The sequence below is a fragment of the Aquarana catesbeiana genome, linkage group LG02 (genome assembly GCF_042186555.1).
Source record: "Aquarana catesbeiana isolate 2022-GZ linkage group LG02, ASM4218655v1, whole genome shotgun sequence".
In the NCBI taxonomy this organism is placed as follows: Eukaryota; Metazoa; Chordata; class Amphibia; order Anura; family Ranidae; genus Aquarana; species Aquarana catesbeiana.
In genome coordinates, this window is record NC_133325.1 from 717,644,636 (window position 1) to 717,715,568 (window position 70,933).

The 70,933-nt window shown below is 40.7% G+C and overlaps 1 protein-coding gene across 2 annotated transcripts; it reads left to right on the top strand.

Annotated features, from left to right (window-relative positions):
• The first annotated feature begins 22,028 nt into the window (after nucleotides 1–22,028).
• On the top strand, nucleotides 22,029–60,680 carry POU1F1 (POU class 1 homeobox 1). Of its 2 annotated transcripts, XM_073618050.1 has the most exons (7): nucleotides 22,029–22,170; nucleotides 23,559–23,561; nucleotides 24,630–24,702; nucleotides 35,062–35,282; nucleotides 52,287–52,451; nucleotides 54,503–54,563; nucleotides 60,467–60,680. In XM_073618050.1, the coding sequence occupies exons 1-7, from the start codon at nucleotides 22,029–22,031 to the stop codon at nucleotides 60,678–60,680; spliced, it is 879 nt and encodes a 292-aa protein (XP_073474151.1). The 2 variants fall into 2 exon arrangements, with proteins under 2 accessions (XP_073474151.1, XP_073474150.1); XM_073618049.1 differs by lacking the exon at nucleotides 23,559–23,561 and having other exon boundaries at nucleotides 24,549–24,702.
• Nucleotides 60,681–70,933: the final 10,253 nt, after the last annotated feature.

Sequence of the window (70,933 nt, forward strand, 5' to 3'; positions counted from 1 at the left end):
CTATGATAATTGTTCCAGAATCATTTTTGCAGCAGTAAGTTTACAATATCGGTATCAGGTAGCTATATAGTCTCATTCTAGCCAATTCTAGAGATTAATGTCATTAACAATAAAGATCCAGTGCAAAAACTCAGAGGTGACCAGTAGGTAGAGTTTAAGTACTAAGTAAAGTATTAAGCAAATTAAAAAAAAAAAGATTTTGTGTGTAGGCCATTTGTTTATTCATTTTTTTAAAATCTCTTTGTAAAAAAGGATATTTGCAGGAAATATGCAGTTTTAGCAGAAGCAGGAATTTTAAAATTACTGACAAAATGATGTAGTTTCATAATCATCTATGATGAAATTGCAGAAACTTACACCAAGCTAGAGAACTGAAATGGCATAATTTGGTTAAGCCCTATGCACGTTTGGGGACACACAATAAGAGAGAAATAAACTTAGTACCCCTTTAGATTTTCATACAATATGTGAGGAATATGTTATCAGAATTTAGAATAAAATTAATTACATTTCTGTTTCTATACAATTTTTTTTATTGTATAGTTTAAATGCTTTTTGCTGTGCGATGCTTATTTTCCTTGCTAAAAGTAAATATAAAGAACAATACATACCACGATCTAACTACAAAGTCAAATGTATGCAAAAAAAAGCAAAACCGATAGCTATTTTGGTTAATTAATCAAAATGTAATTGGCAAGATAAAATTACTTGATCGGGTTAGTAGATGTCACTCTTTTTTTTTTTTCCCTTTCCACTCTTGTGAATGAATGTGGAAACAAGGGAGTTCAGGTAGACTAAGATCATTTTTAGAACCCACAACATATCACTTAAAATAAAAAAAAAATTATTAAAAGCATTGCAGTATAATATATTAAATTATTTACTTAATCATGTTGGAGTTTATACTTTTTTTTATCATTGAATTTGTAGGCCAGGATTTAAATATTTAATATATGCTGTTTTAAAAATGTATTTTATTGATAGAAAAATAAACACACACACACACATATATATATATATATATATATATATATATATATATATATATATATATATATATAATGATATAAATAGATTTGGAAACGCCTATACTTTATGGTGGATTTTCTATTAATAAGGGACATTTTTTAAATTAGGAATGTGTTTTGCCAAAAAAGTAAAGGGTTCTTTGGGGTGTAATATTCTTGACTAAATAATTTAGCACATGTTGTTCTTGACCAATAAAAAGCACTCACGGCAAAGGGTTTTTCTTATTGTAGAAACAGTCTAACAATATTACAAGACCAGGACTGCTTCTATAATTTGTGGACAGTCTCACATTTAGTGGTGACTTCTATAAATCACACAAATCTCTATTTTATTTATACTGGTCTGGGTCCTGTTATAATGAGTGTTCTAGGTACAGTCCTGATAATTCCAGTCTAGCTTTGTGGAACTTAACTGTAGATACTGGATAGAAAATACAATTTTTAGAAAGAAAGTCAATGATGAAAAAAACAGCACAATCAGATCAGCACATAAGCCAGAAAAGGTCATTTATTGGTCAAGAGACACATAGCGAATAATTATCACCTGTGCTTCTTGAAAATACTCATCTTCATCTCTATTCATACATTACCTGAGGTCACTGGCTACATTGATGAATATTAGTGCATCAAGTGACACAAACATCAGCTGTTCTTCGAAATTGCAGGTTTGAGTTTCAGTAACAAACAAAACATCTTCCTAGCAAAGTGATTTCATCAACATATTCAAACCCCACATATAAAGTGCAAGAAAGGTCAGCACTGAGATTCAGAATTACCTGGTCAAATGCAACATGTGGCTATCCGGCTGTTGTTAATCCTAAACTATAAATACAGAAGCACAAAGGTCATAACTTCAGCTGGCCATAAATGTTTATATATTGTCTAATAGTAGAGATAATTTTAGGGAAAATGTGACAATCTAGTTTTGTTTAGGACATTAGGGAGCATTTTATGGAATTGTGGAAAGCCATTGTTACAATTACAGGTATCCCTATTGCTGGAATTTAAACTGAATGTGCAAATAATTGTACATATTTCTTTTGTTTTGTTATTATTAGGACTTAAAAAGTCAGTTAATTCTGAAAATGTGCATATTAATATTGTGCAGTTTTCTCCCCAACCAGCAAGTGGAGCTTTACTGTTCTTTTTTCATCATTTGCATGATTACTTTTCAGCTCTGTTGAAAAAAGCAAACTGTCCACATCAGTGCCCAGGAGTGTCACACCTGTGCCCCATCAGTGCCCAGCAATGCCACATCTGTGTCCCAGCAGTGCCACATCTGTGCCCCATCAGTGCCACATCTGTGCCCCAGCAGTGCACATCTGTGCCACAGCAGTGCCACAGCAATGCTCTACAGTGCACATCTGTGCCACATCAGTACCCAGTAGCGCCACATATGTGCCCAGCAGTGCTCCACAGTGCCCCAGCAGTGCCACATCTGTGCCACATCAGTGCCACGTCAGTGCCCAGCAGTGCCCCATCAGTGCCTCGTCAGTGCCACAGCAATGCTCTACAGTGCCCCATCAGTGCACATTTGTGCCCCATCGGTGCCACATCAATGCCAAATCTATGCTGTAAGGTACCATATCAGTGCCACTAAAGTGCCCATTAGTGCCAATACAGTGCTACAGTAAGTGTTCATCAGGTGATCCTCATCAGCGCCCATCAGTACCGTAAAAATGTGTAGAAAATGCATAGAAAAATGCCTTTTCATTTTCTTTCCACATTTTCCTAAAATGTGGAAAAAAATGACATGTTCAAAAGACTCAATATGCCTCCTAGATTATACGTTGGGGTGTGTTCTTTCCAAAATGGGGTAATTTTGTGGGCGTTTCCATTGGTGCTCCAGGGCCTTCAAAAGTGTGATAGGTGAGAGAAATAACCTGTTAATATGACAATTTTGTGAAAAGAATAAAAATACAAATAAAAAATCTTCATTTTTCAAAGAATTGTGGGAAAAACAAAAACACCATGCATCTTACTAAATACCTTGGAATGTCTACTTTCCAAAAAGTGGTCATTTGGGGGGCACTGTGTCTCAGGCCTACTGCCTGAGACACAGTGCGGCTTCCACAAAAAGCGCGGCATGGTAGATATAATTTTCGCAGCCCGTCAGCTCCAGGAGAAGTGTCAAGAGCAGAATCGTGAACTGTACACCATCTTCGTGGATCTCACCAAGGCTTTTGTCACTGTCAGTCATGAAGGTCTGTGGTGCATCATGTCGAAGTTTGGGTGCCCTGGCAGATTCATTCTGATGGTACGTCATTTCCACAATGGCATGACGGCTCATGTTCTGGATGACAGAGAAGCTTCAGAGGTCTTTTCTTTCACAAATGGCATCAACCAATTGTGCGTGCTAGCACCGACCCGGTTCAGCCTAATGTTTTCAGCAATGCTGTCAGATGCTTTCAGAACAGTTCCTTGGGAGTCAGCCTAAGATACAGAACCGATGGGAAACTGTTCAACCTGTGCAGACTCCAAGCTGCAAGCAGTGGATTTACATACCTTGGCAGCACTCTCTCCCGCACAGTGACAATTGTTATCGAGGTCAACTGCAGAGTCACTAAGTCAAGCTCTGCATTTGGCAGACTGCAGACCAACGTGTGGGCCCGCCGTGGAATAAGCCTTGATACAAAGCTTAAAGTCTACCTGCAGTAGTGCTAACTACCCTGATGTATGCCAGTGAGACTTGGACAGGAGGACAGGAGGCACACTAGGCAACTGAACTACTTCCACGCGACATGCCTATGCAGACTTCTGAGGATACGGTGGCAGGACAAGGTGCCAGACACAGAAGTCCTCTCCAGAGCAGGCCTGCCATCAGTTCACACCCTGCTGATAAAAGCCCAGACATGCTGGGCAGGCCATGTTGCAAGGATGCCAAACCACCGCATCCCCAAATAGCTCCTCTATGGTGAGCTGTCTCAAGGAAAGCGATCACGCGGGGGACAAAATAAGCGATACAAAGACACACTGAAAGCCTCTCTCAAGTCACTTGATATCGACACTACCTCCTTGAAAACCCTGGCACAAAACCGATCAACATGGCGTATGCTGATACACCACGGCTGTCAGACTTCTGAGTCCAGAAGGACAACCAAGCACTCCGTAAAGCCAGAGGTGTAAATGCTGCAATAGTGGTGCCTACACATGTCTGCCCGGTATGTGGCAAAACATTTCATGCCCGTATCGGTTTTAACAGCCACCTGCGGACACACTGTGGACACCCAACAACCTGTTTGATGTCAAGGTCCTCTTCGAAAATGACAAATGAGCATCAGTACATCAGGTGTGATCAATGTTCAATGATTGGCACCATAGATTGTGGACTCTATAACTTTCAGAAAGACCAAATAATATACACTGATTTGGGTTATTTTTACCAAAATAATGTAGCAGTATAAATTTGGGCCAAAATTTATGAAGAAAAATTACTAATGTGCAAAAACAGAAACAAATAAAAATTATTTTTTTTACAAAATGTTCGGTCTTTTTTATTTATAGCGCAAAAACCCAGTGGTGAGTAAATACCACCAAAAAGAAATCTCTATTTGTGCGAAAAAAAGGACAAAATTATGGGTAGAGTGTTGCATGACTGAGTAATTGTCATTCAAAATGTGAGAGCACTGAAAGCTGAAAATTGGCCTGGTTAGGAAGGGGGTTCAAGTGCCCAGTGGGCACGTGGTTAAAAACTGCCCCAAAATTGTATACAGCAGGTGATATAAGCCCGCCTTTTAGTTACACAAAGCCACAGGTTTTCATTGTACACCTTACAATCTCCCAACCACTGGCATACTAACAATCAATGATGTCATCTGTCAATAAGGAGGAAATCAGGCGCCTGCACAGTATCTTTGTTTGCCCTCTCCGTCAGCACTGGGGTCACATTAGCTGTGTGAGGATGAGAAGATGAAACATTGGAATACTAGTCAGTACCAGTGTGCAAAGATGTATTTGGTTTGGAGAATAAACCACCTCTAATGTTGGGTGTCCTACATGGATGTTGCTGCTTGTAAAACTTTTAGCTTCATTATTTACATTTTAGAATGGCGCACCTCGAGATAGTCCATAATTTTAAAGGCTTGACTGCAAAATGGTTGAGAAACACTGGCTTAGTGGATGTTCAGGGTTCTCAGCTACAATCTTCATGTCCCTGCAGTAAACCAGAGGGGTAGTGTAGTTGGGTAAAGTTCACCTGCCTGTCACTTTACAATGAGGCATGCATTTGTGGGAACTTTGTGTCTGATGGGGCAGGCCATGTTGAGGCTGATGGGCAGGCCATACAATGCAAATATTGCAGATTACCTGTGCCTATTGCAAACCTTATTAACGTCACTTGAAGAGATGAGATGGCTAAAGCTGCCACTTTGCCCAGATCCCAATCATCCCTTAAGTCATCTCTGCATATCGGCCAGCTGAGTCCCAGATTCCTATCGGCAGAAGGAGCTGGAAAAAATGCTCTCTGTGCTGTTAGATTACATAGCCCATAGTGCAGCTCCCGCGCGCATGCGGCCGATCACAGCGCCAGAGCCTGCAAACCCGGAAGTAACATTCCGGAGATATGTCGCCCGTCACGCCGGTGTATGGGGACCGCAGCAACAGCATCATTCTAAGGTAACTATTTCCTAATGAGCTAGTATGCGATGCATACTAGCTCATTATGCCTTTGTCTTGCAGGTTGTTTTTTTTATCTTTTGCAGTGTTTACAACCACTTTAACAAGTGCCCCCTTGTCCTCGCTATTGACCTGAAAGTGAATAACTCTACACCAAGTTCACTATATGGACCACTTATGTATTTATACATGTTGATCATAGCCCCACTTAATCTCCTCTTCTCAAGTAAGAATAAATTCAGTTCAGCTAATCTTTCCTCATAGCTGAGCTTCTCCATGCTTCTTGATAGTTTGGTTGCCCTTCTCTGCACTTTCTCGAGTTCTCTGATATCCTTTTTGTGAACTGGTGCCCAAAACAAAACTGCATATTCTAAATGAGGTCTTACTAATGAGTTGTACAGGGGTAAAATTATATTTCACTCTTTGGAGTGTATATCTCATTTATTACAAGGAAATTTTTTGCTAGTTTTAGAAACTGCTTATCAAGCTTGGCATTGCATGGTATCATTAAAACTGTGACCTACAGAACAACCATATCCTTCTCAACCATTGACTCCCCCAGCTGTTCTCCTCCTAGTATGTATGAGGCATGCATGTTTTTAGCCTATAACTTTACATTTATCAACATTAAGCTTATTTGCCACATAGTTGCCCAAATAAATAGTGCATTGAGGTCAGCTTGTAAGTTGGAGACATCCTGTATGGACGTTATTCCATTACATAGCTTGGTGTTATCTGCAAATGCTGAAATGGCACTTTTTATCCCAAAGTCTATATAATTTATAAATAGATTAAAAAGTATGGGTCCCAACACTGAATCTTGAGGTACACCACTAATAACCTTAGACCATTCAGAGTATGGACTGCCTGTCCTTTTTCATCCAATTATCATCCGATCCAGTCTGCTAGATGGATGGGAATGGCTCCTCCATCTGTCAGTTTTTGGCGGATAGGATCGGATCGGATGTCGGTGGGTGTCAACAAACACATATCCGTTGAAATCCGCCACTCCATAGAGGGCAATAGATGGTCTAATCGGGTCCATCTAAAAAAGTGACAGACACACCCAATCGGTTAGCCCGTGTGAAAGGGACCTTAACCTCTGTCTGAAAAATCTAGTTGCCTAGCTGCAAATTCTGAGTCATTGACTGAACAAACATGAAGGTTTCAGGGACTACCCATTTCTGCATGCAACATATTTTCCCTTGTCGGTTTTCTAGGAAAAGAAAGTAAGTGTGGCTGATCTCCTGAAGGGGTAGAAAAAGTTCACTTACCTTGGTTGAGTTCAATTAAGTCACTCAGTCAAGTTCAATGCAAATAGTTTTTCTAATTTCATTTCAAAAACATTCACAGTGAGAACAATTTTTTTTTTTACAGAGTTAAGTGAACATTTACCTTGCTAAATTAACATTCTCTGCTTCTTTAGTAGATTTGCCCCATAACGTGAAAAAGATTAATTACTTGAATATGCTGAAATCACATTATAGAGTATTGTGTGACATATAGCGAACCTTATAATGTTGGAAAGTGGACAACCAATTAATTATTATTATATTCAAATCTACATCACATTAAAGAACTCTTTAACTGGCCGATGTTCAAGTCAAAAACAAACTAAAAAACAATAATTCTTGCTTTCCAAACTTTGCAGACATTAATTATTGTAGCTAGCATTTTTCATAGTTGTTTAACCCCTTCAGATCTGCGCTATACCCAAATGATGGCTACAGCGCGGACCTACTTTTCCGGGAGGCCGTCAATAGATGTCCTCCCCTTTGCATGCTCCCCGCACTATGATCACCGAGTCAATGAGATCCCGGCCCCTTACCACGTGATCAGCTGTCAGCCAATGACAGCTGATCACGTGATGTAAACAGATAATCAGTAATCTTTTTTTTTCCTCCTCATGCTCACAGCGTGAGAAGAAAAAGAAGCTGATCACCAGCTTCTGTGCCAGGGACATTGGTCCCAAAGAGGAAGAGGCAAAGCCGCCTCATCTGTGCCAACCAGTACCACCTGCCAGTGCCACCTGCCAGTGCCACAAATCAGTGCCCACCAGTGCATAACAGTGCCAACAATCAGTGCCACCTATCAATGCCCATGAGTGCCACCTATCAATGCCCACCAGTGATGCCAATCAGTGCCTCATCAGTGCCACCTAGCAGTGCTGCCTATCAGTGTCACCTACCAGTGCCGATCAGTGCCCATCACTGCCACCCATCAGTGCCCATCACTGCCACCTATCAGTGCCCATCACTGCCACCTATCAGTGCTACCTATCAGTGCCACCTATTAGTGCCCTTCAGTGCCACCTATCAATGCCTTCAGTGCCACCCATCAGTGCCACCTCTCAGTGCCCACCAATGCCACCTATCAGTGCCCATCAGTGCCGCCTTATCAGTGCCCATCAATGCAGCCTATCGGTGCCTATCAGTGCAGCCTATCAGTGCCCATCAGTGCAGCCTCATCAGCGTACATCAATGAAGGAGAAAAATTACCTATTTGCAAAATTTATTAACAAAATATAAAACACTTTTGTATTTTTTTTTTTTTAATTTGGTCTTTTTTATTTTTTTTAACTAAAAATAAAAAACCCAGAGGTGATCAAATACCACCAAAAGAAAGCTCTATTTGTGGGAAAAAAATGATAAAAATTTTATTTGGGTACAGTGTTGTATGACCGTGCAATTGTTGTTCAAAGAGTGACATCGCTAAAAGCTAAAAATTGGTCTGGGCAGGAGGAGGGTTTAGGTGCCCAGTAAGCAAGTGGTTAATTAGTTTCTAGACAGTTAATAATTGTCTAGAACTCTGAACCCAACATAGCCACTTCAGCCCCAGAAGGATTTGCCCCCTTCCTGACCAGGCTATTTTTTGTGATACAGCACTGCGTCACTTTAACTGACAATTGCGTGGTCGTGCGACATTGTATTCAAACAAAATGGATGTCCTTTTTTCCCCACAAATAGAGCTTTCTTTTGGTGGTATTTGATCATCCCTCTGATATTTATTTTTTGCGCTATAAACAAATAAAGAGCGACAATTTTTTAAAACATACAATATTTGTACTTTTTGCTATAATAAATATCCCCCAAAAAATGCAAAAAAAAATTTCTTCATCAGTTTAGGCCGATATGTATTCTTCTACATACTTTTGGTAAAAAAATCGCAATAAGCGTATATTGATTGGTTTGCGCAATTTATAGCGTCTACAAAATGGGCAATAGATTTATGTCATTATTATTATTATTTTTTGATTTACTAGTAATGGCGGCGATCTGCGATTTTTATCAGGACTGCGAAATTGCGGCAGACAGATCGGACACTTTTGACATTTTTTTGGGACTATTGACATTTATACAGTGATCAGAGCTAAAAATAACCACTGATTACTGTATAAATGTCACTGGCAGGGAAGGGGTTAACACTAGGGGGTGATCAAGGGGTTAACTGTGTTCCTTAGGTGTGTTTCTAACTGTGGGGGGATGTGACTGCCTGGGGGGTGACTTAGTAGGAACACATGATCTGTCTCTACTCCCCTGACAGAACTAGGATTTGTGTGTTTACAGATCCCCGTACTCGTGCTGTCAGGGGCGATTGCGGGTGCCCGGCGGACATTGCGCCCGCCGGGCACGTGCATTGGCACCACGGACACGCTGCACACGTGCACGCCTGCTATAGCGTCTTAAAGAGCCGATGTATAGCTACGGCAAATTGAGCAGCCGTGCCAACCTACCACAGAATAAGTGCGGTGGCTGGTCAGCAAGCGAATAGAGTACTGTGCTACCTATTGACCAGTGGTCTCCAAACTGCAACCTGGGGGGCCAGATGCGGCCTTTTGCTTGCCATTACTTGGCCCATGGGGCACTTTTTTTTTTCCACTGATGTAAAACACTATTCCGCCTACTGAAACCAACAATGGGGCATAATTCCTTTCCATTCCTGTCACTGACATCAACAAAAGGGTACTATTTCTCCTCTTGGCACCAACGATGGGGCACTATTCCCCCTACTTATACTAAGGATGGTGCACTATTCCTCCCCCTAATGCTAAAAGTGCACTGTTTACTCCTGCTGACTCCAGGACACTTTCTACTCCCAATAGCCACAGTCTGGCCCCCCTGTCTGAAGGACAGTAAACTGGCCCTTTGTTTAGAAAGTTTGGAGACCCCTATAGACTATAGATAATTTAACAGTTGACAAAATGTTTCATAACATATAGGCTCTGGTTTCACTCGTCAAATCAAAGGGGTCGATTTACTAAAGTCAAATAGGCTGTACACATTGCAAGGTCATTTACCTTTAGCTTAGTAAATGGTGAAAAAACACTTTGCAAAGAATACTCAATCAGATTTTTTTTTTAACTTAAGGCTTGCACCTTGTACCGTATAGGATTTCATGTAATTTGTGCCTAGTCTTGCCACGAAGAGTTAATCCAGCTCTGAGCAATTCTTTTATCTTTTTCCAGTGAGATAAAAACAGTCAGAGAAATAGATGTCTGTTTCTCCCCCTTGCTGTGAGTGACAGGTGATTTACATATCTCATGCACGAGTGTGAGAGAGGTATTCTGTGTACATTCTGTGTACTTCAGATCCCCTCCTCCTTTCTTCTCCAGCTCTCCCAGGATTGGCTGCTCCACACCTCAGCATGTCCTGCGTTTTGACTGGATGTTAGTGATCATGAGGCATAATCCACAAGACCAACAGAAGTTCAATGTAAGAAATAACAATGCCTGGCCATGGATAGTGTGGAGGTGTGCGGGGAGTCTACTGACATCATGACTCCACCCACCGAGCTCCAGACAACAGACCCACCCACAGAATATGCAGTTTTTTGGGTCTAATAACAGACAGAGGGGAGACTTTTGACAGGTAAGGGTACATGTAGGAGGCATGTATATCTTATAGATAACCACAATGGCAGTAGTTTAAAAAGGATGAGAGTGGGTTTACATCCACTTTAAGACAGCATATGGGAAAGAAGGCAGAAAGAAAAAAGTAGATTAAGAAATGTTTCAATATTATTTAAAGTGTTACTAAACCCACAACAGTAAAATCAGTCTGTACATGCAGCATAGCATGCTTGTTATACTCACTGTGGAACTTAAGGGTTAATCCTCTGCATTGTGTAAAAAGGCTGTTTTATCCTGTATGCACAGATCCTCCCCCCTCCTGCACTGTCTATCTGGGGAAGGCCAGCTAACACAGGCAGAGTAGCCAACCTGCACATGCTCAGTTGTGTCTTTTTTTTGCTGGAGAGAAGAGTTACTTGTTCCCAGAGATAGCCAGGTCACATGATATTGACATCACACATGTGGGTGTGTATACAGGCTGAAGTGGAAATCTCCTCCTTCCTGAACTCACAGCACTGGAGAAACTCTGCAGTTTATCATGTAACCGTCCTAACAGATCATCCAAAAAGTTATATAGTGGCACTATTTTAACCCCTTCCCAACCAGCCACCGCAGTTATACTGCGGCAGGAAGGCTCCCCTACTCGAGCCATCGTAGCTGTACGTCGGCTCTTTAAGACACTGTAGCAGGCGTGCACACTCCTGCAGCGTGTCCCCGGAACCGACACACTTGCCCAGCACCCGCGATCACTAGTGACAAAGCAAAAACCGGGATCTGTGTGTGTAAACACACAAATCCTGGTTCTGTCAGGGGAGAGGAGAGAGATTGTGTGTTCCTACTAAGTAGGAACAACGATCTCTCTCCTCCTCTAGTCAGCCACATCCCCCCCCCACAGTTAGAACACATCTAGGGAACACAGTTAACCCCTTGATCGCCCCCTAGTGTTAACCCCTTCCCTGCCAGTGACATTTATACAGTAATCAGTGGCTATTTTTAGCTCTGATCGCTGTATAAATGTCACTGGTCCCAAAAAAGTGTCCGATGTTTCCATCGCAATGTTGCAGTCCCGATAAAAATTGCATATCATCGCCATTACTAGTAAAAAAAAAATAATAATAATAAAAATGCCTAATCTAATAAATCTATCCCCTATTTTGTAGACGCTATAACTTTTGCGCAAACCAATCAATATATTGCAATTTTTTATCAAAAATATGTAGAAGAATACATATTGGCCTAAACTGTGGAAGAAATTAGTTTTTTTTATATATTTTTTGGGGATATTTATTATAGCAAAAAGTTAACAATATTGCTTTTTTCAAAATTGTCACTCTTTTTTTGTTTATAGCACAAAAAATAAAAACCGCAGAGGTGATCAAATACCACCAAAAGAAAGCACTATTTGTAGGAAAAAAAGGACGTCAATTTTGTTTGAGTAAAAAGTCGCACGACTGCGCAGTTGTCAGTTAAAGTGGCGCAGTGCCGTATCACAAAAAATGGCCTGGTCAGAAAGGGGGTAAATTCTTCCGGGGCTGAAGTGGTTAATGTAAAAAGAAGATTTATAAGCTGTGAGGGGGGGCAGATGAACCATTTTCATATTACTGGGTTCAGTAACACTTTAAGGCTACTTTCAGACTGGGGCGCTGGGGGCGTTGGCGGTAAAGCGTCACCATTTTTAGCAGCGCTTTACCGTCATTTTTGTAGCCCTTTTCGGCCGCTAGTGGGGTGCTTTTAACCCCCGCTAATGGCCGAAAAAGGGTTAAATGCGCCTGCAAATCAGACAATTTCAATGGGCAGGGGCGCTGTAGGAGCGGTGTATACACCGCTCCTACACGGCCTCAAAGATGCGGCTTGCAGGACTTTTTTTGGCGTCCTGCCAGCACACCGCTCCAGTGTGAAAGCACTCAGGCTTTCACACTGGAGTGACAGGAGAGACGCTTTACAGGCGCTATGCAGGCTCTATTTTTAGCACTATAGCGCCTCAGTGTGAAAGCAGCCTAATACATTCAAATTGACTCAAGAAACTGAAAAAAACATCTGCCAAACTGTTAAACATGCAGTTGAAAAGCATATATGGGAATTAGATAACCTGCCAAAGTAAAGTTTAATGACTAGAGGTCATTAACCCCCTTAGCGGTATTCCGGGATCGCATCGCAGGATCCATGTAGAGGTTACTTACCTTGTCCCATGGATCCTGCAATGTCTCCCCGCAGTGATCGGCGAGCCGCCGTGTCTCGCTCGATTCACAGTGCCGAGCTCCGTTCCTTGTGAGCGTTGCCACACACGGGGACGGAGTTCGCCGCCAAATTCAAAAAGTGAAACACACAGTACAGATACAGTATACTGTAATCTTACAGATTACAGTACTGTATCAAATAATTACACATTCCCTTTGTCCCTAGCGGTCTGTCCAGTGTCCTGCATGCAGTTTTATATTATAAAAACTGTTCTTTCTGCCTGGAAACTGGAGATTGTCCATAGCAACCAAAACTGTCCCTTTACATCAAAAGTGGTTTCAGACCAGCTAGAAAACAGTGATAATAAATTAGACTCACTCGCAGAATTGAGCGATAGTGATTTGTGGGGAGATCTGTCACCAAACACTAAAAGTAACGAAAGCAACAATTCTGCAACTGAGCAAATTTCAGTGTTTTTGATTTGATTACATTATTGAATAATTTTTATTATTATTATATTATTATTTCTTATAATTATTTATAGTTATTTATTATATTATAATTTTTTATTTCGTTTTTCAAACTTTATCATACCCGGGATGTCTACTAGACTCTTGTTTGGACAGATTTAAGTGAATTATTCCTAAGAATTACAGGCCTATAATATAAAACGCCAAATTTCTGTGCAAAATAATTGTACCGCTTTCAGCATCAAAAATCTGAAATAATCATACCACCAGGGAGGTTAAGCCCTAGATGCCCAGACAAAATATAAATGCTTCAGTATGTGAGGGTTAACTTTTTATTATTTTTTTTTATATAAAGGCTGACAATTGGACAAAAAAAGTTTAAATAATATTAATAATACATTTTTTTACATTTTTTTTTTTAAACTTTTAATTAAACACAGTGCTGTCTTCTGTTATGCCCCGTACACACGGTCGGACTTTGTTCGGACATTCCGACAACAAAATCCATGGATTTTTTCCTACGGATGTTGGCTCAAACTTGTCTTGCATACACATGGTCACACAAAGTTGTCGGAAAATCCGATCGTTCTAAACGCGGTGACGTAAAACACGTACGTCGGGACTATAAACGGGGCAGTGGCCAATAGCTTTCATCTCTTTATTTATTCTGAGCATGCCTGGCACTTTGTGCATCGGATTTGTGTACACACGATCAGAATTTCCAACAACGGATTTTGTTGTCAGAAAATTTTATATCCTCCTCTCAAACTTTGTGTGTCGGAAAATCCGATGGAAAATGTGTGATGGAGCCTACACACGGTCGGAGTTTCCGACAACAAGGTCCTATCACACTTTTTTCGTCAGAAAATCCGACCGTGTGTACAGGGCATAAGAGTTAGTGACAGTTTTTTTTTCATAACAAAACCATGTGATTATCATGTCATAGCTGAGACTGGGAGCCAGTCAGTGGTAGCACAATCTCACAGCTTAGAACACACACCCAGCTGCCTTTACCCCATATCAGTTATCCTCACTGGGTGGTTAGCGACGATCATCACACTGGATTTTGTCCACTATGAGTTCTCTATTCCCAGTTAGCCTGTTTAGGCAGCTATTGCTATTGCGTATTACTGTACTGGGCAGACTCTCGCAATGTAACTCTGATTTCAACTGTCATCTGGCATACGGTATCATACTATAAATACAGCCATACCTCAATTTTAAGTACACAATGGGGTTTATTTACTAAAGCCAGAAAGTGCAAAATCAGGCTCACTTCTGCATAGAAACCAATGAGCTTCCGGGTTTTATTACCAAAGCTTAATTGAACAAGCTGCGGTTAGAAATTAATTGGTTTCTATACAAAAGTGAGCCTGATTTTGCACTTTCCAGCTTTAGTAAATAAACCCCATTGTGTACTTAAATGTGGGGTACGCCTGTACAGACTCAGAATGCAGTTATACATAATTAAAACTTTTTTTTTTAATATTTTTTCCAGATTTGCTTTATTTTGTGTATTCTTTTATGATTGCATGATACAAACATATTGAATGTGGCAACAGGGAAAACATGTTGAGTAGAACCATGGGAACTTTGATTATAAGTGAAAGCTGTACTAAAGACCTACATTTTCTATTTCTATAGATATATTCCATGTGAGCAGATGAGAGCATGGACAGGTGTTTCTGTAAAACAAATCTAACTATATTTGGTCTTTTCCTAACATGTCCATTTTCTTCAATACCTGGCTTTGGGCTATTGTCACCTTTAATGCAATTACACTAGTTTGCATTGAAAAGCCAATGAAGCAGACATCAGCCACAAGACCTATAAGTCATCTATATGTTGTGTAAAACCTGCCGCATTGTGCTGCTGCATGGGAAAATATCTTCCTTTCAGACCTCTAATTGGCTCTATGCCTATAGATATCTTTATTAAACATGCAAGACTGCATTGACCTCATACTGCTCTTCCACCTGAATGATAGTTAACAGCCTTCTTAGACTGCATGATAAGTAAATTTACATGTTTACTAGTGAAAATATCAATATTAAAGCTAAATAGTTAGAAAAATATATAGAAATTATATGTAAAAAATAATAAAGATATATCAAAAATCATTTTCATTTGCTTTATTTTGATAAAACAAATAAATAAATACATTACTATTTCTTTCCAACTGTGGGATTAATATTGGACTTTGCACCAAATAACTTATTAATTTAATTATTAGTGATGGGCGAATCTGCCTTGGTTCAGTTCGTTAAGGATTTGATGAATCTTGTAAACTTGTTATCTTGTTCAAAGTTTGGTGAACCTAAACGTAGGCATATCACAATAAAGTCTGTGGGGGTAAAGGGGTGAATCTTGACTTGTGCATCTCCTGATCTGTCAATCATGTTTATATGGACGTGGAAGTACGCAGTGAAGTTGTAGGCAAGGTGCACATGCCAGTCACAGTGGAGTATGTAGTTGCACAGGTTCGAGAGAAGCAATCAGTTGTTTATATCAGATCACCTAGTTATTTATTAGCTAATATGTTAGATAAAAAGGGTGGAAAATATCACATTTTGCAGTTTTAACACTGGGCACATTGGGGTTGATTTACTAAAGACAAACATACTGTGTACTTTGCAATGTGCAGTTGCTCCAGAGCTTAGTAAATGAGGTAAAACTTCACTTTGCAAAGAATATCCAATCACGTGCAAGGAAAATAAAAAAAACATAATTTTTGCTTGCACATGAATGGATGATAGAAGTCAACAAAGCTTCTTCTCATTTACAAAACGCTGGAGCAATTGCACTTTGCAAAGTGCACTGTGTACTGTATATGCCTTCAGTAAATCAACCCCACAGTATTAAAGTATCTTACATTTTTTAAAGTTGCTATTTGGACTTTTTTTTTGAGTAATTAAAAAAATAACAATTTGTGAGGGCAGTATTACATCAGGTGTGGTAGAACTATGTTGGGCGGCTATTCCAGCCCTACCACAAGAAAAGTTAAAATGCTTTGTATCCTATCTGGCCAGTTCACACCACCGTTATGCAGTGCTATGCACTGAAGAAAGTACTGCATGCACTACTTTTTCTCAGCGCAATGCGAGGCAATCTACTGCCTCGCATTGCGTTGCAGCCAATATAACTTAATGAAATGTCATTGTGTAACATTTCAAAAACATTTATTTGAAAAAATAAAGGCACTGCTGTCATCCCTCCGCACACCAGCTGCTGCTTCCCAATGCAGTTCCCAATGCAGCTGCTGGTGTGAATGTACCCTAAAGGTATTTTATGTTTTTTTTTTTTTTTATAATTTATTTTTTTTACATTTATGAATGGATTTATGTTTGTTAGCAAATTCATTCATAGTTCTGAGTTACATAGTTACATCGTTGGTAAGGCTGAAAATAGACAACAGTCCATGCAGTTCAACCTGTGGTGTGTGAGTGTGCTTGTGTTTATGTCAGGAGTACATGTGAGTAGTTTATGTCAGTAGTAGTCATTTATGAAATGAGTACAGTGGTCAGTCACCATTGTCCTCACTTCAGCTTTCTACATTCATATGAATGGCTTTCTTTACCGTCATACCCATTCATACATAATCGACGGGACAGAAGATATTCAAAGCCTTTCATACCCTCAGAGGCTGCTGTGAAAACTGGGTAACACTGGGGACAGTGCTGTCGGTTTCAATATACAGGTAGGTGCACTGTCAGATTAGGACTTTACAGGGTTTGGTTACCCACTACCTACTAGCAACTTCTGTTGCCAGTGTGGGGAGAGGTGGGCAGGGGTTGTAAGATGACAGAAGAAAGATGTGGGTATACCAACCTTGCAGTACAGGATACAGGAACTCTACTGCATGAGGGAGAAGCTGGAGAGAGAACTCCATCCTGCCTTCTCCCAGCTCTCTCCTCCACTCCTGTCTCTCTTCTCCTGGACACTTCAGTACTTGGCTGTGTGGACTGTTCTCTTTCTACCCCACTTCCTTCCTGCCAGTGCAGCTCCTGTATGTCTGTGAACACTGCTACTGGCTTGTTAATACAGGAGGGAGGGGAGGGAGAGAAGCCACAGCCTGCACCTCCTCCCAGCTCTCTCATCCTCTACTTGTTGGGCTGACAGGAGTAGCAATGGCACTGTCACTGCTCCTGTCAGCCTTGTAACAGAACACGGCACAGGGCACCCCATCCCTGCAATAAACCATTGCCCCAAGGGCAGCTGCCCCTTCTGCCCACCCCCTTTTCTCAGTACAGCAATGTAAAATTTGCAAGCTGCAGGACATTTTTAATGCAGGGAAATTAGCCAAAATGTACTACAGATAAACAAGTTGATTTACAAACAAACAGACTGTTCACTTTGCAGGATTTTTTTCTCCAGAGCTTAGTGAATGAGGTTAAGCTTTGCTGATGCTCATCATCAATCATGTGCAAGCAAAAATGTTTTTTTTTTTTTCTTGCATGTGATTGGGTATTCTTTGCAGAGTGAAATTTCACCACATTCACCAAACCTAAGTGAAAATTCACTTGCAAAGTGCAAATTAACTAGCAAAGTAAACAGCCTTTTTGCAGTTAGTAAATCAACCCCAAAAGAGTACATGCAGGTGTTTTGCTAGAGGAAATAAGATACTGCAGAGAATATATTAGTGTGAAATTGGCCAGCAGCAGGACAATGTTAATGAGCAAGGCTAGGCTCAAATTTACTAGCGACAAAGAGCACAGGTTGGTGTTTTACTACAAGAACTAAGATACTGTGGAATGTGTTTAAGATGTTGTATGGTTTCTAGGGACAGATCAACAGTTCACATCTCTTTTAGGAGTATAAAAAGAAGGATATGAGAGAGAAATTCTCTCTTGGAGAATAATGGGATTTTAGTGAAATTGTTTAGACTGTCAGGCTGAGGCAAGCACGACCACAAGTAATGTAAAATTTTATAAAGATTTATTACAAAGAAGTATCGTTAAAATAACAGTACAATAATCTCATAGGTCGGATAGAAATTTGACCAAGAAAAATACTTAATGCACACGATATGAAAAAGATTAGAATGCAGAGAAGCCGATGCATTTCACAAACTCTTTCTTCAAGGCGACTCAGCATGCATCTATAACATTATATAAATTGCAAAAAGTGCTATTAGTATCCAATACAAAAACATCATTATAAACAATATTTAACCGCTTCAGCTCCGGAAGATTTTACCCCCTTCCTGACCAGAGCACTTTTTGTGATTCGGCACTGTGTCGCTTTAACTGACAATTGCGCGGCTGTGCGACGTTGCACCCAAACAAAATTGACATCCTTTTTTTCCCACAAATAGAGCTTTCTTTTGGTGTATTTGATCACCTCTGAAGTTTTAATTTTTTGCGTTATAAACAAAAAAAGACCGACAATTTTGAAAAAAACGCATTATTTTTTTTCTTTTTGCTATAATAAATATCCCCCAAAAATATATAAAAAAACTATTTTTTTCCTCAGTTTAGGCCGATATGTATTCTTCTACATATCTTTGGTAAAAAAAATCACAATAAGCATATATTGATTGGTTTGCACAAAAGTTATAGCGTCTACAAAATAGGGGATAGTTTATGGCATTTTTATTATTATTTTTTTTTTTTTACTAGTATTGGCGGTGATCTGCGATTTTTATCAGGACTGCAACATTATGGCGGACACATCGGACAATTTTGACCTTTTTTTTGGAACCATTGGCATTAATACAGCGATCAATGCTATAAAAATGCATTGATTACTGTAAAAATGTCACTGGCAGTGAAGGGGTTAACATTAGGGGGTGAGCAAGGGGTTAATGTGCTCCCTAGTGTGTGTTCTAACTGAAGGGGGAGAGAGGACTGTGCAGGGGAGATGAAAGATCGCTGTTCATACTCTGTATGAACAGACGATCTGTCTGTTCTCCCCTCAGAGAACTGGAAACTGTGTGTTTACACACACAGATCCCGGTTCTCCATGTGTCAGCAGCAATCGCGGGAGCCCGGCGGTGATCGTGACCTCCGGGCACTCGCATCGGCTCAGGGGGCGAGCAGGGGGCGCGAGCCTCTGCCTCCGGCGGCGGCCCGCACCCCCTAGTGCCCACAGGGCGAAGTGACGTTACATAACGTTGTTTCGCCCAGCCGTGCCATTCTGCCGCAGTACAACTGCGGCGGCTGGTCGGCAAGTGGTTAATCACATAACATAATCTAATTACAAAGATATATATGAGTGCTTACCAAATTTGTGGCATAAATATAAATAACTTTAGGCAACTGCAGCCACACAGGGTAACAAAGATGGATAGCTCCTATGGCAAAAAAGACGGTGAAGTCAGATACACCGAAAAGGTCTGTTGGACATCGGACCGTATGATGGCAAATATTCACCAGATCAAAAAATGATCTGCAAAGGAATGTATTATAGGCTAGTTAATAAAATGAAAGTGGATAAAACCATGTATATCACTTAGCTAATACATGATAAAGGTAGCATAAGGTCCACTAAGAAGCCAGTACTAATATATCAATCAGTGCTGCTATAGTATGGACAATAAAAGGAGGAATGGCCAAATAATGATGAACAAAGATCTCCAATCCTTATTCCAATCCAGGTTGGGGACTGGTCAGGGCTCCTTAGAACACCCCAGAGAGCTCCACCTTTCTTCCCCTCCTTCCTTCTAGAAGCCTCTAGAAGCAGAAGGGAGGTAACCGAAAGGTGAAGCTAGCTGTGAGTCACAAGTCTACTCTTAACCACTCCCAGCCCACAGATCAAAACAAACACCTGCACTGACAAAAATCTCAACTCTAGCACCTACCTAAGTAGAGGGTGATACAGTAATAAACATAAAAATATCCACAAAAAAAGATTGGAAGAAGTGGGAGAGATTCTTCGGTAGACCCCACAATGCAGGGACAATTTGGTTTCCCTTAACAAACAGAGGGAGGCTCCACTCAGGAGCGGTTTTACATTTATCACTCTTTTTACACCCCTTTCAGGTGTCGTCCACCCAGTATTAGTACTTCAAGTTCCTCATTAGTAATTGTTATTATATTCTATTGTTATCACTAGGTTGTGTTGGGTCATAGGTCACTGTGCCTCACGTTTTTAGGGAGAGGGTCAGGGGATTCCTGCCACCGTGACAGGGGCCATACCGATCAGTGGATTTTGGTTGCAATGCCCGGCTCATGCAGACTCTTCCTCCAGCTCTATGTCTATGACACAGGCAACTATCCAATACAAATACCTTTACTGGAATATGAAACTGTGTTATTGGATAGCAATCAATTAAATGTTGCCACCAAGTCAGAAAAAGTCAGATAACCCTAAAAAGTGAAACTAAGTCAGAGAGACACACAAACACAAGTTACTTCTGATTGAAAAATTCAGTTACTTCTTGTGATGTCTGCTATTAGCCATGACTTTTTTAAAGGACCTAAAATGGCGTGCAGGTGAACTATAAAATACATAACATCCTAATATTGGATGGGTGTATGAATAGTAGGATGGACCTGAACTTGGGATTTTCCCACTAGCATAACCACAGAAAAAAAAGCAACACGAAGAGAAAGTTAGCTTAGGTTCACACTATTGCAAGTGCAGGAGCATGTACAAATCGCACGTGTCCTGCATGCAAAATGAACTGCTCTTCAGCAGACACACGGGGGTGGCCTTAGTTCTTAAAGTGTTACTAAACCCACAACAATCAGTCCGTATATGCAGTAAAACATGCTTGTTATACTCACGGTGGAACTTAAGGGGTTAATGCAAACAGTCTGTTTGATCCTGTCTTCTCTGATCCTCCCGTTCTTCCACAATCCATCTGCTGATAGAACAGCACCTTGGGGGCACTCTGCACATGCTCAGTTTGGTGTCTATTGCTAGAGAGTTTTCTTTTTCTTGGGAGGGTGCATGTGATCACCACTGTCCAGACAGAGTGTCAGGGGCCCTCAGCCTCATAGGACAGGCAGAGGAGAATAGAAACTCCATCTACAAGCTTTAACCAGACACTGATAGAAGTCACAAGACTGCTATATACTGCTGATGAGAAAAGGTATTTAGCAGTTTATATTTATATGTTCTGTGTACTGTGAAAGACCAGATATGGTGAATGCAGGGTCCTGGGTTTAGTAACACTTTAATGACATCCCCACGCATTGAAAAGCACAGCGTGTTTTCGGGTGCGGGAAACTGCATGCAGCTGCCCTGCAGCCGTGTTTTAAAAAAGGGTCAGGGACTTTTTCCCTTTGGGAAATGCAGGCATAAAGGACCTGCGATGGTGTGAACGGAGCCTTTGTGACAACTATGGTGGCAGGTAAAGACGAGTGGCGCATAAAAGAAGGGATAATAGCTGTACTCGTGCTCTAATTTAAATAATAAATGTTCACTCCTGAATGTAGTAGAACCTTTAAAAACAGCACACCGTGTAACTGAAAAAAAAAAAAAAAAACTATAAAGAAAGAAAAGATCTATATTGCTAGTAGCAAGCAGATAGCTAATTCTATTCTGACACAGGTTATAGTCTTTTTTTCTTTAGTACATCAGCCCTATTGATGTAGTGTTTTAAATATACGGATCGAGCATATGCAGAGAGGACAAGCTGTTAAATAGGTCCAGCATCTCAGGTTTCTGTTTAGTTACACCAATTGGCCAGGCATTGTTATATTGGGTGGGAAGAACAGTTGATGCATTTATGTAGCAATCTCCTGGGCAGAAATCATTAACATGGATAAAGGGATTTCCTAAGAGTATAAATACCTGCACACGCCAAGCACTTACCAAGCTGCCCATTAATGCATACATGCAAGCTCAGGAAAAGTTTTATTTTAACAATTCATTCCAGGCTCACAGAAGTCTCCGAGGAAACTTTTAAAATTCATCTTGCTTTTATCCGTCCTGTCTGGGGGAATGAGTTTCCAGGCTTTTGTAACGGCGGATACCTTTGTACCTTTAAATTCCGAATCTTCAGCTACGTTTCCCCTTAGGATGCATCACAGCACTGCAGAATACCTGCCTGTCACCAATCACACAACTAATGTGGTCTCCACAGGTACTTTCGTATTATGAGTGATGTATTTCTCTTTTATATGGCAACATAATTATACAGCAAAAAAAAAAAAAGCTTTGATATTCTACTTTATTTTTTCTTCCAATTTACTTCCTTAACCATTAGAAAGCTATTTGACTAATTTAGGGAGTCTGTGCAAAGTGCGCTCAAGTTGGTGTAAAATGCAGGAAAGAATAGTAACCAACAACATTTATCATTTTATGCTTACTGAACATTCTTCTGGGCTTCTGGCCTATTTAAAAAACCTACATAAGTAATGTGATAAGAAAATGCTGATATTGACACGAAAATGAAAGTAATTGCTAAAAAAATAATAAGAAGATATAAAGAATACTGTTAACTTTACTATTATAAGGATAGAAAATGTGGGAAAAAAGGGAAAAGTGTAGAATACACAAAAATATAATCAACACTGTATGTAAAACTGTATGAAATGTAAGAATATTTGATTTCAGGTGTACCATTTACATACTATTCAAAACTGATATTTACTGTTTATGTATAAATTAGTTATTTACCATAAATTATAATATAATAACTGTATACAAGTTTATTATTTTTTTATTATTATTATTATTAGGATTATTATTACTTATTTATTTATTAAAGGTACTTATATAGCACCGTCAATTTACGTATCTTATTATCATTGTTGTTACTTTATTACGTTTTATTATGAAATCGCTTTTAATCCATGAGATTTTGTGATCTGACATAACTTCTTATGTATGCAGATGTTTTATTTTGATGAAAGATTTTTCCAACGATTGTAGGGTTCCCTTTAAGCCTTATACAGGGACAGATCATACAATATTAGGTCCATATGTTGTGCGCAAGTGATCGTACTGGGAGACTAGTGCTGATTTCACTAGCATTCTCCCAAGGTGTAATTTTTCAAATATCCTATTATTATTTCTTCTGAGATGAACATGCATAACCTCCTGCCCCTTTTACAAGCGTTTTAATGTTGAGATTGCAGGAAACTGCATATGAATGAGTCGTATTGTGGACTTTAGTCACTGTAGTTTACAATTTCTATCATGTGGTTTCCTTCCAAAGAAGACTTTAGATCTTTATTTCATTTTTAAATTCAACTTAGTTCTGTAAAACACCTGAGCAATAATGAATATATTTTAAGGGCACATGTAGCAGGTTTCTGGGTTATTTCAGCTTGCATTTCAGATCAGTTTGGGATGCTGCTGCCATCTTTTATATGTGTCCCCAACCTCCTTCCATACTACCGTTTTCCTCTTTTTTGACCTGTTTCTGACCTCCTACTGTATCAAGCTGTCTTGGGATGCTTTTTTATCCCCATCGACTTGCATAGGGAAATAGTAGTTGTGACTAGAGCAAATGTCCATTTGCATAAGCCAGTAATAACCATGGTGCCCCAAGTGTCTGCCATTGGAGGTTGACACTAGGGTGAGATTAATCTTTAGCACATTTAGTACATTCTGTAGATCCCCCAAAGACACATTTTGGAAGACACAGCTCCAGATTCCGTAGCATACTGCTATAAAGTGCAGAAGATGCCATTGTTGGATAAATCATAGTGTAGTCTAATAACTTCACTTCACTCTAACTCCTAGATGTCTGAAATGTATACTTGCAGTTGCTTTCTTATTCCTATGTGACATTATGTAGAAGTCCCATTTTACGTTGTGTACATACAATCAACAGATGCATAGCTTCCCAATGCTTGTATTTAATTGCCAACTCTTCTTATTTGTTCCCTAGAGAATTCTGTTCTGAAGATATAGAGAGGGGGTGGGGGGGGGGTCAGTAGTTTAGCAAAGGACAATTGGACAGGGCTGACAGCATTTTTTGTGACTTTAGTCAACAAAACATCATGTATTGTTGGCCCATAACAGAAAAATTAAGTCCTGAATGTATTTCTGGTATTCAGGATACATTCTCATAGATACTCCCTGTGATTTCACTAGAACCCTTTATTGGCATTTATTGTAATGATATAGGATCTACCTGTGGGTACATTTCAGGCGGGTCCTATGATGGCTCATTGCAATTTTAATAAGACAACATTGTTCTTTTTACATTGATTTTGTTGAGATTGGCACATATGTTGGTTGTTTAGCACTTTGGGCACTTTGTTACTATAAATATTTAGCTAATATGATAAAGGTGACTGTTCTGAAATAAATACTAATTATAAAAAAAGCGATACTCCTGTTTTGTTTTTTTTTTGTTGTTACAATCCTATGTTTGCACCCGCAAACGCTTACTAAGCCTCATGCCATATTTTTAAAAAAAGTGTATTATATACGCAGAATAATTGATAACAATAGAAATAATGAAGTAAAGCTTATTCTACGAATGAATCTTAAATATTTTCTTACCAGTCCCGTCTGTTTTGTCTTTGGTCCAAATTCCTAAATTCTCTCATATATACTTCCCTGTGCCTAATGTGGAACATATACCAGCAGGGCTGCATTATCCAAATCCATCATGTCACTATGGAAGCCAACAATCTACTTATGGGGTGATGACAGGTAAGTTTTTTTTTTAAATTTGATAAATCTTGGTATGTACATTAATTTCATGCTTCTGAATGACATGCTTTGTTTAAATAGTTCTGTCATAACTGAGAGACCCCCCGAGGTCTAACAGTTTCTGCTCTGTCGACTGTTTGACCTCAAGACTATAACACATGCTATCTTACAGCTCCTGAGTGTGTTTAACACAAAGAAATCAAATATCCCTGTAAATAAGAGAAATGTAAACAATTACAGAACTGAGAATGAATGAGATTTTATACTTATATAGACACTCAGGAACTGGAAGGCAGGGTTTGTTCTCAGCAGTCAAGAAGGTTGTGATTTTATCTGCCATTTATGAATAGGTAGTGTATGGGAACCATGACAGACCAATATTTTTTTTTAATTTTGAAAACATAAAAAGGAATATATAAAAATATGCTATATATAAAAATAACAACCAGTGGGACTTTTTTAGTTATACATACTGTATATTAAGAACATATTTTTAGGCTAAAACATCATTTAATTTGTATGTGTGCATTGAACAGTTTGAAAAAAACTTACATTTTACATTTTGTTGCACAGAATGAGCTGACCATGCACTATTGGCTGGTCTCTTTTTGACTCGCTGTCCTTAGATGGCAAAATCTCTCAGTAGCATTCCTAATAGGGATGGGCCAAAGACCCCCCAGTTTGGTTTGCACCAGAACTCTTGTACAGAAAAAAGTTCTGACCCAAACGGTGAACCCCATTAAAGTCTATGGGACCCAAACTTGAAATGTCAAAAGTCGCCATTTTGAAGGCTTATATACAAGTTATTGGCTATAAAAAGGGTATTGGTTGGGGTCTGGATACTGCCTTGGGGGACATGTAAAATTTTTTTTTTTAAAAGACTGTTTTTACAGGAGCAGTGATTTTAATGATGCTTAAAGTGCAACAATAAAAATGAAAAATTCCTTTAAAAATAGTGCCTGCGGGGAAACTGACATTTCTAAAGAAAAAAAAAATAGTCAAATCACATTTAAAATTACGGCAATACAATACCATTTCCGGCAATAAAAGAATGTTAAAAAAGATGGCGTGGGGGTCCCCCCCAATCCATACCAGGCCCTTCAGCGGGGAATCCCATGATGACTCGGCAGCCGGCTTCCCGGCCCTGCTCCTTAACAACCAGCTATTCACTGTGCAAAGCTTTGCCTAATCAGGGCTTAGAATGCACTGTGTAGCATGCAGTGCATTGCAGGGCATTCGGCAGGGCACGCCCTGCAAATTTGGGTGTTCGCCGAACAGGCGGACAGGCGATGTTCAGGACAAACTTTTGCTTGAGTTTTTGCTAGAGTTGGCTGAACCATTCGTCCAACACTGATTCCTAACTAGCAGGTTAGCAGGATATAAATGCTCCAATTGGAAGGTATGGAGAGTTGTATGAACGTTAAAAAAACTTTTCAGATATTTATTTGTAAAAAATGTTGAAAACCATTCATCATTTTCCTTTCACTTCACTATTATGTGCCACTTTGTGTTGGTCTATCACATAAAATCCCAATAAAATACATTAACGTTTTTGGTTGTAACATGACAAAGTGTGGAAAATTTCAAGGGGTGTGAATACTTTTTCAAGACACTGTAGAAATTGAGCACTTCTCTTGGAATGTAATCTATTAAAATTAAACAGAATAGCAGAATAAGGTGGAAAATGTGTGGCTAACTCAATTGAATTGCAACATTTGTGTTGTGCTTAACTACTTTAGTTTTGTAATTGTAATGTAAATGTATAAAATGTTTTTTTTTTTAACTGTTAAGACATTGAGGAGTCTTTTGTTTTTTCAAATTAAAGTGTAGCTAAACCCAAACATTTTTTAATTATTGTGAACGGAGTAGGGAATGGTTAAAACCTCTATCATTTATTTTTCTTCCTATCTGTGCCCCATTACAGAGGTTTGCTTTGCTTCTTGTCCCGTAAACACTACAGGAAATGAGAGGAAATCTCTCCAAAGTAAGGGAAAACCACTTTAGCCAGTGGTACAATCAGTGCCCCCATTGGAATATTTCCCCTCGATTCTTGTTCATGTAGCAACTCAAAATTTTGGAATATGTTTCACTTTTAGGCCTCATGAACACGGGGCATTAGAAAAAATGAGCTGCAAAGCCAGGAAAAGGCGTCTGTAAAAACATGCTTTTAGTAGCTTTTTGCATTGGCGTTATTGAGCTTTTAGCAGCGTGAGCTTTTAGCAGCGTGAGCTTTTAGCAGCGTTTCTCTGCCTCTGCCAAGTCGGATCATCAAGATCCGGCTTGTGGTGCGACTTGTGCTCTGAGGATCTTGAAGGAGAACCCCACGTCCAAAAAAAAAAATGGCGTGGGGTCCCCCTCCCAAGATCCATAACAGGAGTCTGGTATGGATTTTAAAAGGCAAACCCCATGCCAAAAAACAAAAACAAACGGCGGAGTCCCCCCCCCCCCCAAAATCCATACCAGACCCTTATTCAAGCATGCAGCTTGGCAGGTCAGGAAAGGAGGGGGTGAGCAAGTGCCCCCACCCCCTCCTGAACTATACCAGGCCACACACCCTTAACATGGGGGGCCACTTCTGACAACCCTGGGGGGTGGTTATGGAGGTCTGTCTCTTGGAGGGGACCCCACACCATATTTTTTTTTTACATTTTGGCGTGGGTTTCCCCTTCAAGATCCTCAGAGCACAAGTTGCACCACAAGTTGGATCATAATAATCCAACTTGGGTGCGAATTCCATTCAAATCAATGGGCTGAAAGTCAGATCAGTTAAGATGGCTCTCATAGGGAACCATTAATATTGACATGTCAAAAAAAAAATGCTTGACGTAGCACATTTAGCAGCCTTTAGCCGCGTCAGATGTTTTTACAGTTGTAATTCTGCTGCTCCAGAAGGCACCGGCCCTGGGTTTTTTTGCAGCTTGAAAATGCCTATGCCACTTACAGCTCCTAAAAGCCTGTGTGCGCATGAGGCCATAGAATAACATGGAAGGCATTTTTAACCATTTCAGTACTGGGAACTTTCGCCCCTTTCCTTCCCAGGCCAATTTTCAGTTTTCAGCACTCTTGCACTTTCAATAAGAATTGCGCGGTCATGCAACAATGTACCCAAATTAAATTTTTAGAATTTTGTTCACACAAATAGAGCTTTCTTTTGGTGGTATTTATTCACAAATCATTTTTTTATTTTTTGCGATATAAATTTTGAAAAACAAACATATTTTCTACTTTCTGTTTTAAAAAAGATCCAATAAAATCTAATTTTGTCATAAATTTAAGCCAAAATATATTCTGCTACATGTCTTTGGTTAAAAAAAATCCCGTTAAGTGTATAATAATTGGTTTGTGTGATCATGGACATATGTACGCAGATGATCATGTACAGATGTGTGCAGATGATCGCAGACATACAGTATCTCACAAAAGTGAGTACACCCCTCACATTTTTGTAAATGTTATATTATATCTTTTCATGTGACAACACTGAAGAAATTACACTTTGCTACAATGTAAAGTAGTGAGTGTACAGATTGTATAACAGTGTAAATTTGCTGTCCCCTCAAAATAACTCAACACACAGCCATTATTGTCTATACCACTGGCAACAAAAGCGAGTACACCCCTAAGTGAAAATGTCCAAATTGAGCCCAATTAGCCATTTTCCCTCCTCGGTGTCATGTGACTCGTTAGTGTTACAAGGTCTCAGGTGTGAATGGGGGAGCCGGTGTGTTAAATTTGGTGTTATCTCTCTCACTCTCTCATACTGGTCACTGGAAGATCAACATGGCAACTCATGGCAAAGAGCTCTCTGAGGATCTGAAAAAAAGAATTGTTGCTCCACAAAAAGATGGCCTAGGCTATAAGAAGGTTGCCAAGACTCTGAAACTGAGCTACAGCACGGTGGCCAAGACCATACAGCGGTTTAACAGGACAGGTTCCACTCACAACAGACCTTGCTATGGTTGACCAAAGAAGTTGAGTGCACATGTTCAGAGTCATATCCAGAGGTGGTCTTTGGGAAATAGATGTATGAGTGCTGCCAGCATTGCTGCAGAGGTTGAAGGGGTGGGGGGTCAGCCTGTCAGTGCTCAGACCATACGCCGCACACTGCATCAAATTGGTCTTCATGGCTGTCGTCCCAGAAGGATGCCTCTTCTAAAGATGATACACAAGAAAGCCCTCAAACAGTTTGCTGAAGACAAGCAGACTAAGGACACGGATTACTGGAACCATGTCCTGTGCTCTGATTAGACCAACATAAACTGTTTTGGTTCAGATCGTGTCAAGCATGTGTGGCAGCAACCAAGTGAGGAGTACAGAGACAAGTGTGTCCTGCCTACAGTCAAGCATGGTGGTGGGAGTGTCATGGTCTGGGGCTGCATGACTGCTGCCGGCATTGGGGAGCTACAGTTCATTGAGGATACCATGAATGCCAACATGTACTGTGACATACTGAAGCAGAGCATCATCCACTCCTTTCAGAGACTGGGCTGCAGGGCAGTATTCCAACATGATAACGACCCCAAACACACCTCCAAGATGACCACTGCCTTGCTAAAGAAGCTGAGGGTAAAGGGGATGGACTGGTCAAGCATGTCTCCAGACGTAAACCCTATTGAGCATCTGTGGGGCATCCTCAAACGGAAGGTGGAGAAGCACAAGGTCTCTAACATCCACCAGCTCCATGATGTCACCATGGAGGAGTGGAAGGATTCCAGTGACAACCTGTGAAGCTCTGGTGAACTCCATGCCCAAGAGGGTTAAGGCAGTGTTGGAAAATAATGGTGGCCACACAAAATATTGATACTTTGGACCCAATTTGGAGATTTTCACTTAGGGGTGTACTCACTTTTGATGCCAGCGGTTTAAACATTATTGGCTGTGTGTTGAGTTATTTTGAGGGGAGAGCAAATTTACACTGTTATACAAGCTGTACACTCACTACTTTACATTGTAGCAAAGTGTCATTTCTTCAGTGTTGTCACATGAAAAGATATAATATAATATTTACAAAAATGTGAGGGGTGTACTCACTTTTGTGAGATACTGTATGTGTGCAGATGATCATTGGGACATATGATTTTAGTGTTACATATGTGGGGACAGGTGTTTTACTGTGTGGGGACATGTGTGTGGGGACAGTGTTTTGGGGACACTATTTTGGAGACATTGTTTGTTTACATGTTTGGGGACACTGTGCCAGTGATCAGTGTGTAAAAAGCTGTAAAAAACAGCTCATACTCACTGATCACAGGCTGGCTGCAGCGATCTGCTATTCTCTCCTCACTGACAAGTTCCAGGTGAGGAGAAGAGAGTCGATCGCCTAGCAACCAGCTCTCTATTTACATCACATGACGGCTCTGATTGGACACAGCCGTCATGTGATTAGGAGGGCCACTCACAGAGCCCTCCTGCCGATCGGAGATGCGCCGTGTCCGGGTGACACGAGTGCATCAGGATCGCACTGCTGCACGGGCAAGCGCGCAATCCCCCTCCTTCTGAGGGGCGTTCCGGAATGTCCACTCAGAAGGAGGAAGCTCCCACCCAGCCGTAAATGTGCAGTGGCCGAGTGGGAGAAGGTTAAAGCGGAGTTCCGCCCTCCCCATGAAAAAATCAAAAGTCAGCAGCTACAAATACTGTAGCTGCAGACTTTTAATATTAGGACACTTTTCCAGTGTTCCCTCAATGTCAGCACCCCAGACAATTTTCGGATCGGCTCTTGGGTGCTGCCACCACCATTCATGGTAAGGGAAACTGGCAGTGAAGCATTTCGGCTTCACTGCCGGTTTCCTACTGCGCATGCGCGAAGTGAGCTGCACTTTCAAACTGGCCTGGTGGTGGAGGAAGGAGGAGGGGGGCCGAACTTCTGAGGGACGGCGCCATGGCGTAGTCTCCCGGAAGTGGGGAAGAGTACCTGTCAAAAACCAGTACCAGTCCCCCCTCCCCCCGCAAGGTGCCAAATGTGGCACCGGAGGGGGGGAGGAAGCAGATAAGCTGAGCTTCCATTTTTGGGCTTTAAGCTGCGAAAAAAAAACGTCTGACGCTGGTAAAAGCAGCTATAAAAACACTCTGTGTGCATGAGGCCTTAGTCTGGAACAAATAGAAACCAGGGCAATGAGAAAGTGAATTACCTAATGGGGACCCAGACAGCAAAAAAAAACCTGCTAAAGGTTCTAACTCCTCATTGATCTATCCAAAAAAAGCAATAAATAAATGGCTGTTACTGGCATAAGCAGCTGTCAAACTGGAGAGAGATGAGTAATGTGCAGGCAGCATACTAGATACTTTCTCACTCATTGATATAGGTTAATATTCTTTGCCCATCATTCTGATTTCTTGCTATCCTAGTGAATAAGCCAAGTGAATGTGCAGACATTTATATTTGAACACCATGACCCGTGATTATACTGTACCAATTCTTTGCAGGGATTAAACCCACTGCTCCAGAGATGCTATCTGCAAGTATTTCTCAAACAAGAATTTTACAAACATGCAGCATGCCTCTATCCAATGTGGTAAATGGAGTAAGTACCTTACAAGGTAAGTTGTTTTAGAAATGTACTGAAGTGTATCTCTAGGCAAAACCTTTTTTTACGTTTTAAATAAAGTGTGGAAGGGTTAGACAATCTATTACAATGTGTGTCACCAGTAGGGAGATTAAAGGGCCATACACACAGGCCAAATATCAGGCGGCATCAGCCGATTCGATAGAAACCGTCAAGATATAAGAGACAAAGTAGGGAATGGCGCTGTTCCATGTGAAAAAACTATATGTGTTAACCATAAGATATCTAAAAAATTATTTTAATTTTTGTGAAGAAACTATGTATGTCCAGCAAGGACAAATCCTTCCTGTCATAAATAAATAAATATTCATGCAAAGTGACGTGTGCTGAAAAATGATTTGTGTTGAAAAATGATATTAATAAAAAGCGAGAATAACGTGTTCCAGCATTAAATAAAAATAAAAAATAAAAAATCATCAACTAGTGCTAATAACGACCATCAGTCAGCACTAATAGACTACTCAATAAGTATATAAAAACATTTTTTTATATATAAAAATGGTAAGTTAATATAAAGTGGCTAGTACAGCTGCTGTTGATGATATCCAATTAAGAACCTGATAAATTACCACATTATACCCATATACAAAAAATCAAAATAAGTGCCCATAAAAAGTGACATAGTGCTTCATCCTCTTGGTGACAGTTTTTAAACCAAAAAACGTGCTGGCAGTGGTGACTGTGCTCCCCTCTTGTTTTTTCACTCACCAGAGCGCTTCACCCCTGCAGGGGTACAAGCGTGAAGTAAGATGATGTATCCCGGTCACGGAGCTCGAATATCCCCCTTTGTTCACAGCGTCAGGAAAAAGGACCATCCACGGGTAAAGAAAGGAGACTCTACAGCCTCCCCTCTACAGCGTAATCCCGGCCAGATATCCACATGTATGTATCTGCGACAATGTACTCCAAACCAGTGTGTCCCACGCTATCCCTAGACTGGACGATCAGTGGGACACATATATATCTGATTGGATTTCACCTAGGTGGAATCTTTCTATAGGGAGGCAGCAGTTACTAACATCCTAAGCGCGGATTTCTCTGACATTTCTTAGAAACCATCAAGATGTTCGGCTTGCTTCTGTTGAAGGGGCATGAACGAAAAAAATCAGTCGATTGGCACCAAGTCAGAGCTCTCAGCTAATGGCTGAGAACGCTGAATAGTGTGTTCAGGTGGAGGGGGGGCACTCCCCCTGTCAGAACACAATAGCTCAGTGGGGGAGATCGCTGTCCTAACATCGGATTGTTAGTACAGCGTCTCTTTCTGAGTTCTTCCAAGTTTTTTTTCCATTCAGCCTGCTGGATGGAATGAAAAAAAACTTCTAGTGTGTACTAGACTTAACTCCTATATTTTTACTGGTGACCATTGTCACTGAAAAAAAAATGAAGGGAAGTCCTACATTTTAGAGTTGTTCCCAAAGCAAAGGGGGGGAAGAGTGGGGACACCTCTTCCAAAGACAACTGTCTGCAGGAGGAGTTCCTCTAACTTCCTGTTGCATCGTTGGGACAGGAATTGAAGAGACATTTCCCCAATGGTAAACAGACAGCAAAAAAATAACCTGGTAAGGATTTTAGCTCTTCCCTACGCTATCCAAAACTAAAAGGTTTTGACTACAGATACACTTTAATTCATGGCTTTATGAGGACAATAAACCTAAAATGCACATTATATGCATAGGTTTACACTTGCTTTAGGCCAGGCCATACTTAATTAGTCCACACACCATGCCACTAAAACCTTCATTCCAAATCAACAAAGATCTGGAATAAAAATATACAAAAATGTTAACGGACATAGTGTGAGGTCTTCCCCTTTTCTTCAAAAGAGCACATTAGTTTATGCAAAAATGCTAACAATAACATTCACAAGTATGTTACCAAGAGACTTATATCTATGCAATATTGGCAATAATCAGAATTTTTTTTTCAAAGAACCTTTATTTAGCCCATACTATGGGATCAATTTAAAAGAAGGTCCATAAGACATTACCAATAACAATTGCCAAACTCCTCCACTGCCTCAATCTACTGCCAGACCTCCTGAAACATATCCACTACTTATTACTATGGGAGAACATATGACATCCTCCCATGCCCATACCTGTACAGCACTCATGGTCTCAGTGGTCAATAGCCAGGTGCAAGCCCAGAGGCCTGTTATGTAATAGTAGGGGAAGTCCTGTGCAAGTTTAGATTTGCCCAATAAGTCAAACTTTATACAGGAATCCTGGGTGGCTTGTAGGCAATCTGCAAAAGCGGTCCAAACAAAAAAGGTAAATGCAACAATCTAAATTTCCAAAAATTTCAAAAAATTCACAGCCTACTTTGCGGAGTATGAGCAAAGTATAGATTCACATTAAAGGACAATTGTACTTTATTGTCATTCTTTTGGGGATCTAATTAGTTCCTCCAATCTACCTGAGTGCTGCGCACATAATCTTGTACTTACTTTCAGCTACAATCAAGCGATCTTTGTGGGGCCCCACATCAAGTCGCAAAGCCTTTCCTCCAAAAAAGGGTATATTCTAACTGGCCATGCAAACCACAACCCTATTCATTTTAATGGGGAATCTGTACTCATGGCAGCCTTAAAAGGACACTCTAAATACAGCTTTCCCATAGGAATAAATAGATCTGTGGCATGCATGTATATTGTGCAGCTGCAATTTTTGAAGGAAAGGCTGTATGGTTTGAAGCAGGTCTGCACAGTAAACAATGCTGGATTGGAGGTGAAAGGTAAGTAAAAGACTAGGTGAGCAGCATTCTGGGGGTTAGGTGAGATGAAAAAAGACAACAAAAATACTGTTGTCGTTTAAATTTGCTATGAGGATAAGTACAGCCTACTGTTCTATTATACTGTATAAACCATTTTAGGCAATAGAAGTTACAAAAAGTCAGTCGCTGAAAGGATTGCTTATAACAAGGAAAACTTCTCCCTGTCTGTGCCCCCATGACAGTCTTAATGAGGTAACTAATAGACATGTGCACACTGAAATATTTCGTTTCGGAATTTCGTTCTCGTCCAAAAAATAAATTTATTTAGTTACTCCCGAAATTCGTTTTTATTTATTTAGTTTTTCGTTAAAAATTGCATTCGTCTGAAAATCCAAATTGAGGTCGAATCTGTCATTGAAGGCTTATGGTGTCTGTCGAATGTTCAAAGAAGATTCGACGGAGCAGCTAAACTGTACGACGCCATATAGTTTACCTGCTCCGTCGAATCTTCTTAGAACTTTCAACAGACACCATAAGCCAAAATAAGTGTGTACTTAGTTCTAGCTATTTTACTGCTCCTCCTCTTTGGTTACAATCAGCCAATAACATTCATCATCATCATTATTTTTATTTTACTTTTCTCCCCTACGTCGAATCTTTTCTCCCCTACGTCGAATCTTTTCTCTCTATGTCGAATCTTTTCTCTCTATGTAGAATAATCTTGGACTAATAGAGTTAAGGTTAGGCACATTTGACCACAGGTTTGATGGACACAGATTGTTATTGTCATCATCATGTCAAATCTCCTATCTATATCGAACTGTTGAAGCAACGAAAACGAAAATAAACCATTTGTTAATGTCGGATCTTTCGTTTTTCGGATTCTGCACTTTCGTTATCGTTTGTTAAAACGATAACGAAAATACCTGAAATTCGGACGAAAATGCATTCGGACGAAAACGAATGCACATGTCTAGTAACTAAACCATTTGCTTGCTTTTTTGTGGACCTAAAATAAAAAGATTGTTATTTAAAATATGGCAACTCTATGAAACCTTGTGTACTTCTACAGGAGTCCATACGGGCAGTTTACCTCCATGTCTCATGAGCGCCAGCTCTTGCACATTGGGTCATGGTTTTGCCCCAGTACATCAGGCTCTCCTGGGAGAGGAGATCACCGCCTCAGATTTCAAGCAGGAGTTCAGAAGAAAGAGTAAACCCATCGAGGAGCCTATTGATATGGACTCCCCAGAGATCCGAGAGCTGGAAAAGTTTGCTAATGAATTCAAAGTGAGAAGAATTAAGCTGGGTATGGATCTTCAGATTTAATATTGTGTGTGTTTGTTTCTAATATTCCATTCAGTAGGACAGTACAATAAATGATATGCTACATTTATTCTTTTGTGACCACAGGTCATTGATGCCTAGATGTCCAGGCCAAATTTAGTAGCATCATCATCATCATCATCATCATCATAATAATGACGTTTAATCTGCTTATATTTTAACTTCCCTGGTTCCTTTGTTTCCCCTTCATCAAGGTGCTAATGAAATGTAATAAAACCTTTCCAATTTCATCACCTTTTTCTAGATACAGTGACATCATCATTTATTCTCTGTGATACTCTATGCAATGCAGGCAGATCATGGCTGATGGGTGTGGCCAGCAGGGAGCTGTACACAGCTAAAATATCACAGCACCTTGCTTCAGTACCACTTAAGAACCATCAGCCCTGGTGCAAACAGTGGCTATTGGGGGGGGGGGGGGGGGGGGAGTTATGCAAATGTAAAAAAAGTCTTGATCTGTTGATGTCAGTCTGGAGGAATATTTTTTGCTAGGCAGGCTGCATACAGTCTTCCATAGATAACTTTTCATTTGTGAACACTGGACTGTTTTTAATTACATTTTTGAAACTTTTCTTTTCTATTTTTGGTATTTTTGTAACAGCTATACTCATAGTTTTGTCTGGATTTGTTTATATATGGAGTTATGAATAGTTGTATTTTGTTATAATTTAAACTGAATGGTGTTATGGAATCACTAATTAGTGATTAGCTGGCAACACACGAGAATTATTTTAGTTTTTTTTAGCTATTTGTAAAGTATCACACAGAAATTGTGCTGATTGTGATTAGGATTATTATACTTCCATAGATAATGCCTACATGTATGGCTAAGCTCTAATGATTTAAAAAAATTGGCCAGAGCCAGTAAAGTTGGGGAGGGAAAAGGTTAGAAGACGCTGGACATCCTCCAGTCAGAACATGAGGCAGACTTTCTGCACTGTCTAAAGCACAATATAGGAAGCTCACAGTGTGCAGTAAAATAAGAGTAAACAAATTTAGTACAGGTAAGGCAGCTGTACAACTCAAGAATACTATCGGTACCTCCAGCCAAACCAGAAAGGCAGAGGGGGATTAGAAAAGTAAACAAGTGGCTGAGGAGCTGGTGTAGTAAGGAGGGGTTTGGGTTCTATACTATAGAAGGGACGGACTGCACCTGAATGAGGAGGGTGCAGATCTGCTGGGAATGAAGATGGCCGAAAAGTTAGAGGGGTTTTTAAACTAGGCGACGGGGGGGGGGTCCAGAGGCAGAGATAGTCAGCGATGAGCATATTCCAGAGGGTAGCTGTCAAATATCCGGTGTGACCAGAGCTATGTGGACAGCAACAGAGGAACAAACGCAGGTAAGGTGAAAATATATGATTTATTAAAGATAAGTGACTAAATATAAATACAACCACCTCCAATGTCACTCAGTTCACAACAACCAATACCAAACAGAAACCCACAAATAATAATAGTAACAGACAAATATATACAAGTAAAGGGGAATACCGAGATCATAAACAGAGCCAGGCCAGGGTCATCAACGGGAGGTCAGCAGCTGGGGAAGGGAAACAAACAGGACAATGAGAGGATGGATGGATCACAGGAGGGACGGGTCAGGTACAAGGCTCAGGGTCCAGGGTTCAGGTAACAGACAGGAACAGGATCAGGTACAGGTACAGATGCAGAGCTTCACAGGGTAAGGGTGCAAGGAAGATACCAAGGCAAGGCATCATTGTGTCTGCCGGGTACTTATACATACCTCCTGAAATTACTCAGGTGATGCCTAATTGCAGGAGATGATGTCGGCTTCACACTGCCAGGAACCACCCACTGGTGGACGCCAGTACTGCGGCCCAAGGATCATAAAATACTACTAACAGGGGAAGGCTCCCCAGGCAGTTCCAGACTGCCAGGAGACACCTGCTGGTGGACCACAGTACTGCATGCCAAATGTTAGACAGTATCATTAGCGGGTGGAACCTTTCCTGACAGTAGCATTGGGGGCATTAGTGGTAGGTTGACTAAAACACATAAACCCGAGGTAAGTATAGTAACAAGTCCTATTTTTAATCTCGGAACACCCAATAAGAGGACAGTATGCGACCGGTCTAAACTACGTTTACCAGTGTCAGGAGCCTGAGGGACAAGATGGGTGAACTATAGATAGATACTGTTGAACGAGGAGGATTTAGATTTTGTGGGAATTTCAGAGACCCGGTTCAACAGCTCTCATGATTGGCTGATAACCATTCAAGGGTATTCCCTTTATCACAGGGATAGAGAGGGTAAAAAAGGGGGAGGGGTATGCCTATAGAACAATGTACAAACGAATGTGAGAGATGACATCAATAAGAGAGCTAGGAAGGAGGTGGAATCCTTATGGGTAGAGCTCCAAAGGGATAAAGCTAAGGGGAAAAACAATAATGGGAGTATGCTATAGGCACCCTAACCTGAGGGAGGAGAGGGAGACGGACCTCCTATCACAATTTGGATTAGCAGCAAGGATGGAAAGTGTTATCATAATGGGGGATTTTAATTATCCAGACATAAACTGGGCGGAGGGAACCACACATTCCTCGAAGGCTCGCCAGTTACTAAATGTCTTGCAGGACAATTTCATGGGTCAGATGGTAGACGCACCAACTAGAAACAAGGCGTTACTATATCTACTGATTACAAACAATACAGACCTAGTCATGGATGTGGAAATACAGGGCAATTTAGGAAACAGCGATCACAGGTCAATTGGCTTCAGTATAAATCACACAAATAGGAAACACAAGGGAACACAAAGACACTGAAGTTCAAAAGAGCCAACTTCTCTAAACTACGAACCTTGCTAGAAGATATAAATTGGGATAAAATCTTAGAAACAAAGAACACGAAGGAGAGATGGGTTTTCTTTAAGAGCATATTAAATAAGGGCATTAGCCAGTGCATCTCATTGGGAAATAAATTGAAAAATGCGAACAAAAGTCCTGGATGGCTTAACTCTAATGTAAAAATGCATATAAAAGCAAAGGAGAAGGCCTTCAAAAAATACAAGGCTGAGGGATCATCATCAGCATTCAGACTTTACAAAGAATGTAACAAGATATGTAAGGGTGCAATTAGGGCAGCTAAGATAGAACACAAAAGACACATAGCGGAGGAAAGCAACAAAAATCCCAAGAAATTCTTTAAGTATATAAACAGTAAAAAAAGGAGGACAGACCATATTGGCCCCACAAAGAATGAGGAAGGACATCTGGTTAAAAAGGATGGGGAGATGGCGAAGGTATTGAATTTATTCTTCTCCTCAGTCTTTACGAGTGAATCGGGGGGGCTTCAGTAACCAAAACTGCAGTGTTTATCCTCATGTTTATCCTCATGACACATCACAGGAAGCACCCTCGTGGCTAAAAGAGGACAGAATTAGAAATAGACTTGGGAAACTTAACATTAATAAATCACCGGGATGGCTTGCACCTGAGGATACTTAGGTAACTCAGTCAAGTATTTGCCAGACCATTGTTCCTAGTTTTTATTGACAATCTACTGACTGGAATGGTACCAGCTGATTAGAGAAAAGCCAATGTAGCACCAATATTTAAAACAGGGCCAAAATACATTGCGGGAATTACAGACCAGTTAGTCTAACATCAATAGTATGCAAGCTCTTGGAGGGGATGATAAGGGACTATATACAAGATTTTAGTAATGAAAACGGTATCATTAGCAGTAATCAGCATGGATTCATGAAGAATCGTTCTTGCCAAACCAATCCATTAACCTTCTATGAGAAGGTGCCATCTAGATAAAGGAAAGCACATAGACATGGTGTATCTGGATTTTGCAAAAGTATTTGACACAATTCCCCATAAACGTTTACTGTACAAAATAAGGTCCGTTGGCATGGACCATAGGGTGAGTACATGGATTGAAAACTGGCTACAAGGGCGAGTTCAGAGGGTGGTGAGGTGATAAATGGGGAATACTCGGAATGGTCAGGGGTGGGAAGTGGGGTCCCCCGGGGTTCTGTTCTGGGACCAATCCTGTTTAAGTTGTTCATAAACGACCTGGAGGATGGGGTAAACAGCTCAATCTCTGTATTTGCGGACGACACTAAGCTAAGTAGGGCAATAACTTCTCCGCATGATGTGGAAACCTTGCAAGAAGATCTGAACAAATTAATGGGGTGGGCAACTACATGGCAAATGAGGTTTAATGTAGAAAAATTAAAAATAATGCATTTGGGTGGCAAAAATATGAATGCAATCGACTCACTAGGGGGTGAACCTCTGGTGGAATCTAAGATGGAAAAGGACCTGGGGGTCCTAGTAGATGATAGGCTCAGCAATGGCATGCAATGCCAAACTGCTGCTAACAAAGCAAACAGAATATTGGCATGCATTAAAAAGGGGATTAACTCAAGGGATAAAGTGATAATTCTCCCACTCTACAAGACTTTGGTCCGGCCTCACCTGGAGTATGCAGTTCTGGGCACCAGGCCTGAGAAAGGATGTACTGGAAATGGAGTGAGTACAAAGAAGGGCAACAAAGCTAATAAAGGTTCTGGAGGATATTAGTTAAGAAGAAAGGTTGCGAGCACTGAACTTATTCTCTCTGAAGAAGAGGTGCTTGAGAGGGGATATGATTTCCATTTACAAATACCATACTGGTGACCCCACTATAGGGATAAAACTTTTTAGCGCGTGGGAGTTAATAAGACACATGGCCACTCACTAAAATTAGAAGAAAAGAGGTTTAACCTAAACTGTGTAGAGGGTTCTTTACTGTAAGATCAGCAAGGATGTGGAATTTCCTTCCACATGCGGTGGTTTAATCAGGGGCATTGATAGTTTCAAAAAACTATTAGATAAGCACCTGAATGAACGCAACATACAGGGATATACAATGTAATACTGACATATACAGTGTCTTGAAAAAATATTCATACCCCTTGAAATTTTCCACATATGGTCATGTTACAACCAAAAACATAAATGTATTTTATTGGGATTTTATGTGATAGACCAACACAAAGTGGCACATAATTGTGAAGTGGAAGGAAAATGAGAAATGGTTTTCAAAATGTTTTACAAATAAATATGTGAAAAGTGTAGCGTGCATTTGTATTCAGCCCCCTTTATTCTGATAACTAAAATCTAGTGGAACCAATTGCCTTCAGAAGTCACCTAATTAGTAAATAGAGTCCACTTCTGTGTAATTTAATTTCAGTATAAATACAGCTGTTCTGTGAAGCCCTCAGAGGTTTGTTAAGGAACCTTAGTGAACAAACAGCATCATGAAAGCCAAGGAACACAGCAGACAGGTCAGGGATAAAGTTGTGGAGAAGTTTAAAACAGGGTAAGGCTATAAAGAAAATATCCCAAGCTTTGAAGATTTCACGGAGCACTGTTCAATCCATCATCATCCGAAAATGGAAAGAGTATGGCACAACTGCAAACCTACCATGACATGGCCGTCCACCTAAACTGAAAGGCCGGGCAAGGACAGCATTAATCAGATAAGCAGCCAGGAGGTCCATGGTAACTCTGGAGGAGCTGCAGAGATCCACAGCTCAGGTGGAAGAATCTGTCCACAGGACAACTATTAGTCTGCACTCCATAAATCTGACCTTTATGGAAGAGTGGCAAGAAAAAGCCATTGCTGAAAGAAAGCCATAAGAAGTCCCGTTTGCAGTTTGTGAGAAGCCATGTGGGAGACACAGCAAACATGTGGAAGAAGGTGCTCTGGTCAAATAAGACCAAATTTGAACTTTGTTGCCTAAAAGCAAAAGCTATGTGTGGCAAAAAACTAACACTGCACATCACCCTGAACACACCATTTTTTTCAGCAGGGACAGGGAAGTTTGTCAGAGTTGATGGGATGGTGGATGGAGCCAAATGCAGGGCAATCTTAGAAGAAAACCTGTTAGAGTCTGCAAAAGACTTGAGACTGGGGCGAAGGTTCACCTTCCAGCAGGACAACAACCCTAAACATACAGCCAGAGCTACAATGGAATGGTTTAGATCAAAGCATATTCATGTGTTAGAATGACCTAGTCAAAGTCCAGACCGAAATCCAATTGAGAATCTGTGGCAAGACTTGAAAATTGCTGTTCATGGAAGGTCTCCATCCAATCAGAGCTTGAGCTTTTTTGCAAAGGATGGGCAAAAATGTCACTCTAGATGTGCAAAGCTGGTAGAGACATCCCCAAAAAGACTTGCAGCTGTAATTGCAGATGTAGCGCACTACCCATGTAGGAGCTGCTGGGTAGTTCATTCCTTCCTGAAGTGTGTTCCCGTTACCCCCTTTCCCTCACAGATTGACACGACAGACAGTCTATAAACATTTAAACTTTATTTCGCTTCTGGTATTCCTTGCAGTATTGCATTGGAGAGCCACTCTGAATAACTCCCAAAGATTTATGCAATGAGAACACAACACTCAATCCAGAACATGTAAAGCCTCTGTGAACAACTTCTATCCTGCACTGGTTCCAAATGTGTAATGCAGCTTTTCTTCCTCCTGTTAGTTACTATTTCCTGACTGTAAAGCACTTCCAATTTAAGCTCTAAGGACGATACTCTGAATAAAGTCCAGAGAGATTACTTTTTGGATTCCTCCAGGGTGTTAGTTCTTTAAGGCCCACTTCTATACCTTTTCCTCCTGGACCCACACTCTAACCCATTTAAAGTCTCTTAGAAGCGCTGTTCCCCAGGGTTACACTCACGTGTGCTCCCGAGCGACCGTCCATGCCTGTCATGGAGGGTCCTCTCCCAGTCCTTGTGTCTGTTAGTAATAGCAACCTTCTCATTAAATCTTCTCCTGGAGTCTCCTCCCCACATGGCCTACTCCCCTCCCCCGCAGGGGAGAGCACCCGAGCTGCACCAGTCTCTACATCCTCTTCCCTGTGTCTCAACTCCAACCTTAAAAACAAAAAAAACAAAGAAAAACCACTCCTGGAACCATGTGTCCTTGTCTTTTATAGAAGTCCCGCCTCTGCCCAGGCAAATCAAAGATTGGCTGAGAGGGGTCTCCAGAAGACTACCTGCCACTCTAGTCCTTCATTCCTCCCACTTCTCAGATCAAGTCATAGAAAATGAAGGAAATTACACAGGCAGAGTGTAGGTGGCCACACCTTCCTCTACTCTAACCAACCTCCCAAAGAAATCAAACCCACCAGCTTACACCTCAGGGTAAAACACTGGTAATTTGGCCTAGCTTTAATCCTAACTGTCTAATCTAGCACACACCTAAGTAGGTGGGCGCTACACGGAAATAGGTGGTTCTACAAAGTATTGACTCAGGGGGGCTGAATACAAATGCATGCCAAACTATTCACATATTTATTTGTAAAATAATTTTGAAACCCATTTATCATTTTCCTTCCTCTTCGCAGTTATGTGCCACTTTGTGTTGGTCTATCACATACAATCCCAATAAAATACATTTACGTTTTTGGTTGCAACATGACAAAATGTGGAAAATTTCAAGGAGTATGAATACTTTTTCAAGGCACTGTAAACACACACATAGGATGAACTTGATGGGCTTGTGTCTTTTTTCAACCTCACCTACTATGTAACTATGTATGTAACTGTGAAAGACTGAATATAAATCAGGAGGTTAGCTTTAACAATAACAATTGTATACCTAAATCATATATCTCATATATACAGGTGCATCTCATAAAATTAGAATATCATCAAAAAGTTAATTTGTTTCAGTAATTAAAAAAAGTGAAACTCATATATTTTATATAGATGCGTTAGACACAGAGAGATATATTTCAAGCATTTCCTTTCTTTTAATTTTGATGATTATGGCTTACAGCGAGTAAAAACCCAAAATTCAGTATCTCAGAGATTTGGAATATTACATAAGACCAATAAAAAAAAAAAAAAAAAAAAAAAAAAAGGATTTTTAATACAGAAATGTTGGCTTACTGAAAAGTATGTCCATGTACAGTATAGTATGCACTCAATACTTTGTCTGGGCTCCTTTTGCATGAATTACTGCATCAATGCGGCGTGGCATGGAGGCGACCAGCCTATGGCACTGCTGAGGTGTTATGGAAGTCCAGGTTGCTTTGATAGTGGCCTTCAGCTCATTTGCATTGTTGGGTCTGGTGTCTCTCATCTTCCTCTTGACAATACCCCACAGATTATCTATGGAGTTTAGGTCAGACAAGTTTGCTGGCCAATCAAGCACAGTGATACCATGATCATTAAACCAGGTGTTGGTACTTTTGGTAGTGTGGGCAGGTGCCAAGTCTTGCTGGAAAATGAAATCAGCATCTCCATAAATTAACTTTTGGATGATATTCTAATTTTATGAGATGCACCTGTGTGTATATATTATATATATATATATATATATATATATATATAATATATTATATATATGTATACACACACACACACACGCACACATACAGTGCCTTGCAAAAGTATTCACCCCCTTTGGCTTTTCACCTATTTTGTTACATTACAGCCTTTAGTTCAATGTTTTTCTAATCCGAATTATATGTGATGGATCAGAACACAATAGTCTAAGTTAGTGAAGTAAAATTAGAAAAATATATACATAAAAATATTTTTCAGAAATAAAAAACTGATAATTGGCATGTGCGTATGTATTCACCCCCTTTGTTATGAAGCCCATCAAAAGCTCTGGTGCAACCAATTACCTTCAGAAGTCACCTAATTAGTGAAATGATGTCCACCTGTGTGCAATCCAAATGTCACATGATCTGTCATTACATATACACACCTTTTTGAAAGGCCCCAGAGGCTGCAACACCTAAGCAAGAGGCACCACTAACCAAACACTGCCATGATGATCAAAGACTCTCCAAAGTAAGGGACAATGTTGTTGAGAAGTACAAGTCAGGGTTAGGTTATAAAAAAATATCCAAATCTTTGACGATCCCTAGGAGCACCATCAAATCTATCATAACCAAAATGGGGAAGAACATGGCACAACAGCAAACCTGCCAAGAGACAGTCGCACACCAAAACTTACGGACCGGGCAAGGAGGGAATTAATCAGAGAGGCAGCACAGATACCTAAGGTAACCCTGGAGGAGCTGCAGAGTTCCACAGCAGAGACTGGAGTATCTGTACATAGGACGACAATAAGCCGTACGCTCCATAGAGTTGGGCTTTATGGCAGAGTGGCCAGAAGAAAGCCATTACTTTCAGCAAAAAACAAACACAGCACATTTTGAGTTTGCGAAAAAGGCATGTGGGAGACTCCCAAAATGAATGGAGGAAGGTGCTCTGGTCTGATGAGACTAAAATTTAACGTTTTGGTCATCAAAGAATACGCTATGTCTGGCGCAAACCCAACATATCACATCACCCAAAGAACACCATCCCCACAGTGAAACATGGTGGTGGCAGCATCATGCTGTGGGGATGTTTTTCAGCAGTCGGGACTGGAAAACTGGTCAGAGTTGAGGAAAAGATGGATGGTGCTAAATACAGGGATATTCCTAAGCAAAACCTGTAACACTCTGTGTGCGATTTGAGGCTAAGATGGAGGTTCACCTTCCACCAGGACAATGACCCTAAACACACTGCTAAAGCAACACTTGAGTGGTTTAAGGGGAAATATGTAAATGTGTTGGAATGGCCTAGTCAAAGCCCAGACCTCAATCCAATAGAAAATCTGTGGTCAGACTTAAAGATTGCTGTTCACAAGCACAAACCATCCAACTTGAAGGAGCTGGAGCAGTTTTGCAAGGAGGAATGGGCAAAAATCCCAGTGGTAAGATGTAGCAAGCTCATAGAGACTTATCCAAACTGACTTGGAGCTGTGATAGCCGCAAAAGGTGGCTCTACAAAGTATTGACTTTAGGGGGGTGAATAGTTATGCACATTGACTTTTTCTGTTATTTTGTCCTATTTGTTGTATGCTTCACAATAAAAAAAAAAAACATCTTCAAAGTTGTGGGCATGTTCTGTAAATTAAATGATGCAAATCCTCAAACAATCCATGTTAATTCCAGGTTGTGAGGCAGCAAAACACGAAAAATGCCAAGGGGGGGTGAATACTTATATATATACATACATACATACATATAAACATACACTGTATATACACTGTAAGGAACACCTTTAAAACACATTAGGTCCCAATGGGGAAAAATATCATGCTGGATATCTATACTGCTTATGGACTGGGTAATGTGTTAGGAAGGAAAGGATGCCACATCGTTTGATGGAAATAAAAATTATCAGCCTACAGAGGGCTGAATTCAAAGACACTCAAAAATCAAAGTGAAAAAATGATGCAGCAAGCTAGTCCATTTTACTGAAATTTCATTGCAGCAACTCAAAATGGTACTCAGTAGTTTGTATGGCCCACGTGCTTGTATGAATGCCTGACAACGTCGGGGCATGCTCCTAATGAGACGACGGATGGTGTCCTGGGGTATTTCCTCCCAGATTTGGAAAAGGGCATCACTGAGCTCCTAACCACTTCAATACAGGGCACTCTCCCCCCCCTTCCTGCCCAGGACAATTTTCAGCTTTCAGCACTGTCGCACTTTGAATAACAATTGCGTGGTCATACAATACTGTACCCAAACTAATTTTTTATCATTTTCTTCCCACAAATAGAGCTTTCTTTTGGTGGTATTTGATCACCTCTGGGTTTTTATTTTTTGCTAAACAAAAAAGACCAAAATTTTTGAAAAAAAAAAGTTTTTCTTTGTTTCTGTTATATAATTGTTATCTCCTTCACTGACGGGCACTGATGAGGCTGCACTGATAAGCACTGATATGTAGAATTGATGGGCACTGATATGCCCCGTACACACGGTCGGATTTTCCGATGGAAAATGTCCGATCGGAGCGTGTTGTCGGAAATTCCGACCGTGTGTGGGCTCCATCGGACATTTTCCATCGGATTTTCCGACACACAAAGTTGGACAGCAGGAGATAAAATTTTCCGACAACAAAATCCGATCGCGTCAATTCCGACCGTGTGTGTGGCCTGTTCCGACGCACGAAGTGCCACGCATGCTCAGAAGAAATTCCGACACGGGACAGCTCGTTCTGGTAAACTTAGCGTTCGTAATGGATAAAGCACTTTCGTCACGCTGCAATGTAAAAAATGGTTTAATACAGCGCACTCTCTTCTTCTTTATAATGTGACAAGAATTAAGTCGTTTTGATGCTCATATTCACACACACTTCTCCCAAACTTTTTTCGTTACTATTTATCGGGATTCCCTCAATATATTTTGATTTCTCACATCTGACAACATATTTTTTATTTTTTTTTTTTTTACTTTAATGTAGAATCTTTTTTTGTGTTTCTCTTTTTATTTATTTTTTTTTGTTGGTGATTTTGATTTGTACTCCCGAAAATGTTTGTGTGTTTTTTGTGACAAGTTCCCACAACACCATTGATATGTTGTTCTATTTAATCTGTAGGAGGAGATTGTTTGGTGTTGTTGTCCCTTGTTAATTTCACATTGTACTTTAGAAATGTACCTGAATCGTCACCAACAAACTGTCCTTTTTGGATGAAAACACACACAGGAGAGTAGAATTTACCTAAAAATATTTTATTAAGGGGTCACAACTATAAACAAAGAGAGAGGCAACGCAGGAGAAACTGCAGAAGTGGGCGAAGCCTTGGACCCCCAGGGCAGACATCAATTATTTAAAAGCAAAATTGGTGGCCTGAGGAGTCCATATCTAAGGGAGTGCAGACTGGTCCAGAAGTCCCAGAGATCCGGAAAGCAGCAGATGACATCTGTGTCCCCAGGCTGTGGTCATACGAGAGACTGCATCTTTTGTCAGACCAGACTGAACCCAGGGCAATCACTCTTTGGTCTTCCTTCCACGCTTCCTTCCAGCCTTTGGCTGTGGTGGTGGAGTTGTGGCAGCAGGAGGAGGAGGAGGAGGAGGAGGATCGTCCCTCTCCATGACATCCGTCTTGGGTGTCAGTTCCCCACTCTCCCCCTTACGAAGGACTTTATAAATCAGGTCCTCAGAAATCTTGCGTTGGCCCTCCTGCATGCCCTGCAATTTGGTGGCAGCCATGCAGGCAAAGGCCTCTTCAGGACTGGGGAAGGCTCTGAGGGACGCCGAAGCCTCCTGGATCAGCCTTTACGCTGAAGCATGCACAGGACTGGGAGTGGCCTTCCTGGCCCTTTTATATGGCAGGCGGAGGGGAGGGACCTGAGACTCAGTCAGGCTGCGACTTGTCCCTGGCTTCTCTTGGCTGACACTTAGCCCCGCCTCCTCCTGGCTGCCACTAATCCCCGCCTCCTCCTGACTGCCACATTCCACAGCCTCCTCCTGGCTGAGGTCTTCCTGTGTATGAAAAAGGGACATAGTTTTAGTATTGTTTTCATCAATCACACACAATTTTCACCTCCTGACTGCTGCAAATTGAATGTTAACAAATATAACAGACTATCCTTCTGAGCCCAGCATTTTTCATTCTTGTCCCAATTTTGGGTGCCCACTACTGTCTATTGATATGTAAAACACTTTCAAGCAGCAATTAGTGATCAATAATAACATCTAGTAAACATAATTTCTTTATTGACAAGAAATCTGTAGAAGAATGCTATACCTGACTCAAGCTGGGCTCCTCCACTTCTTCCTGGCTGGAAGGCCCAGGTTGGATATCGGAAGCCTCAGCTGGGGTGGAAGGAAGAGTGGAAGGAAGAGTGGAGAGGGATTCCCTGACTTCAGTGTGGTCTGACAGAAATCGCAGTCTCTCATAGTACCACAGCCTGGGGACATAAACATCATCTGCTGCAGCTCCGGACCTCTGGGAATCTGTGACCTTCTTACGCTCCCTAAGATAAGTGCTCCTCAGGCCACCAATTTTAGCTTTTAAATAAGGGATGGTTGCTGTGGGGACCACCGGCTTCACCAACTCCAGCAGTTTCTCCAGTGCTGCCTGCCTTTTCTGTTTGTGATTATAGTGGGGGTGTCTCACTTGCCACAGACAGGGCAGCTCCCTGTACTTGTCAATGAACAGGGGCAGGAAATTGTGGTCATTGAACCCATCCATTTTCTCTGCAAGACACAACACAAGACAAACCCTAATGTCAGGCCAAACTCCCCTAATCTTGTTACAATATAGGCTTCCATTTCGAAGCAGTATAGGCCCAAGTTTAGATCCTACCTTGGTTAGCACGATCGGCGTCTCTGATGCTCCTTCCTCCGCTCACAGATCGTACGTAAGACACGCGCGTTACGATTTATACACACTGCGCATGCGTATAACTCCGCCCGCCCCTGACGTTCTTTCTATTCTATTCCCCGCCCCTTTTTGTTCGGCGCAGTGAAGGAAGAGCACATGGCGGATAGACAGCAGGATCGTGCAGGTCGGACCTGAAATTACGAGAACATGAGCAGTACAGAAAGATCCGGAGAGTGCTGCAAAAAAGTAAGTAGTTGTGCTGTGTTCCTATTGTTCTTGTGTTTATTACGTTCGTGCTGCTCCATGTGCTTTTAGGAACTGTTGTACAGTTTAAAATGGCAACTTTCATGTTCATGGGCACATTATTCGTTCGGATCACACATTTTTTTTTCGGACTATAAAACACCATTGTTTAGCCCATATGCATTTGGCCACCATTTTGAGGCCCTATACTTGTCTTCAAAGAATTGGGTTGTGTAGATGGCTTTGTTACTAGAATGAAATGCAAACTAGATTGTGTGTAAGGAGAGGACACTGAGCAGCTGTTTTCACATCTGGACACTGGAGCACTAGTGTGGGACCCCAGAACACCATTTTTATTAGGGGGGCCACACAGGTGCTCCAGTGTATACTATAGGGGGGGCTACATCTGTGAAGCTTGTACAAAACAGGTAAAGTATTGCAGCTTGACAAAGGACACTAAAAAAGCTACATCTTGGAACTCTGCTAAAATAGACAATTGTACCCCACTTCCAAGCAATGTTTCATCTTTAGAGTTCTGCCATCAAATATCTGTGTGCTAATTATACCATTTTTGTTTTACATAGGGGAGAAAAGACTCGGAGGACACCCCTCATCCCAGGAGACCAGAGACCCCCCCCCTCTGGAAGAAGGGGAAATCCCCCCAACACAAGCTGAGCAGGAGGAAGAAGACGTGGTGGAAGTAGTCACCACAACAGGTGAGTGTCTGCGACCACAGGCTCAGATAAGAGATGGATGGCGGCATTTTTTTTTTACCTAATTTATTTTGGGTTTCCTTTCTTTTTAGGTGATCGTGAGGTTGTGGATGAAGATCCTTTCACATCCGAAAGTGCCCAGATCCTGATCGGGGAGATCATGGGGTGTAATTTACAATTGGAAAACATCAAAGCAAAACATCAATGATGTTATTCCAAAATATAAAAACATCATTGATGTTTTGGGGCGAGTTTAAAGCCCCTCCAAATCACTTTCTTCTTTTGTGTGCTACAATGTGCGAAATGTTTTTGTGATTTTTCCCAAAGCCAAATTTGGAGGATGCACACAGTGTGCCAACATGTGCTATCTGCCATCACGGGAGATCAATGGACGCGTTTTGGGGGTGCAACCCCTTCCTCAATAATAAAGTAGCGGTGAGGAAGGGCTTTCTCCCCCAAAACACGTCCCTTGATCCCCCGTGATGGCAGATAGCACATGTTGACATTGGGAAATTTGTGTGCATCTTCCAAATTTGGCTTTTCCAGGGGTGATTTCCCCCCATCTGAACGCAATATCAAACACAGTTCCTAAATACTCATGTCTGATATTGCCTTCAAGTTCTACCTAATGTGAACTTTGTAAGATCGAGATTTGTGTCTTTTCTTGTGGGTTTTACACAGGCCTGTTTTCTATAAAATGCACATTTTGATTTTGGATAATGACACCACAAAATATGTTATACAATAAACATGTTGGTTTGTCAGAAAAACCTTTGGTAAATGCACATGTGATTGTGCTGGTATTAAAAAGATTGTTCATCAAGAATGTGTGGATTATTGTCTCAACGCTACAACACTTTTGGGGTGATGTAATTGTTGTTTGATGAGAAAATGGGGGTTATTTCCTAAGGGGAAATCCTCTTTGCACTACAAGTGCAGTTTCAGGGCAGTTGCAAGTGCACTTGTAGTGAAAAGTGTCTTTGCATTTAGTAAATAACAGCCAACAGTGCTTTGTATAAGGTTACACAATCACGCCATTTTCTGGACTCCACACATTTCTGTCAGGGTCAGCTAAAACAAACACAAGCAGTAAATGTCCACAAAGAAGAGCCTGGGGGGAGATGCCTGTCGAGAACTTGAGGTCCTGCAGACTTCTCCCTGTGGCCAAATACCGCAAGGTAGCAACCAACCTCTGCTCCGGAATGATGGCTTGCCTCATGCAGGTATCCTGCCTGCTGATATAGGGGGTCAGCGAAGCCAACAAACGGTGAAACACGGGGTCCGTCATCCTGAGAAAGTTCCTGAAATCCTCAGGATTCTTCTCACGGATCTCACGGAGCAAAGGCATATGACAGAACTGGTCACGCTGAAGCAACCAATTCTTGGTCCATGAACTCCTCCCCACCCTGTTCATGGACTGGACTTGTGTCAAGGTCAGGACCCCAACACCAAGCCCCCGCACAGCACGAACTGTACGAGGAGTATGCATACGAAACATGGCTAGAAAACGGTTGGCTGCTCAGAACGAAGTAACAGAACGCACTGAAGAACAGCAAGGCCTGTGAAGAGCGACCTGAAAAACAGCAACGAGCGGACAAGATCGCACAGAAAACTCCGATACGAACTGACTGCACGCACTGAAGAGCAGATACAAACCCACAAGCACAAACTGAACGGCAGAAAACGATCTGAAAGCCACGAGTCTGAAAAAGCGCGAATCGTCTCTCACCAAACTTTTACTAACACGAGATTAGCAAAAGGAGCCCAAAGGGTGCTGCGCTTGGTTCTGAACCGGCCTTTTCTAGTCTCGTCGTACGTGCTTGACGTCACCGCGTTCTTGGCGATCGGAAATTCCGACAACTTTGTGCGACCGTGTGTAGGCAAAACAAGTTTGAGCCAACATCCGTAGGAAAAAATCAGAGGATTTTGTTGTCGGAATGTCCGATCAATGTCCGACCGTGTGTACGGGGCAATATGCAGCACTGATAGGCACCGATAGGCTACACTGATAGGCAGCACTGATAGATGGCACTGGATAGACAGCACTGACGAGGAGCTACTGACAGGCATTACTAATTGGCATCTGAAGGGCACTGACAGGCTTTACTGATGGGGCACTGATTGGCACATGTATGGGCACTGACAGGCGTTCCTGATGGGGCACAGACTGGCAGCTGATATGCACTGAATGGCAGCTGATGGGCATCTCTCATGTGGGTTGCGCTGATAATCAATGTGCTGATTATCAGCACAGACCAACCTTCTGACAGGTAGTGCCGCCGATCGACCTTCCCTGTCAGCACAAACCGAGGAAAGCCGTTTACCGGCACTTCCTGGTTCACGCTGTGATTGGTCACAGCTGATCACATGGTAAGGAGCCTCCGTCAGAGGCTCCTTACCACAATCCGAGATGCGGTGTGTCAGAGTTACACACAGCACCAACAGCCGGCATGTTATCCTGAAAGACGTCATATGACGTCCAGTCAGGATAACAGAACCACCGCCCGGCCGTCATTCTGCTATAGGCCGGGTGGGAAGTGGTTAAACAGACTGAGGTGCAACTTTGCAGTGTTGGATGGACCGAAACGTAATGTCCCAGAGGTGTTCTATTGGATTTAGGTTAGGCAAGTGTGGGGGTCATTCAATGGTATCAATTCATTCATCCTCCAGGAACTGGTTGCATTGTAAAAATTAATTTCTCCTCAATGCCTTTAGATACAGCGATGAATGAGGGAACATTTTTAACTGCTTTTCAGAATATGTAAATACTGATTTGGGCACAGGTTCCCTTTAAGTATTATTATGTAAATTTATAGGATAAGCTTTGCTGACACATACATCTGTTTATTAATCTCAAGCAGGTTATACTCAGACAAATGTTGGTGAAGCTCTTGCTGCTGTACATGGTTCCGAATTCAGCCAAACAACCATTTGCCGCTTTGAAAACTTACAGCTGAGTTTTAAGAATGCCTGCAAATTAAAATCGATCTTGTCAAAATGGTTGGAAGAAGCAGAACAAGTTGGAGGTATGAACACATTTGCCTGTGGATAGTGATAATGCCTAAAGGAAAGCCACACTGCTATATCCTCTCCTGTATGGCGTTTGCTTTTCTTATTCAAATAGCTGGTGCTAAGAGTAATCATACATTTCTGTGCAATAACAAACTCCATGTGAATACGGGTGGTATTGTACTGGACTGATAGTATCCCGACCAGATATTAGGCTTCTATTAGCATGTGTAACCGTGGGGAGGGCTGTTACTGCACAGTCAGTGATCACTGGAGAAGCTGTATGACAATTTTATGGATTTTTTTAAAGCTTTCTACCAGCTTTAAATTGAAAACATGGCTTGTAAATGAATACAGCCCAGCTATAAAGTCTATTAAACAGATGGCCAGAGTCCAGGGTACTAGATGAAACAAGCAATGATGGTCATAAGCAGCAGTAACAGGCCCATAATCAGGTTAACCACAGACAAGTACAGTGTAAATGTGGTTCAAACAATACATCAGAATAATCCAATATTTGTGATGTAGGAGCGCTGAACCTTATGCGGATGCGCTTTAAAAGGATGGAGGATCTATGATCCCAGAGGCTGCTCACCAGCAACTGTGGGGTTTTGCTGGACCCCCAAAGGAGTTTATTGAAATTTTGAAAGGACTTTTAAAAAGATTTTTATTTTAGCCCATCATTAGGGCTAAAAACAGGATGATGTGGGCACTTGGATTGGAGAGGCCTTTATAATCCAAGTGCCTGCATCATCCTGTTTTTAACCCTGATGAAGGGGGAGTGCTGAGCCCCCAAAACTTGTTTTCTGTTACAAAATAAAAATCTTGTAAAAAGTCTGTACGAGCTGGTGTAGCGCTCCCATCCTTTCAATAGGAATAATCCAAGGCATGAACAGTCAGTCAGACAGAAGTATATGACAGACAGACTTCTATCCAGGGCATGAGCAAACTGGGAAATCTGTTAATCAGGTGTAGGCTCTTGGTTTCTTAAAGCTCACTATTTAGGTCAGATGAACACGGCAGAGACCTGGGCTGCAGGGCTGAGTAAAGCCCATAAATAACTTGATTATCTTTTCTTCCACCACGAGTGTAAAGAAGGAAAATTGCTTGCTTCCCCCCATCAACATAGTCAGTGATATTGCGCTCGGGGGCGGGGGGCCATGGGTAACCTTCCTGGCTGGCAGAACACGATTACTGCTTGTGGCTATAGCCTCCAGTAGTAATAACATGCCAAAAATACGATAGGCTGGTTGTACCTGAGTCCATCGACTTGGGTACAGTCAGCATGCCCATACATGGATTGAAATTTGGTTAGATCCTGCTAAACTGGCCAAATTTGAACCATGTATGACCAGCTTAATGACCAGCAGATGGCAAAGGCTTTTAAGGCTGGTCATTACAACAGTAATCTGGTGGAAAACACATTCAAGTTACAATGGACCAGGGGACTGTGGTAGAAATCCAGTCAAACCAAGGCCATGCCAAGTGAAAGTATTTTGATCATTTTCCACTCCAATTTTGATAGTTTGAGAATCGAAGCTAGCAAACAGATAAAATGGGTGGGAAATTGTAGTCGGTCATTTACTATTATTCAATCATGTTTTCAATCAACATCTGATGCAAAGGTTCCTATATTCACTTCTCTATTTATCCAATATTAAAACTCTAGATATCTAGCTTGCACTCTTGTATTTAGAAAATGCTCAAGAAAATCTATAACTGAAACAAGATGGTGAGGAGTTTCTCTTTGCAGTACTGCCTTCCACTATAAATTCTTGGAGGGTTTGTCTCTGCTACTACAAAGCAAGTACAGTGAAAGAAAATGTACTGCAAAAATACAATGCTGGTTCTTCCACACCCCTGGATCTGTGAATATGGGTATTTAGATATATATTGGGAAAGAAAAAGAAAAAAAATAGAAAATGGTGTACAAACTTACATGTATATACCATGCTTTCAGGGTAAACTGTTGATTTAACCCTAACCCATAGTACAAAGTCATAAAGAACTATTGCTTAGCTATAAACAGCAAAGATCAAGAATAACATGTTGTGTTGTCTCTAAACAGCATTGTACAATGAAAAAATTGGAGGAAATGAGCGTAAAAGAAAACGTAGAACAACTATAAGGTAACAATGACTGCTTTGATTGCCTCTTGAAGGCCTTTTTTTAAAAATCAGTACAGATATGTTCACTGCAAATTGAAATGTTCTCACTTCTCAAAGTCTGCATCTTATTATACAGTATCTAGCAACAAATTATTTACCACGAATATGGCTTTTTGTAATATTTCAAGAATAGTTACCAGCCCTTTAGTTCTCACATCCCCTAACACCTGTCTGTTAGACAAAAATCTATGTGATGGGTGCCGCACTAAAAAACTTAAGTAAGCCCCAATAGCTTAAAACAAATATGCAAAATTAACAATATTTACAATTATGCGTATAAAAAAAATACATAAACAAATCCATGTTTTACTATTCAACAGTTCTGTGCAAACCTCTGTCCCATATCTAATTATTCACCTCTATGATATAGTATTCAAAATAATTAATGACAAATATATACAGTATATAAATATTTTGTGCTTCCTATTTCCTGGTGAAATCAGCACAGGTAACACTGGGACTTGAAAGATTATTATTTTTTGCGAAAAAGTTTTTTGCACACATGGGTTATAATACTGTTAACAGTTTCACAAAATGTTTAAAAAAAAAAAAAAAAAAAATTATATATAGATATATATATATATACACACACACAGTATCTCACAAAAGTGAGTACACCTCTCGCATTTTTGTAAATATTTTATTATATCTTTTCATGTGACAACACTGAAGAAATTACACTTTGCTACAATGTAAAGTAGTGAGTGTACAGCTTGTATAACAGTGTAAATTTGCTGTTCCCTCAAAATAACTCAACACACAGCCATTAATGTCTAAACCGCTGGCAACAAAGTGAGTACACCCCTAAGTGAAAATCTCCAAATTGGCCCAAAGTGTCAATATTTTATGTGGCCACCATTATTTTCCAGCACTGCCTTATCCCTCTTGGACATGGAGTTCACCAGAACTTCACAGGTTGCCACTGGAGTCCTCTTCCACTCCTCCGTGAGGACATCATGGAGCTGGTGTATGTTAGAGACCTTGCGCTCCTCCACCTTCCTTTTAAGGATGCCTCACAGATGCTCAATAGGGTTTAGGTCTGGAGACATGCTTGGCCAGTCCATCACCTTTACCCTCAGCTTCTTTAGCAAGGCAGTGGTCATCTTGGAGGTGTGTTTGGAGTCGTTATGTTGGAATACTGCCCTGCGGCCCAGTCTCCGAAGGGAGGGAATCATGCTCTGCTTCAGTATGTCACAGTACATTTTGGTATTCATGGTTCCCTCAATGAACTGTAGCTCCCCAGTGCCGTCAGCACTCATGCAACCGCAGACCATGACACTCCCACCCCCATGCTTGACTGTAGGCAAGACACACTCCTCACCTGGTTGCCACCACACACGCTTGACACCATCTGAACCAAATAAGTTTATCTTACATAGTTACATAGTAGGTGAGGTTGAAAAAAGTCCATCAAGTCCAACCTATGTGTGTGATTATGTGTCAGTATTACATTATATATCCCTGTATGTTGCGGTCAATCAGGTGCTTAACTAATAGTTTCTTGAAGCTATCAATGCTCCCCGCTGAGACCACCGCCTGTGGAAGGGAATTCCACATCCTTGCCGCTCTTACAGTAAAGAACCCTCTATCCTCTATTCGATCCAATCTTGGTGTCATCAGACCACAGGACATGGTTCCAGTAATCCATGTCCTTAGTCAGCTTGTCTTCAGCAAACTGTTTGTGGGCTTTCTTGTGCATCATCTTTAGAAGAGGCTTCCTTCTGGGACAACAGCCATGCAGACCAATTTGATGCAGTGTGCGACGTATGGTCTAAGCACTGACAGGCTGACTCCCCACCCCTTCAATTTCTGCAGCAATGCTGGCAGCACTCATACGTCTATTTCCCAAAGACAACCTCTGGATATGACGCTGAGCATGTGCACTCAACTTGTTTGGGTGACCATGGCGAGGCCTGTTCTGAGTTGAATCTGTCCTGTTAAACCGCTGTATGGTCTTGGACACTGTGCAGCTCAGTTTCAGGGTCTTGGCAATCTTCTTATAGCCTAGGTCATCTTTATGTAGAGCAACAATTCTTTTTTTCAGATCCTCAGAGAGTTCTTTGCCATGAGGTGCCATGTTGAACTTCCAGTAACCAGTATGAGAGAGTGAGAGTGATAACACCAAATTTAACACACCTGCTCCCCATTCACACCTGAGACCTTGTAACACAAACGAGTCACATGACATCGGGAGGGAAAATGGCTAATTGGGCCCAACAAATTTACTCTGTTATACAAGCTGTACACTCACTACTTTACATTGTAGCAAAGTGTCATTTCTTCAGTGTTGTCACATGAAAAGATAGAATAAAATATTTATATACTGTATATATATATATATATATATATATATATATATATATATATATATGTGTGTGTGTGTTTATTTATTTATGTCATTAATTATTTTCAATACTATATGATAATGATCAATAAATAGATAGGAGATAGAGGTTTGCACATAGCTGTTGAATAGTAAAAGATTTTATTATTATTATTCTTTTATGCACATAATTGTTAATTTTGCACATTTGTTTTAGGTTGTCGAGGGTTGATTTAAGTTTTATTAGCACAGTACCCATCACACCCATCACATTGATTTTCATATGCACTGGTGATCCCACTATTAAGGGGATTCACACAGTTTGGTGCCTCTCATTTGGGAGAAAAACCTCCACTTAACGCTGATGAGCACAGGATCTGTCTTATTTTAAAACCTCACATAAGGCTCAAATGATAAAACAGACATTTACTGTATGAAAAGCTTTCTTAAAACGTGAGCATGTTTTATTAAGTATTTATATTCATATTACATTGTGACAACTAAATTACAATCAGAATTATGTCAAATAAAAGATACAGGAAATGGAATAATGGTGTTGGCAAAAATTACAATGGGTATGGAAAAGAATCACCCCCTCTCCCCCCTTTAAAATAATCACATTTTGTTGCCTGGAATTAAGACAGGCACAGTTTTTGTCTTATCCAGCTGTATTTACTCAGTGCAACTTATAATATCCAAGTGAAAGATATAACACAAGCATGTCAGAAAAAAACAAAAAACAAAACAAAAACTGAATCACTGAGTTGGAAAATGGATCACTCCCCTCCTAAAAATAAAAACAAAGAAAAATTCCCAGCTCAACTTACCAGCCAGCCTGCAACAAACCAAAATGCCCTGTCTAATAGTTCATATTAAAAATTAAGGGTTGAGTTTGCACACATTTGCAAATACATGCATAAGCTGCAGGGGCCACAGCAAGGTTTCCTGGAGCATTTCAGTCCTTGGTAGTGCAACTGAAGCAAACAATCAACTATAGGTGGCAAGGCACTGTCAAAAGATCTCTGGAAAGAGGTTGTAGACAGGTACAAGGTAAGAGATAGCTACAAAAAAAAATCCAAAGGCTTTATCAATGTCTAGAAGCACAATGAAGTCTATTATTAACTATTATTAAGAAGTGGAAGGTATTTGGTACAAAAGAGACCCTCCCTGGATCAGGACGTCACTCCAAACTGGATGAAAGACCCAGGAGGAAACTGGTCAGAGAGGCTACCAAGAGGCCTACAGCAACTCTGAAGCAGTTGCAGGAGTTTATGAGAAAGAGTGGTCATTGTGTGCATGTGACAAAAATATCACAAATTCTCCACAAATCTGGCTTGTATGGGAGGGTTACAAGAAAAAAGCCACTCCTCAAGAAAGGCCACAGACTGAGACTGAGCTTTACCAAAACACACCTTGAAGATTCTGAGGCCACATGGAAAAAGGTGTTATGGTCTGATGAGACTAAAATTAAATTGTTTGGTCTCAACACCAAACAATATTTCTGGAGGAAATCCAATACAGCTCACCATCCAAATAACACCATTCCTACAGTAAAGCGTGGAGGTGGTAATATCCTGTTATGGGGTGTTTCTCTGCAACAGGGACTGGAGAACTTGTCAGGATAGAAGAAAAATGGATGGGGCAAAATACCATGAAATTCTTGAGGAAAGTCTGCTGCCCTCTTCCAAAAAATTCTGAATGAGAAGGTTTACCTTTCAAGATGACAATGACCCAAAGCAGACAGAAAAATGACCACACAGTGGTTGAAGAAGAAAACTGAGAAAACTGTAAATGTCCTTGCATGGCCAAGTCAGAGCCCAGACTTAAACCCCATTGAAAATCTGTGGAATGACCTAAAGAATGCAGTCCACAAATGGTCACCATCAAATTTAACTGAACTTGGGCAGTTCTGCAACGAAGCGTGGCCAAATATTACAAAGTCTAGATGTGCAAAGTTAGTAGAGACATATCCCAACAGACTAAAGGCTGTAATTAAAACAAAAGGTGGTTCAACAAAATACTAGCACAAAAAAGGGTGACCCTTTTTCCAACTCAGTGATTCTGTTTTGAAAGTTATTTTTTTTTTACCTGACATGTTGGTGTCATATCTTTCATTTGGATATTATAAGTAAATACAGCTGGATAGAAGAAAAACTGTTGCTGTCTTCATTTTAGGCAGAAAGGCAACACAATTTATTACTTTAAAAGGGAGGTGACTCTTTTCTATAACCACTGTACATTCAACAACAAGCAATCAGAGATCTGATTTTCTAAACTTCAGTAAAACTTGATGATATACAGAACTAAAGAAGAGGGGAGGTGGGTGGAGTTTGAAGTGCTGCCAGCTATAGTCTGTTGGAAATGACTAAATGACGCAAAGGCTAGACAAAAGCATGACAGGCAGGGCAGCACATTTTGGACTATGTATAAATCTGGTTTGGATTTCGACAAACCAGTGGTTGGGTGATTTTGCTTTTATTTTTGATTCAAGAATATTGTTAATTATCCCGAATACATCACAGACAACAAGAAATATAAAGCTCCTGCATTTGCTGTCTGATGTGAACTCACTGTATTTAGCTTTTAGGGCTTTTTTGTGGGTCTGTGTTTTATCTGTTCATCAGTCCATGCTGGTGTAAGTCGCTACTTAATCTTGCACTTCAGCCCCTTTGTTCTGCATTTGGGTTAGGCCTCTCTGGCTTACATCACAGAGAATAGGTCAGCTCACCTTTTGCTTTAGGATTCACTAATTAGAATCTAGGAGTGTGCGCTGTCTTGTATAGCATGACCTTAACTGTATTGGTGTTGGTTTTTGATCCTATTTATCTGTCTGTACCAGTTTTGCCTTTTGTGCCGGTCTTTTTGCTTGTGCGTCCTCTGTTTTTCCTTTCTATGAGTACTGGGAGTTGTCCTGCTTCACAAGTCTATCTGAACCTTCAACAGCCTTGGGCAAAAGCTCCTGGTGCCTGCACCCCAGTTAGAACCATTCTTTGTCAACTTACAAAACAGTTTTGCCTATCCAAACCTGTACCTGTTCTCTTGCTGTGCACAGGATTTCCATTAGAGGCCCAGAGCCACTAGATACAGTAAGTCCAGTAGTCCTCCATTGGCAGTGACACTCTGCACTTGGGATCATCAATTATCACCAAATAAGTAGCTCTAGGGCCCCTGTTTTGCTTGCAGTGAATCAGTTTTCTTAGGTGCAAGGGTAGTCTGGCTGAGGCACATACTGATGGTATGCCACACATCTGGAGGGCTATTTAGCATAGTTTTTTTACAGTTTCTGATTGCACATCTCTTCCACACAGTGGTTATTTATATACAAAAACTGGGAAAGAAAGCAGATGTGTTGAATACATCAACCAATTCAATCACACAAGATTTTCTTGTGTTGTTTAAAACATGAAATCAAGTATCTGATTGGTTGCCATTAGCAATACCTCAATATTTTTCAAAAATTCTTGAATTTTTTGTACGTGATGTCTGTTATTACTTTCTGTGGTTTCCCAAAGAGCTCATGCATTGATTTTAACATGAACAGCATAGCTGCGAAAGAGGCCCTGGAATCACATTTTGGTGAACAAAGCAAACCTTCATCCCAAGAGATCATGAGGATGGCCGAAAGTCTCAATCTTGAGAAGGAAGTTGTCAGAGTCTGGTTCTGCAATAGAAGACAGAGAGAAAAGAGAGTGAAAACCAGCCTACACCAGAATAGCTACAGCACTTTCACAAAAGATCATCATGAATGCAGATGAAGGACACCTGTAAAGAAATGCACCTTATAATTATTTCATGTCTACAACTGTGCCACTCTTAAGCTATGATGACTTTATTTGGGAATGCAGATCTCTTTTGTAGTGCATTTACTATTCAGCGACTAGCCGAATACGCAAAATTTTACTGCATGTGATAAGGGTATCATTTTACTAATTTGCATAAATTCTTGCATGTAGTAAATTACGGTAAGTCCAATTCATAAAAAATAAAAAAAAATTTATTTACCGCAAAAAAAAAAAAAAAAAAATGCCAGTAAATATCGCTTTAAAAACTCTTAAGTCCAATTCACAAACAGACCAGAGAGTAAAAAAAAACATGCAATATTTACAAACAGGGTTTTGCTGGTGGTATCACATGCGGTATTTGTCAAAAAACATTGTGGGGGTCGAGGGGACCTCCACACTGTTTTTTAACAAAAAGTTGGTTGCTAAGGAGTGGGCTGGGAAGCCAGCCACCAAGTCCTTAAAAATGAATGACTCATGAGCTGGCAGCTGAATGTAAAAAAAAGAAGCCGACAATTAAAAATTATAAATATATATATATATATATATATATATATATATATATACGGCATTGGGGTCTCCCCCAGTCCAAACCAGGCCCTTTGGGTCTGGTATAGAGTCCAAGGGAAACCCCATGCCAAAATAAAAAAAAGCAAAATGGCGTGGGGGCCCCCCCCCAGAATCCATACCAGACCCTTATCTGAGCATGCAGCCCGGCAGGACAGGAAAGGGGGTGGGGGGGACAAGCAAGTGGCCCCCCCTTTCCTGAACCATACCAGACCACATGCCCTCAATATGGGGGTGGGTGCTTTTAGGCAAGGGGGGTTTGCCCCCCCACCCAAAAGCACCTTATTCCCATGTTGATGGGGACAAGGGCCTCATCCCCAATTGTGGCCGGTGGTCTGTGGGCAGGGGGCTTATTGGAATCTGGAAGCCCCCTTTAACAAAGGGGGCTTCCAGATCCAGCCCCTCCCCAATGTCTAAGAGCAGTCCTTATTTAGGGCAGCCATGTTTACTCATTACATAACAGGCTGTGCTTCCCTCTTAATAGTGCCGTTCAGTAGTTTTATCTTACTGTTACCTTGTTTCACAATATGGTCTGATCTACTAAACATTTACATCAAAAAATGTATTGTACGCATGTGAAACTGCAATCCCTAGTAGACTGATGAGCTTAAATAAATAAATATATATAAATATATAAATACATTGTTTGAAACCACTTTAAAAAAATATTTCCACAATGAAGGGAGCTTACCATGTGACAATTAAGATGCCATGTTGCTTTATATTCCATAGCTGGAATGTAAAATACACAGTTGTAGACCTTATGGTTTTTCTGTTAAATGTCAGATATGCTTACTTTGCTGTATTTATTCTTTAGCTTATCCTGTTACCTGCACTGGACTGTTTTTTATTTATTTATTAAATTTTAATAAATGTTGGTGTTCTCAGCACTGTATTTTTTGTTCCACCTATTGCAAGTTGCAGTTATACAATATCACCACAAGGTGCCAGCATTATTTATCAATTTGCATTGTTACTACAGTTCTACAATATCACCACCAGATGTCATCATTGTTTCATCGATTTCCACTATTGCTATTTGCAAAAAGAAATTCATGCTTAGTAGAGGAGTGCTAGCACTAAGACATTAATAAAATACCACATGTGCTACCTAAATAATTTGGAACCAGAACCCGAGTTTAATTTTCAGACCTGGTCTGTGGAAAAATGTAGATGAAAACCAAGGTATGTTTTTTTTATTATTTCTAGAGTTTAGGTCAACATGAAACAAATTCAGATTTGATTTTCTGTTGGCTATTATTACTGCACACAGTAAAAGTATGCTATCTGGTCAGAATCCATCTTGTATTGTTCTAACTTCAAAGACAATTCTACCTTAATGTAGATTTTTCCCTAATAGCTCCGTTGTCCTATAGAACCTCCTTCTACTTACTTCAGGTCAAGTGATGAGTTCCTCCAACAGATTTTGGGACACATTTATGCAAAACAAGACATGTTGTCATTTCAGTCAAGTAAATTCTGATTGGTTGTATGTGAATTCTATAATGGTCATTACAAGTAAAATATAACCAAATAAAATGTACTGCAAAAATGTAAAATAAAATATTAAAAATAATTAAATAATAATATAATTTAAAAAATATATATATATATATATATATATATATGATTGAAAACACATACATGTGTAGCATGCTTCCCAGTGCACACATTTTCTCCAATAACCACTATAGGCCTTATTTATTAACAGACAATAAATACCGCGCTGTGATACAATAACCAGGTAATTGTGTTGACAAAAAACTAAAAATTAATTAAAAATTAATAATATACCTAAAAAGCTGCTGCTATACGTGGGATACACACAGTAAAATTTAGATACTACATTGTATTACAAATTACTAAATTGTATTACAAACAATTACAATTTTAATAAACGAGTGACTATCAGGATTACGCTATGTCGATTCCCTCTTTTCTCTTGGGGAACCTCTGAGCGGTAACTATCCCGGTGCCTTGGAGGTGCATATTAAGTGTTTTATGCTGTGATCGATCCCTCTGTGTGGCTTGGTGGATCATTGCCTTCCAATTATTCTCTCTGGATAAAGGCCCCGACCGGGTTAAGGTCGCAAGCTTTTTTGACTTGCCTTGTGGTAAGCGCACAATTTTACTGGTGTTATCACAGCGGTGCGGTGGAGGAACCATTTACTTACATATTGTATCCAATATCACTATGAAGATTGTGATCTGGGTTTTGGACTTTTTCACTTACATCTAGATGGACTTTTATTATTGCCCATTTAGTGTTGCTTTTGATTTGTTCAATTTCACGCTTATACAGTTTATATGATAGTTCAATCTCATATATACCTAATCCTTCATGTCACTAGCACTTTCACTTCTTTACATCATTTAATATTATTGGTGTATGGTATTTAGTTTATTGAGCACTGCTATTTATTATCTTATTTATTAACCACTTCCTTCCCCGCCCATAGTTGAATGACGTCCCGCCGCGTCACTCGGGAGCCGATGCGCGTGCCCGGCGGCCGCATGTCCGCCGGGAACCCGCGATCGGCGGTAACAGAACAGGGATGTGGATCTGTGCGTGTAAACACACAGATCCACGTCATGTCAAGGGAGAGGAGACCGATCGTGTGTTCCCAAGTACAGAGGAACACAGATCGGTCTCCTCCCCTTGTGAGTTCCCTCCCACTACCAGTTAGAATCACTCCCTAGGTAGCACAGTTAACCCCTTGATCATCCCATAGTGTTAGCGCTGGCAGGACGCTAAAAAAAGTCCTGCTAGCAGCATCTTTGGAGCGGTGTGTATACCACTTCTCCACCGCTCCTGCCTCTTGAAATCAATGGGCAGCGGGGCTATACCGCCAGCAAAGCGCTGCCGCAGCAGCGCTTTACAGGTGGTTTTAACTCTTTCTTGGCCGCTAGCGGGGGGTAAAAGCGCCCCGCTAGTGGCCGAATAGCGCCACAAAATTGACGGTAAAGCGCCGCTAAAAATAGTGACGCACCCACCGCCCCAGAGTGAAAGGGGCCTAAATGTGAATGGTCCCAAAATAGCGTTAAAAGTGTCCAATATGTCTACCGCAATGTCACAGTCGCGATAAAGAGAGACACTATAACTTTTGCACAAACCAATCAATATACACTTAAAAATATGTAGAAGAACGAGCGGGACAACCTTGTGGACCATACCTCTACCTTTCAACCCTTTTTCTTCTTTCTCTTTCCTTTTCTCCACCTTACGATTAAAGCTCATTATCAGAATTTATTTGACCTATATACACTCTACTTGTAAACAATATGTATAGTAGGTATAAATCATTTAAATACCTACAAAAGTAACTAAGGAAATGATATATATCTTTAATTTAGGTTTACGTGAACCCAATGTTTAATATTTGAAATTTCATGATATTTACCTATATAAACCCTACTGTAAAACAATGAGCTTACTTTATAGATCCTTGTAAACTTACTTTATGTATCTTTATAACATTGTATACTCAATAAACTTCTTTTGACAAGGAAAAATATGTAGAAGAATACATGTCGGCATAAACTGAGGACATTTTTTTTTTTAAATTGGGATATTTATTATTTATTTATTAATTTAGCAAAAAGTAAAAAATAGTGTTTTTTTTTCAAACTTGTCACTCTTCTTTTGTTTATAGCACAAGAAATAAAAACTGCAGAGGTGATCAAATACCACCAAAAGAAAGCTCTATTTGTGGGGGAAAAGAATGCTAAAAATTTCATTTGGGTACAGTGTTGCATGGCATCGCAATTGTCAAAGTGTGACAGCGATGAAAACTGAAAATTGGCCTGGGCAGGAAGGGGGTGAAAATGCCCAGCATTGAAGTGGTTAAACAAAGCAGTTCCCTATATCAAACAGATTTCAGATCATTATTACTGGCCTATTATTATTATTACGAGAAGCCTCACTGACTACAGAATTATGTAATATAGTCTTTATAGTACATGTCTGTATAGCAAGATAACTAGAAGTTTATTTATATTGGGTAAATACCTTTATGTGTGGTGCAGCCCTGCCTCTTCCGGATTCCTCACCTATCAGAGGATGACATGGGGCTCACCCACCCTCTGCTTTCTGGGGTGCCTGATGATGGGGCAGCATTTCAGTGATGGGCTAGATCACTCAATTTTGATCCAGTTTGATTCAAGTAATTAGGGAGACCTGCAACATGTGTACCCCTGTATATTAGGAAATAAAAGAAATGTAAAAAAATATATATATATATCACCCTGGAGACAGGAGTTTCAACTGACAGTATGGAAGAAGAGCAGAGAAGAAGAGGAGAGAAGAGCAACACAAGGAGAACTTTGGCTGCATGGACAAACAAATATATATATTTTTTTTTAATTATAATACAGAACAGGGACATTCCCTCTGATGATGACACGTATGCCCTGTGTCGAAGACGCGTAGGGGAGGGGCCAAGACGGAGTGATAGGCAGCAGCAGGTGTCTGTGCTGGGACGGTCTCCATAACCTCACTGCTACATCTATTACCTCATTGTTTTGTTTTATCCAGATTTTATGCCTCTTCTGAGTGGTGCACTGACACACCCTCAAAATGTGAGTACCCCCTTCTGGGGGAGAGTTTTTTATCTGACCTTGTTAATAAACACTTTTTAAACGTTATCACACCATATGGTTCCTTTCTCTTTTTACCTATGATTTGAGCCTATGCTGGAGCCTGTTTTCCTGTGATCCACACTGAGCCCTGGGTGGCTCATAAGCGTTTCCTGACTCTGTCTAGCGACTTAGTCACATTCCCTAAGGTGAGCGCTTTACCTTGGGGGGGGTCACCTTTCATTTCACCATCGCATGATATGTGGCACATGGAATTGCAGCACGTTTGAAAACATCATCACTGAAGCACAGTTGTCATCACTTTCATTAAGGACTTTTGTGTTTAATATATGTCTATTTTATGATGGATGATTAAGTATATGTATTGTGTGACACTCTGCACTTTTTGGCTGGCACATGTAATTTTTCAGCTTTTGTTTGCATATATGAATCATTTATGAATTAACGTTATTTATTTTATTATTTATTTGTTTATTGCACTTTTAGCACCTGGTTTGCACTGATTCAGTTTGGAGCATTTTGTTGATATTACCATTTTACATGCTCACTGCACTGTTTGTGCACATTAAGTTTGTTTATCTTGGGGGATATAGCACATATTTGGGTTAAATTATTTTATACTCTGTTGTATATGCACTGTATCTCTGTGTGCCAGGATTAGGGCACGGTTAGCACACTCTAGCGCATCATATTTATTTGTTTATTTAATATTTCACACGCATTACAAGGGGTGATTCATGTATGCGGCTGTGTAGTGCTTACTTTTAGCACTAGGTTCATTTTGGCTCGTAGGAATTTTTCTTTGTTCAAGAAAATATTAATAGTCTGTAGCACCTTATGCTTGATACTACCATCAGAACAGGCTTAAACCTTCACCTGGATGTAACAAGATAAAGAGAGGATGCATGGCACATAGTACTTCCCATGAATTAATTTCCTTGCTTTGCACAAAAGCAAAAAAGGCTTCAAGGTGAAATGGTATACTTTCCAGAATGTTGCCTATTTTACAAGAGGGTAGAGATGCTCAAGCTCGCAGGCTCCTGTTGGTTGGGACCTGGGCTTTAACAACCATGCCAAAGCCAGCAACTGGGAATGGATGGTATACAGGCCCTGAGGACACAAGGTCCATACAACATGGGAAGGTCCACAGAGAGTTTAAGGAGGAGTTTGAGTATGCTCAAGTACCACATTCTCCTGACCCATTTGGGTGCGATAAGGAATGCAATCAATCCTGCAGCAGAGGGGTGAAAGACATATAAAATTGAAATGACTGCATGCACTGCTTCCTATGAGGATCAAATATGCTCCTTTTTAAGTGGCACGATTTCTGGTGTCTCCTTGATAGTTGATGTAGGCCACAATGCTCCCTTTTAAGTGGCACTGTACCCATATTCTCATGGGGCCCTCACAATTGTGGGGTCCAGCATTGAAGTGAGAACTAGTTCTAGGTTATTGATTGGAAGATGGACTTCCTCCAAGTGTCCAAGTGTTCTGCTCTGAGAAGACATCCAAGGCTCCTCCCAAGCCCAATAGACTAGCATCTGTCATGATAGCCATCATCTCAGGGACAGCCTGTCCTTGTGCGTCAAAGAACCAAGCCTGTTTGTACCACGCTGACAGAATGCTGTGTTACAACAGTCTCAAGTGTAGTTGGGCATAAGGTATAGCCTTGTAAAAGACAATCAGCAGGCTCACAAACATCATGCAGTTACAAAGCAAGGGTCTCCTTTGGGCCCTGATGGCCCACGCATGAGAGTGGAGGGACAGAATTTTTTTGGGGGTAGGAAGATCCTGAATAGGGCGGTTTCCAATGCCAGGCCCTCCTATTTATGAGACTGTTCCAGCAATGACTGCTGCAGGCCGAGGATCCAACTGAAGCAGAGTCCGCACTGTCCTCTGAACATTGGGTGATAGGGTTATGGGAACTGATCCCCCATCACATGAATCCCTTGAGCCCAGAGCAGAGATAAGACTGGGGAAAGAACCAAGGTGAAAATGTAAATTGTGCAATGGCGAGAAAAGATGGGAAGGTTTAAGTAAGCATCCTGAAAGTCTACTGAAGCCAGAAAGTCTTCCGGAAGGAGGCAGTGACTAACCTGACAGTTTCATGTGGAACTTTTGAACTTGCAGGAAAAAATTTTAGATTCAGATGCCATTTGGTTTGGGAATCATAAAGATGTTTGAGCAGAAGTCTAAAGAGCATTCCTGTTTTGGTCCTGGGGCAAAAACCCCTAAGACAGAAGCTGCTGAATGGAATCAGCAAGTTCCATCGGTCTTAGCAGGGAGAGAGGAAAGTATGAAGGAGACAAACTTTAAAACTCCAGTTCATAGCCTCTGGAAATGACACTCTGGACCAAGACATCTGAGATTTCCTGGGACCAGAAAGTTGAGATGGACAACAGAGGACCCCCTTCAACTCTGAGAAGGAGGGGCACCTTATCACTGGACAGGCAGCTTGGCACTTAGACTTAGCTGGTTCGGAGGGCCACGTTTTTCATGAATTAGATTTGAACCTGGAGACCTGAGAGGGATGAAAGGAGTGTCTCCTGCAACAAAGTTCTACTTGTCGAAGCACAAGTTTTCCTTTCCTGGGGGAGGAAAGTACACATTACCCTCCTTAAAGCGGAAGTAAACCCATCCATAGAACAGTTTCATTTCCAGCATGTGCCAGAAATGTAACACTCATTGGTTGTGCTCTCAATCAAAACAAGGTGGTAATAACTGTAAGCGCAAGTACATAAGTGCACACACTGGCTGAAATGTTTCGCTAAATAAGCAATAGGTCTATAAATAGTTCAAGGGTTAATCGTGGCAGATAAATGGCAGCTGCTGTCCTCAGAGAGCTGTGTTTAGAAAGAAAGTAGAGAAGGAAGCGCCACCTGAGTGTAGTATTAGAGACAGCTTTTAATGGCACAGATAAAAATCACACTTACAGAAAACAAGAAATACAAAGGCTCATCTGTGGGTCAGTGGTCCATAAGGAAGCATCAGATCAGGATCCATTTTTCTATTCAGAGATTGGAAGCTGCAGTCGTTGTTGCTGCCCAGCCTGGAGCAGATTCTGTGGCCATCAGGAAGAAACTGGGGCTGAGGTCACGGGATCACTTGCAGGGGAGGACTCCACAGAGTGAGAAGGGTTGGATAGGCAGGCTGCTGCTCCTTCTATTGGCCTGAGGTGGAAGTGGCAGTATGGTGCTATTTATATGCTGGTGCTGTGGAAGAACAAGTCCCAGAGCAGGCCATAAAGAGCATAAAAATGGGCATTTATGCTGGGCAATATAATAAGGAATATATAGAGAAAATTGAGTACTGTCCGTGATACTTTTTTTATTTGCACTAACATACAATTTTTCAGGACAAGCTTTCGGGGTATGTCCCCTTCTTCAAGGTCCAAGCAGTACTGATTCACAAATTTTTAAGCAGAATGTTAAAGAAGAAAAAAAAAAAAAAAAAGAAGAGAAAACCAAACACATACAAATCAATGGTAATAAAGATAGCAGCAGAGTTAGTGAGATAAGACAGAGGGAGAGCTAGGGGTGAATGCAGGGGGGGGGGGGGGGGGGGGGTACTAATCACAGAGCGGTCGTAAAACTTTAGCATAATGTGTAAGGAAACCAATATCTAAATTCAGGCCATTATTCTTCGTGTCAAAAAGAAGTATCATTCTTAGTTCAAACGTTTTCCTTTCCTGGATAGTTCTGAAATTCCCTTTAAGAACTAAGATTTAGATATTGGTTTCCTTACACATTATGCTAAAGTTTTACGACCGCTCTGTGATTAGTATCCCCCCCTGCATTCACCCCTAGCTCTCCCTCTGTCTTATCTCACTAACTCTGCTGCTATCTTTATTACCATTGATTTGTATGTGTTTGGTTTTCTCTTCTTTTTTTTTTTTTTCTTTAACATTCTGCTTAAAAATTTGTGAATCAGTACTGCTTGGACCTTGAAGAAGGGGACATACCTCGAAAGCTTGTCCTGAAAAATTGTATGTTAGTGCAAATAAAAAAAGTATCACGGACAGTACTCAATTTTCTCTGTCACAATTGCACTAATACGGCTACAACAAATCAAGTAATAAGGAATATATAAAATGTATAAATAAACGATTAAAAATACAATTTAAACATATGTAAAGAATGCAGTAAAAATAATAACTAATGGAACACTATACTTGTGGATATTTTATAAAAGCAGGATTGGGGCTATTTTAGTGATTAGGCATGCATGCAAAGAGAAGAAATAGGTAGGTAGAACGTATGTAAATGTGCCTAAGCACATGTACGCATAACCTGCGTAAGGATGCACACGTGCGGGGATCTAAGTCTCATCTAGCAAAATGCAGGTGGGCACCATGTAAAGGGGCAAGGTGTGTCATATAGACATGTATCTAAAAGATACACATATATACGCATGTATAGATGTGATAAAACATGTGTGCATCTTTATGCGCACAAACACGCACACGCATAGATACACGTATACATGGCTATTGGAAGATATTTGAGAGAACTTCTTTACTAAAAACTTTATGGATCTTAGGCTATGGTACTTACTATGACTGTAGATCAAAAAAGTATAGGGGATGTCAGTTATAAATGAAGGGACAAGGGAATATTAATTGGTTAATAAAACATACATATAAAGAATATACACATATATGAACATGTACCCATACGTGCATGCGCAGAAGGATATACATACATGTGCGGATAAACATACATGCATCTAAGCATGCATGCATGCACAAACAAAACTGTATGATGGGGATATACAAGACAGGAATACAACTATTGGGGGGATCTCACGAGGAAACAAGGTTACTCATAACAATGTATACACTTCAGTGTCCTTGTTTAACGCCCCTGGCGTTAAAGTACCTAAAGAATAAATCCAATATGTTTCCTGCTGACATAATCGTTTGAATCACTCGGCTGCAGGGTATGTAACTGGGATGGACTCGATTACTCACACTCCAAGACCAACCGAAGATTGGCCGTGGTGTGTTAGGAAGTGTTTAGGGATGCTAAGGTGTACTTCTTCCCTGTGACAGTGAAGGTTTTCTGGCC

Excerpts from the sequence above, each read along its gene's own strand:
- POU1F1 (XM_073618049.1), top strand. The coding sequence starts at position 22,029 with ATGAGTTTCCAGGCTTTTGTAACGGCGGATACCTTTGTACCTTTAAAT. Across the intron at positions 24,703-35,061 it reads TATGGGGTGATGACAGGTAA|TTTACCTCCATGTCTCATGA; the intron begins GTTTTTTTTTTA and ends CCATACGGGCAG. Across the intron at positions 52,452-54,502 it reads AGAAGCAGAACAAGTTGGAG|CATTGTACAATGAAAAAATT; the intron begins GTATGAACACAT and ends GTCTCTAAACAG.